A 70,860-nucleotide genomic window follows, 5' to 3' on the forward strand; every position below is an offset into this window, starting at 1 on the left:
GAGAAGATGGGGCCTTCATGAATAACCTCAGCCAGTATGGGAATTGAACCTACGGTGTTGGCGCTGCTCTGCATCAAGGACTAACTTGTTATAGAGGGAGTACAATGAAGGTTTATCAGACTGATTCCGAGAATGGCAGGTCTGTCATATGAGGAGAGCTTAAGTTGTTTAGGATTATATTCATTGGAGTTGAGAAAAGTGAGAGGGATCTCATAGAAACTATAAAATTCTAACAGGATTAGACAGGGTAGATTCGGAAAGAATGTTCCCGATGGTGGGGGAATCCAGAGCTAGGGGTCACAGTTTGAGGATAAGGGGAAAACCTTTTAGGACTGAGGTGAGGAGAAATTTCTTCACCCAGAGAGTGGTGATTGTGTGGAATTCACCACCACAGAAAGTAGTTGAGGCCAAAACGTTGTATGATTTCAAGAAGAAATTAGATATAGTTCTTTGGGCTAAAGGGATCAAGGGCTATGGAGGGAAGGGGGGAATCAGGATATTGAATTTGATGATCAGCCATGATCAAACTAAATGGCGGAGGAGGCTGGAAGGGCCGAGTGGTCTACTCCTGCTTCTTGTTTCTATGTTTCTATCTAGCATTGTGTTTTCCGATGATGCCCCCAAGGGGTAACACCTGGGTTGCAAAATAGGAGGAGGCCAGGGATAAATCGTTGGGGAGCATCAGGGCAATCAGCTCTGATTGGTGTTGCCATGGACAATGCACCAGGAAACCATTGTCCGCAACGCTTCCCCATGGCAATGCTTCACCCAATGAGAGTCAACTAACCTTTTACCCATGCGGTATAAATTGTCGCTCCCTTTGCGATTTGGTATTCTTGCGATTCTAGCCCTGATGAGTGGAAGATGAAAAACTTTGACAGCTCGTCTCTTTTTTTCAACAATGCTTGAGTTTTGTGCTACCAAGCGAGTTGTGAGCTGGATGCATAATTAAGGTAATGAAAGGGGAGACAGAGGGGAGGCAACAGGAGAGTTAAAAGCTAAAGTTAAAAGTTGTGAATGATCATTTAATGGGGGATTAGGAGCCGGGTTAGGGTCTTTTCCTGAGGGTTTCTAGGTCAAGGGACACTGGATTTCCCAGCAATCCCCGGGAGCTAATGGCTTCCATTCTTTCTCTTCACCTTGTGGACTATGAAGGGCCTTGAACCTCCCAATAGCAAACATGTGACCGATTAATGGGCGTCCATCAGAGTCCTCAGAAGACAGTTGATCATTAACACTTAGCTAAATTATTTTCATAGAATCATGGAATCCTACAGTGCAAAAGAGGCCATTCGGCCCATCGAGTCTGCACCAACACTGAGTATCTTACCCAGGCTCTCTCCCTGTAACCCCATACATTTCCCATGGCTAATCCATCTAACCTACACATCTTTGGACACTAAGGGGCAATTTAGCATGGCCAATCCACCCAACCTGCACATCTTTGGACTGTGGGAGGAAACTGGAGCACCCGGAGGAAACCCACGCAGAGAATGTGCAAACTCCGCACAGACGGTGACCTGAGACCAGAATTGAACCCCCGGTCCCTGGTGCTGGGAGGCGGCAGTGCTCTCCACTGTGCCACCATGCCGCCCAATGTGGTGATGAGCTGCCTTCTTGAACCGCTGCGGTCCTTGAGGTATAGGTACACCCACAGTGCTGTTAGGGAGGGAGTTCCAGGATTTTGACCCAGTGACAGTGAAGGAATGGCCGATATATTTCCAAGTCAGCATGGTGAGTGGCTTGGAGGGGAACCTCCAGGTGGTGGTGTTCCCAGGTATCTGCTGCCCTTGTCTTTCTAGATGGTGGCGGCAGTGGGTTTGGAAAGCGCTGTCAAAGGAGCCTTGATGAGCTCCTGTAGATGGTGCACCAAGCTGCCACTGTGCATCAGTGGTGGACGGAGTGAATGCTTAACATGGAGTGTTGATCACGCGGGGTGCTTTGTCCTGGATGGTGTCGAGCTTCTTGAGTGTTGTTGGAGCTGCTCCCATCCAGGCAAGTGGGGAGTATTCCATCACACTCCTGACTTGTTATGAATGAAATTTGAGGACCCAGGAATTAACTCAAAGAACTGCACCACGACTGCTGCCATTTTAAACAAAAACTATGGAGGCGATTCTCCCATTCCACTGCGTTATTTTTCTAATGCAGCGGGCCAGGGGAATCACGTGGGGGGGGTGGGGGTGCGATCCAAAGGGTTCCCACGGGCGTTTGCGTCCCGCTTTTATCTCCCAGCGTCAGATTTACGGCGAGGTCCGCTTCGCACTGGAAATTGGTGGGGAGGCGGGGCTATTTATAATTTAAACATCATTTAAATGCTATTAGTGAGCCCGGGACTGAATTCTCCAGGCCCGCTAGCCCCTCCCACCCCCCCCCCCCCCCCCTCCCCCCCCCCACCACCACCCCACCCCCCCAAAGTGTTTCACTCCAGGCTTTCAGACTAGCTTCCCACTTTCGGGGAGCTAGCGGGACAACCCCGCTGGAGTGAAGGGGGAACAATCGGGGCCCCCTGGGAGTTGGGCGGTGGGGGGGCTGGTGCCCCCTGGGCATGGACACCTTGGCACTGCCCACCGGGCATCGGGTGGGGTCTATAGGTGGGGAGGGCCTGATGGGGACGGGGCCCAGGGGGCAATCGGTGGGGGTAGGGGGTCCCGCTGCCACTGAGATCCATGGGGGCAGGAGGGAGGCCAGTGATCGGGGTGGGCTGGAGGGGGGGGGGTGGAGGGGTCTACCTGCGGTGGGGGGGTGGGGGGTGGGGGGGTCTACCTGCGGGTGGGGGGGGGGTCTGCCTGCGGGGGTGTTTGTTCTGTGGGGGCTTGGGGGGGGATTGGGATTGCGGGGAATGGGGGGCTGGAGATCGGGGCGGTCCGTGACGGGGGGGGAGGGGGACAGAATGGTCGGGGGCCCGTGGCAGGTTGGGGGGGGGGGTGGGTAGCACAGTGGGGGTAGCACAGTGGGGGTAGCACAGTGGGGGTAGCACAGTGGGGGTCGCACAGTGGGGGTAGCACAGTGGGGGTAGCACAGTGGGGGTAGCACAGTGGGGGTAGCACAGTGGGGGTAGCACAGTGGGGGTAGCACAGTGGGGGTCTCAGGCCGGCTAATGATTGAGCTGGCCATTAAACGGGAGGCTGACAGTTCAGGATCTCTGCGCATGCGCAGAGATCCGCTCGTTTCAGCCTCCCAGGCGGTAATCGGCCCCACCCCCTGAAATCTAATGCTATTCACACTGGTGGCCTCTGCATTGCACAGAGTGGGAGATTCCAGTCTGAATTCCCACTGAAGAAACAGCATGAATTACTCCAATTTTCCCGCGAATTCAAAACATAGAACGTCTTTGGGAGAATTCCGCCCAATCTTTATTATGCATCAAAAATAATAAACAAAGCAAGCACTACTAGCTTAACATTATTCTTCGTAAAGACATAGAGTATAAATCCAGTTCTGCTTTTACTTCCCACCCACTTACCTCACCAAGTGCAAAGGGATATAGACAGTCTAAGTGAGTGTCCGAGGGTCTGGCAGATGGAGTACAATGTTGGCAAATGTGAAGTCATCCTTTTTGGTTGGAATAACAGCAAAATGGACTATTATTTAAATGGTAAAATATTGCACCATGCTGCTGTGCAGAGGGACCTGGGTGTCCTTGTGCAGGAATCTCAAGGAGTTGGTTTGCAGGTGCAGCAGGTAATTAAGAAGGCAAATGGAATTCTGTCCTTCATTGCTAGAGGGATGGAGTTTAAAAACAGCGAGGTTATGTTGCAGCTGTATAAGGTGCTGGTGAGGCCACACCTGGAGTACTGTGTACAGTTTTGGTCTCCTTACTTGAGAAAGGATATACTGGCACTGGAGGGGGTGCAGAGGAGATTCACTGGGTTGAGTCTGGAGTTGAGAGGGCTGGCTTATGAGGAGAGACTGAGTAGACTAGGGCTGTACTCATTGGAATTCAGAAGAATGAGGGGAGATCTTATAGAAACATATAAGATTATGAAGAGAATAGATAAGATAGAAGCAGGGAAGTTGTTTCCGCTGGTGGATGAAACTAGAACTAGGGAGCATAGCCTCAAAATATGGGGAAGCAGATTTAGGACTGAGTTGAGAAGGAACTACTTCACACAAAGGGTTGTGAATCTGTGTAATTCCCTGCCCTGTGAAGCAGTTGAGGCTACCTCATTGAATGTTTTTACGGCAAGGATAGATAAATTTTTGAACAGTAAAGGAATTAAGGGTTATGGTGAGCGGGCGGGTAAGTGGAGCTGAGTCCACATAAAGATCCGCCACGATCTTATTGAATGGCGGAGCAGGCTCGAGGGGTCAGATGGCCTACTCCTGCTCCTAGTTCTTATGTTCCCTTATATATTACAGAATGTGTAAAGTTCATTCACTTATTCTGGGACCAAAATAAAGGTATGCCATAGCTCTCTGGAATGCACCTTGATCTCCCCTCTGTCTTTCAGCTGTTCTCCGAGGTACACGATTTCACGAGGATCTTTACCTTTGCTCTTGGCTAAGTAATCCTTCAACTCTTCTTCAAAAACCTCACAACTGTGGGGTCCTGTTTCCAAACTCGGGGCCTCACTGCGTTCTTGCTCAGTGACTTTTAAAATCAGAAAACTCTTTTGCTACGGTCCCTTAGCTCCTGGTGAATCTCCTCTGCAGCCTCTCTAGTGCAATCACATCCTTCCTACAGTGTGACGAACAGAACTGCACACAGTACTCTAGCTGTGGCCTAACAAGCGTTTTCTTTTCATTTACTCATGGAGTGTGGGCGTTTTTGGCCAGGCCAGCATATGCTCCCCACCCCTAATCACCCTTGAACTGAGCAAAGCCATTTCAGAGGGGCATTTAAGAGTCAACCACATTGCTGTGACTCTGGATTCACATGTAGGCAGGACCAGGTTAGGATGGCAGATTTCCTTCCCTAAAGGGACATTAGTGAACCAGATGGGCTTTTTAGAACAATCGACAATGGTTTCATGGGTCATCACTAGATTCAAATTTCAGCATCTGCCATGGTGGGATTCGAACCGGGACCCACAGTATTGCCCTGGATTGCTCGTCCATTTTCCATTGGAAATGTACCATCCTGATTGAGGTACTTTTTTTTCCTTCATTCGTGGGACGTAGGCATTGCTGGCTGGGCCAGCATTTATTGCCCATCCCTAGTTGCCCTTGGAGGGCAGTTGAGAGTCAACCACATTGCTGTGGCTCTGGAATCACATGTAGGCCAGACCGGGTAAGGACGGCAGATTTCCTTCCCTAAAGGACATCAGTGAACCAGATGGGTTTTTCCAACGATTGACAATGGTTTCATGGTCATCAGTAGATTCTTAATTCCAGGTTTTTTTATTATTGAATTCAAATTCCACCATCTGCCGTGGCGGGATTCGAACCCGGGCCCCCAGAACATTAGCTGAGTTTCTGGATTAATCGCCGAGCGATAATGCCGTCGCCTAGTGACGTCTGACCCCGCAGATTGTCATGGAGGCTGAGTTTTTCCCATTGTCGTTGGGCCCTGTGGAGAAGAATGGGAAGAGCCTCTCACTGGAGGAGTGACGGAAAGTGTGGAGGTGAGACGTGTCGTCCGTGTTGTAAAAGGACACCTGCCCACCCTCGTAGTCCAGGTACACCCCTATCTTCCGGGGGTTGGTGGCCGGGGCCAGGGAGGTCACTGTGGGGGAGGTTAGAGCCACGTAGCCGCTGCCAGGTAGCAGGCATATGTTGTAGTAGCCCGTCTCGGGCATGGGGACGATCTTCTCTTTCCGCTCAGCAAACTCCTCCGCCACTCCCACCTCCCACCAGGTCTTGGCCGCCACCTCCACCTCCCAGTAGTGGACGCCAGATGTGAAGCCTTGCGACGCCAGGATGCAGGGGCCGCAGCTGAACCTCTGCGGGGTGTTGAGAAGAAGCTGTGGCTGGTTTCCCAGCCGGACACTAGTGCCATCCCCAGACACCAGGAGCCAATGGTTCGCGGTGTTCAGATCCAGGGTCAGAGAGGCAGGAACTATGGGTGATGGGGATAGAACAGTCGGGGAATTCGTTAGTGTGAATAATTCAAACGCTTCCTTACAAAAAAAACCAAGCCCCTCAGTTCTTCCCTCACCAAGATCTATCCTGTTTTTAAAAAACCCCAGGTTCTGTTATTGGAATCTGCGGTGATCCTGATTTTCACTTAGAATTATAGAATCCCTACAATGCAGGAGGAGATCATTCTTACTAATTTTCTTAGTAAAGATGTTAACTATATTTTTAAATAAATTTTTGTTTGATAAAAGCTCTCTCGTGGGTCCCTTCGTAGAATTATACAATCCCCACAGCGGAGAAGGAGGCCATTCAGCCCATCAAGTCTGCACCGACCACAATCCCACCCAGGCCCTATCCCTGTAGCCCCACGTATTTACCCTGCTAACCCTCCCGACACTATGGAGCAATTTAGCACGGCCAATCAACCTGAGCCACACATCTTCGGACTGAAATTCCTGGGATCTTTCTGGCTTTTGCTGAACACCTGAAGCCCAATCAGAAGCAGCCGCCCATTCCCCCACCTCCCCTCCACCCCCGTCCCCATCCCACAACACCTCCCCCCCAATCAACGGTTGCATGGTATGCTGTATGGAGTCACATGGCAAGAGACTCAGAGAGAGCGCTCTGGAAGCAACCCTGCGTGATGAGCAGTGCCGTGTGTGACAGGGGCCTGGGATCCGTATGTAGCTAAAGACCAACAATAAACGGTTCATGTTTAAAGATACAAGCCTCACGATCTGTCTTCACCGAAATAGCTAGAGGACTCATATTGCAACAGAGAGAGAAAGGTAGAGAGTGAGAGGGAACAGAAATAGAGCCGCGTATGACAAACATCAGGTTGAGAATAAAAGTGAGATCCACGTTGAATATAGAAAATTTCACAGGGCAGGCTCAAAGGGAAGTAAGAGTGATGCACAGTCATTATGAACAGAGACTGGCAAAAACATAAAAGGGAAAGCCAAACATCGTCGATTGGCACATAGCAAAATGATAATAGGAAGTGGGGTGCGGCCAATTAAGAATCATAGAATCCCTACAATGCAGAAGGAGGCCATTTGGCCCATCGATTCTGCACAGATTATCCAATAGCCAGATCCTAACCCGTAACCCCACATACTTACCCCACTAATTCTCCCTAACCTACACATTTTGGGACACTAAGGGGCAATTTAGCATGGCTAATCCACACATCTTTGTGCTGCTAAAGCCATAGTGAAAGAGGAGGTAGTCTAGACACTGGCTGAGTCAAAAAAACTTTGATTAAGCGGAGGAATTAAATAGTCTTTAAAGCTGATTCATCACCAGGATTGGACAGGATACATCCAAGAACTGTGTACAGTTCTGGTCACCCTATTATAGAAAGGATATTATTAAACTAGAAAGAGTGAAGAAAAGATTTACTAGGATGCTATCGGGACTTGATGGTTTGAGTTATAAGGAGAGGCTGGGACTTTTTTCCCTGGAGACTTAGGGGTGATCTTATAGAGGTCTATAAAATAATGAAGGGCATAGATCAGCTAGATAGTCAACATCTTTTCTCAAAGTTAGGGGAGTCTAAAACTAGAGGACATAGGTTTAAGGTGAGGGGGAGAGATATAAAAGGGTCCAGAGGGGCAATTTTTTCACACAGAGGGTGGTGAGTGTCTGGAACAAGCTGCCAGAGATAGTAGTAGAGGCGGGTTCAATTTTGTCTTTTATAAGCATTTAAGATGGGTATAGAGGGATATGGGCCAAATGCGGGCAATTGGAACTAGCTTAAGGGTTTAAACAAAAAAGGCGGCATGGACAAGTTGGGCCAAAGGGCCTGTTTCCATGCTGTAAACCTCTATGACTCTAAGAATGCTCAGAGAATCTAATGTAGGAATGGCGGAATGCTGGTCCGAATCTTTCAAACCCTCCTGAGATCCAGGATGGTTTCAGAGGATTGGGGAACTGAAAATGTGGCAACGTTGTTCAAAAAGGGTGGCAAGATTAACCCATCCAAGGCCAGGCGATGAGTTGAAATTGCGGCGGAGGAGAGGAAGCAGTCTTGAACACGATTATCTGGGGGAAGAGTAAACTAGGCGGCAAATGTATTAATTCAGGAAAACAAGTCGAGGTCACAACCCAGAGTGAAGGAATCCTGTCTGGTGGAGGCAGCTTCAATCGAGGCATTCGATTATTCGAATAGGAACCATGTGCAGGGGTCACTGGGCAGGGGGAAAGGCAGGGGAATGGCACCAAGATCCTGCCCTTCCGACTGTGGAGGGTGTAGGTGATCATTCTGCACTGTAGGAATTCTAACAATACTTTTTACTGTCTCCCAACACAAGTGACAATAATTAATCAAATCAAATTTTTAAAAATGCCTGATAATGGAAGGTAAGAGATTTACCAGGCGTGATGGTGTCCAACATGTCTCTCCAGGCTGTGTACTGTAAGGGGCCATTGAACTTCCCGAGTGACAACATCTCATCTGCTAATGCCAGTTTCTTATAGTCCTCACTGCTCCTGCAAATATAAAGATTCAATATTATAGATTGAGCTGAAACGTATCATTGAGTTACTTGAGGACATAGTGTAGAATTTCAGCAAACACATTATCCTACCTCCTCTTCTGACGTAACTCCTCCTGAAGTAAATAAAACACATGTCAGAGTTAACAGAGACTATACTCAGAGAGCAGAAATCACAACTCATTTTGTCATTGCTGAGGTTAATTCCGAATACCTACTGCCAGCATCATACAGATAGAAATATTGTATATTTGAAAACCAGGCAGAAATGTTTAGCAAACATAGGGTTACTTTTTAAGTAATTCATTGATGGGATGTGGGCATCAGTGGCTGGGCCCTTCCCACTGCCTCAAGCTTAATCAAGGACCCCACGCACCCGAGACATAATCTCTTCCACGGTGCCACATTGGTTAACACTGCTGCCTCACAGTGCCAGGGACCCCGGGTTCAATTCCAGCCTTGGGTCACTGTCTGTGTGGGGTCTGCACGTTCTCCCCGTGTCTACATGGGTTTCCTCTGGGTACTCCGGTTTCCTCCCACACTCCAAAGATGTGCAGGTTAGGTGGATTGGCCATGCTAAATTATCCCTAAGTGTCCCAAGATGTGTAGGTTAGGGGAATTAGCGGGGTAAATATGTGGGGTTGTGGGGATAGGGCCGGGTGAGATGCTCTGTCGGAGAGTCGGTGCAGACTCAATGGGCCGAATGGCCTCCTTCTGCACTGTGGGGATTCTATGAAACACGGTTTACCCTTCATAGAACTATGCTGACCCTCAGAGATGGTGTTTTGACTTTCTGTAACTGCAGGCTAAGTATTAATATTCTGCAGGGAGTAAGGAGCTGACATAAACAAAAGAATCGATTTTGAATTTTTCACCAAGTAGTCAAATTTTGCAGTGTCATCTATGATCATGTGACAAAGCCACAAAGCAATTTTTACCTTCAGAAACTTCAGTCTGTCTTGCTGCTCCATCTGTTGCTGCAACTTTGAGAGTTCCCCCTCAATGGAATATAAATTCTCCTGGATTTTCTGCAGCTTTTTCTCCATTGTGTCCAGAATCCTCTCCTCGTCCCTCCTGAGCTCTCGGACTAAACGCTGTTCTTTCTCGGTGAGAATCTGGTGCATTTGAGTGAACTTGGATGTGATGTGTGTCTGCAGACTGCTGGACTGCTCCTTACCCAATGAAATGTGGAAAATAAATAAATAATCATGTCCCGCGATACAGGTGATGTGGAGATGCCGGCGTCGGACTGGGATGGGCATAATAAGAAGTCTCACAACACCAGGTTAAAGTCCAACAAGTTTATTTGGAATCACGAGCTTTCGGAGCGCTGATTCTTCATCAGGTGAGTGGAGGTAGGTTCACAAACACGGCAAATATCTACATCCACTCACCTGATGAAGGAGCAGCGCTCCGAAAGCTCATGATTCCAAATAAACCTGTTGGACTTTCACGCGATACAGGGGAACAAAACTCACCCGGATCCCAGGAAATCAGCACAGGGAGAAACTTACCCTGACTTCAGAAATCTTTCCCATCTGTTTCTGTTCACTTTCCAGAAACATCGATTTCTTCTCTGAGAGAGATTTGAAAGTTGATTTCAGTTGATCCTGGGATAGGGAGAGGAGATCACAGAGTGAAAGTGTCAGAAACAATGTGATCAAAATAATCTGGTGATGAAACCCAGTCCCATCTCACCTTGTAGATTTCAACAGCTTCTTTAATGGGGATGAAGTTGTGGGATTTGTGTTCCCGGGAATCTCTACAAATGAAACAGATCAATTTCTTGTCAGTTTGACAGAAGAGTTTCAGTTCTTCCTCATGTTCCTGGCAGTGAGGTTTACTTCCCTCCTCTCCCGGATTCAGGGTCCATTTCCAAGCTCTCTCCGTCAGTCTGGCCAAATTCATGTTAACCTTCAGTTTTCCTTCGGGAAATTCCTGCCTGCATTCCGGGCAGGAGTTTCCCCCACACCCTGTGATACAGGAGCGGCAGAAGTTGTGCCCACACTCCAGGGAGACTGGGTCGGTGAAGAAATCTACACAAATGGGGCAACGTAGCTCTTGGATCCAGCTCGGGGGCTGCTGCTGTCTGGAGGACATTTTCACACCCCACGCACTTCCTTACTTTAAACGCAGCTTTCACTTTCGACCTTTTGATGAGACCCGATTTGATATTTCTGCCAGGTTCCCTGTAATCATCCTTCATTGTCTGGAACCAGACACCAAGTGTCGCTGTTGCACCATGCTTCTCAATGAACTCTGCTCTGTAACAATATCCTGTGCAAACTCACGTCACCGTGGAAACATTTCTGTGCAAGGACCAAATTAAACAAACCCGCATTGCAAAGGAGGCACTTAGCCCGGGCAGAAAGCTGAAAGTGCTCTTATGTATTTAGCAGGCGAGGCGAATCTTGGGGGAAACCACTTGTGTTAATTCCCCCCGGAATTGTTCATCACATTTCATTGCGCGAGGCTCATATATCTGAGCAGATTTCTTTTAAGGCGTAAATTTTTCTTATATCCAAACCAAAAGAGAACATGCTGGGAAATCTCCACAGGTCTGGCAGCATCTGCGAGGAGAGAAAAGAGTCCAGATGACCCTTTGTCGATTTTTAAAAATTATATAACACTTTAAAAATAATCGAAGAATCCTAATCCCTACAGGAGGCCATTCAGCCCATTGAGTCTGCACTGACTCTCGGACAGAGCATTTTAAGCTTTATTTATTAATGTCACAAGTAGGCTTACATTAACACCACAATGAAGTTACTGTGAAAATCCCCCAGACACCACACTCTAGCGCCTGTTCAGGTACACTGAGGGAGAATTTAGCAGGGCCAATGCTCCTAACCAGCACATGTTTCAAACTGTTGGAGGAAACTCACTTCACGCAGATACAGGGAGTCCCAGGCCCTATTCTGTAACCCCACTAATTCCCCTAAAATGTACATCTTGGGACACTAAGGGGCAATTGAGCATGGCCAATCCACCTAACTTTCACATCTTTGGAGTGTGGGAGGAAAGCAGAGCACCCGGAGGAAACCCACACAGACAACATGCAAACTCACATAGACAGTGACCCAGGATTGAACCTGGCTCCCTGGTGCTGTGAGACAGCAATGCTAACCACTGTGCTACCGTGCCACCCAATAACTTTGAATAGTTTTTGGGACGTAAGAGACTGTAAAGGAGTCAAGTTCAACAACTTTCAACTTTTATTTTCTCAGCTGGTAAATGAAAGTGTAGTTAAATTCTGAGTTGTGTCCCACCAACCTACTGTCTACAGTAACCCAGCAAAATGGCACGCTGGGTTGTGAATAAATCATTACTTATTCGTATCCCAGGTCTTTGTGATCATGAAGAATTTATCTCCGGACGATTATAACAAGACATTCTACCAAAGTTTAAACTTTGTGTGGGCTTAAGTTAACGCTGCAATGAAGTTACTGTGAAAGTCCCCTGGTTGCCACATTCTGGGCCTGTTCGGGTACACTGAGGGAGAATTTAGCATGGCCAATGCTCCTAACCAGCACGTCTTTCAGACTGTGGGAGGAAACTGGAGCACAGGTAATGCATTAACATGGATAGAGGATTAATTAACTAACAGCAAGCAAAGATTGTGGGAGGAAACTCATGCAGACATGGGGAAAACGTGCAGACTCCACACAGACAGTGACCCAAGCCAGTAATTGAACCCAGGTCCCAGCTGTTATGAGGCAACAGTACTAACCACTGTGCCACCGTGCCGCCCCAGATCACACCCCTCACCATTTTTCTATTGGCTCACATCTTGAGCACAATATAATTTGCACATGCACAGGGTCTGAGTGGGTTTACAGGGTAAAGCACAGAAGTCACAACATGGGCAGAGATCACTGTGAGATTGGTGAGCATTGGACTTTTATCCAATCCCCAATACTTTGTACATGACTCACTAAACCATTCCAGTTCTTCCAGGGTGGCACGGTGGCGCAGTGGTTAGCACTGCTGCCTCACCGCACAGGGACCTGGGTTCAATTCTGGCCTCGGGTCACTGTGCAGAGTCAACACATTCTCCCCATGACTGCGTGGGTTTCCTCCGGGTGCTCCAGTTTCCTCCCACAGTCCAACGGCATGCAGGATAGGTGGATTGGTCATGCTAAATTGCCCTTAGTGTCCCAAGATGTATAGGTTAGTGGGGTAAATGCGTGAGGTTACGGGAATAGAGTCTGGGTAAGATACTGCGTTGGAGAGTCAGTACAGACTTGATGGGCCGAATGGTTGCTCTTTAAGAATTCTGCCTTGGGAAATCATCATTACACAACGAGCAAGGAAGACCTTTGGAACTTTTATTCCGAAATGCGGATTACCTCACATCCGAGTTGTCTGTAATATGATAATTGGTCACTTTTGTTGCTGGTTTAATTTAGTTGCGTCCCCAGTTACTTACACCTGGGTGAGTGCTGCTCCAAGAACATTCTAGAAGCTTGACCCCATCCAAGACAAAGAAGCCCCGCTTGATTATTACCCCATCCACAAACATCCATTCCCTCCATCACCGACGCACAGCGATAGCCGTGTGTACCATCTACAAGATGCACTGCAGGAGCTCACCATGGTTTCTTAGGCAACACCTTCCAAACCAACAACCTTTACCATTTAAAAGGACGAGGGGGGCAGCAGATACCTGGGAACACCACCACCTGGAGGTTCATCTCCAAGTCACTCACCATCCTGAATTGCAAATATATCGGCCATTCCTTCGAGTCTCTGGGTCAAAATCTTGGAACTCCTTTCCTATGATCTGTAAAAGGAGGCCATTCAGCCCATCGGGTCTGCACCGGCTCTCTGACAGAGCACATTACCCAGGCTCTATCCACGCAACACCTCTGTGGATGTACCTATAGCACATGGGCAGAAGGGGTTCAAGAAGACACCACCACCAGCAGCCCTAGAACAAATTAGGTCAGCCAATAAATGCTGGCCTTGCCAGAGTAAGAAGTCTCACAACACCAGGTTAAAGTCCAACAGGTTTATTTGGTAGCAAATACCATAAGCTTTCGGAGCGCTGCTCCTGAAGGAGCAGTGCTCCGAAAGCTTATGGTATTTGCTACCAAATAAACCTGTTGGACTTTAACCTGGGGTTGTGAGACTTCTTACTGTGTTCACCCCAGTCCAACGCCGGCATCTCCACATCTTGCCAGAGTGCTCAGAAACCCAAGGACTAATAAATGAATTAATGATAGCCTGAATACAAAAACACCAAAGGGATGAAAACCAATGACTGGTGTTGAATGACTATTTCTCTGAATGGAGAGAAATACACAACAGTGACCTCCAGGGAGGAAAGTAGAACTATTGTTCTTCTGAATAAATAGTGTTGATCTGTATACAGAGCATAGTGTTCAAGTTTGTAGACTGGACGAAACTTGGAAAAGGCAATGAGAATGATGATGACAGACCACAGGAGGAGCTGGTAAATAGAAGGATGTGCTGGCCTCTGGTCCAGGGAAGGTTCACAAGGATGATCCCTGGAATGAAGAGCTTGTCGTATGAGGAACGGTTGAGGACTCTGGGTCTGTACTCGTTGGAGTTTAGAAGGATGAGGGGGAATCTTATTGAAACTTATAGGATATTGCGAGGCTTAGATAGAGTGGGCGTGGAGAGGATGTTTCCACTAGTAGGAAAAACTAGAACCAGAGGGCACAACCTCAGACTAAAGGGACGATCCTTTAAAGCAGAGATGAAGAGGAATTTCTTCAGCCAGAGAGTGGTGAATCTGTGGAACTCTTTGCCGCAGAAGGCTGTGGAGGCCAAGTCATTGAGTGTCTTTAAGACAGAGGTAGAAAGGTTCTTAATTAATTAGGGGATCAGGGGTTATGGGGAAAAGGCAGGAGAATGGGGAATGAGAAAAGTATCAGCCTTGATTGAATGGCGGAGACAGACTCGATGGGCCGAGTGGCCTAATTCTGCTCCTATGTCTTATGGTGAAATGACAGATGAAATGTGAAACCTTGCCATTGGCGGGATCGTCCAGCCCTGCCGAAGTTAACGGCACTTTGCATTGCTCACCAGCTACACCTCCGAGAAACCCCCACTGCGCCTTCGGCAGGATTGGAAATTCCCGACTGTAATATGTCCTCGGAGGTGGAAGTCCCTTCACCTAAATTCCTTTATTTACAAGACCCAACAACACTACACAGAGCGCTCTCAGTATGCAGTCTACATCCGGAGTGCCTGAGGGACTGACACTCCTGTTTAAGTATAGAGCATGGGGCTCCCTGATTGGACCATCAATCTGGCCCTGAATCAGGAAGTTCATATTCAAATAGGCCAACCTCAATTGCCTGATTAAAAGCGTTACACCACCAGCGGGAAGGACTGGAGATGACCACTGTTGTGGGAAAAATCCACTAGTAGTCAGACTTCGAGATTCAGAAAATATGATTTATTAAACGGAGCTCCGTGGAGACAAGGCACATGTCTGTAGCAAACCTTCTCTCACTCGTATGTCGGGAGCGGTTCATTTTTATACCCTTTACACAATGGGTAAGCCGGTGATTCAAACATTATCACATCGTTTAAGTGAGTACAAGCAGGTATAGACATTTAACATTTTATGAATGGGTACATTTCCTCATGTCTGTATCTATCAATGGTTAGTTTCGGCTCATTCAGGTGCTAATTGGTTTCCTCGCATTCATATTTTCCCATGCTCCTCTAACGTTAATCTAAGCTCTTTGTTTTGGGTTTTCCTTATCTTAAAAGATGTTTTGACCCTTGGCTTGGCTTCCTGAGGTGTTTGTTTGCTATGAGTCACTGTCTGTGATTTGGAAATGGCTTGTCTGTTAGGTTTTGACTTAAAGTGATTTCTGAACAGCGGGAGCCTGTGTCTGCTTTTCTGGCTTCTTTCCCAGTTAACCCTTTATGTGCCAGGCAGCCATTTTAAAGTGTGCTTTCTTGTATTTTTCCCCTTACAGTCCCTCTTTTTGGTCGGATTATAGCTTGAACAATCCCCAGACCAACAATCATACATTCACATATACAAATCTTCGTTCTTCTCTCCTTCTTTGCTTCTTTCGATGTCTTCATTTCTTCCAGTATCTTTATTTCTTCTGACGTCTTCGGGGATCTTCATTAGGGGCTCTTCTTCGATGTACACACTGGCTCCTGGCACAATTCTTGTCAACATTATTTTAAAACAGCCTTTAAGGCATCCCGCAGTCAGACAACAGACAATTATAATGACAATGAGTATAACCAATCCATGTAACAGGTACGACTCCCAGGACTCCCCCACCAGCCATGCCAGCCAACTACTTCCTCTCCTGGGTCCCTGTCTAAAGTTATCAAGTTGTTTCCTGATGTCTTTGATGACCTGTGTAATGTTGTAAGACTCATCTGTGACATGGGTTATGCATTTGTTGCCTATGATTGCACATACTCCCGCTTTTTGTGCTAACTGGTAGTCCACTGCGTATCGTGTCTGCTGAGCTTACAATCTCAGTTCAGCCATTTCTTGGTTAACAGCCTCCAATGCTTTTGAAGTGCTGTTTCCCAGGATTGTTAGTCCACAAACAATATGGTTTCTATTCTTTGCTCCAATTACCCTGGCTGACCCCCCTAGAGATAAAGCTCTGAGGAACTCATACCCCAGTGAGGATCCCAGTGTACCCGGGGCTTCCCGTCAGCGCAGAATTCCCTGCTAATAACCCGGGTTACTATTCTCCTCCGAATGTACCCCTTCTGAGGGCATGGAACAGTCAGTGGCCCGATTGTTCCTACCGCAAAACGGTTTGGGAGGTTTGGTGTTTCTGTCATGTAGGTACCATTGAAGAGGAATACATACCCCTTCTTAGCCCGGTAGCATTTAGTGTCCTGATTATGAGCTTGCTCATACTGCCAATTGTTCAGTTTATTTGGCTTCCCGTTTGATCCCACCACCTGGTAAGTATCAAAGGGGTATGTCCATTTGCTGAGCTTACGTGAGTTCCATTACATTGCCCGCAAATAAGCTGTCTTCCCGCGGTTATATTTAAACATTTCCGTTCGTCACAAATACAAGTAATCTGTCCCTTGTTAATCCGACAATGTTGACGGACACTCTGTGTCTGTACACAAGAATCATTCTTAGGGACTAAGGCATAGGCACATCCCCATCCCTGCCCCGTGAAACAAAGCGGATAGCTTGCAGTATCTGGGCAAGCTTTTCCTCCCTCCTTTTGGGACCCCTCGCATGTAGGATTTGTGGGGTTTACAAGTCCCACACATCTCCCCTGTAAACCTCTTTTATATTTGCCAATTTGTCCCTTACAGGGTGTCTCTGATGTATCTACAGTATATAAGTCATGAGGGGTCCACCCAGGGGTGGCTACAAATAGGGCTTCTACAGATTGTGTTAATGGGTAACATACAGTTCGATTCCCGTGTAAATGTATGTGAGCTTTGTAAAACAAGTTATCTTCCAGCCCAGTCAGATTTACAGTTGCCACAACGCAAAATAATAGTTACATACGCGATTACATACATATCCGCAACAGTTATAAAACTTAACACTATAATTCAATTTTTACAAGTTATTTTATTTATTTACCCGCGCACGCCGGCTCTTGCTTGCAGTCTTTGCCTGTGTCGAGGAAAGCAGTTCTGTTAGTTCATCAATTTAGCTACTTATCTCCTTTGTATAATTTCAGCTGCGTCCAGTGCTTCCAGACACCTTTCCCTCTTATGTCTATACAGGCACAGGTGTCCCCACTAATTATAATTTCATATGGCCCATTCCACTTTGGTGCAAACCCTGGTTTGTCGGGTAGTGTTTTCACTCGGACGCGACTTCCCACTGTTGGGACGTCAGGGAGTATTTCCAGCTCTCTCTCTGCGTCTTTTATTTCCTGATTATCTTTTACCAATTTGCGCAACCCTTTTAGCTGGGTGCTCAGGTCCAGAACGTATCTCTTGATTTTATCTTTTAGTGGGCCGACATCGGTCCCACCTGTTATGATGCTTTCTGGTTATTGCATCGCCCGTCCTGTCATTAGCTCATAAGGGGTTAATCCGGTTGTCCGGTTTGTGGTAGCTCGTAATTTCATTAGTATGGTGGGCAATACCTCTGTCCACCTTCTCCCTGATGTTTGTATGGCTTTAGCTAGTGTATTATACATTTAACTATATATCCCCCTTCCATAGAAAGCTTAGTGAGAATTAAATAACACTTTGTACTGGCCTTTTTTGGCTGCAGTTGGACATCCATTCATTTGTATGTAATCTTATCAAAAGACATCGCTTTCCCCATTAAAATCACATGCCATACAGCCCCAATCTTTATATGAGTACTCTTACATTATCTCTAATTTGATCATTTGTTTGCGTGCAAGCGCTGCACCACAGTACTTCACAAAATAATTATGTCTTTATCAATACACAATATAGTATATGAATATATCATGCTTAAGGCTTTTCAGGATTTGATGTTATTCTTGTGTCTATATGGCAGTGCTATACTGTGTAATAAAAATAATCAAGCGGCAGTTGTATCATACCACTTTACACATCGTAACCGTGATATCCCAACCCTTTTAATTCAAACCGTTTCCATTTTTAAACTGAGCTCCAGATCAAAACCCTCGCACTCTAGGAAAAATAACAGGCGCCGAATCAAAATCAAAGTAGGTACAATACATGCCAGTTATTTGATTAGGAACATTTTGGTTTCTTAACTGGCTAGATTTTAAGCTTTGCAGTGTTTATATATTTGGCAAACCTTGAACAATAAATGGCACATGAAATTCCGACGGCAGTATATAATTTTAACCAGTTCAGAATACTAAACTATCTGACGTTCGTAAATCGCGATATTCTGCGATTAATACTGTATTTCACTGACTTGATATACTTTAAACTGACTCATAGACAATATATTTACCTCAGTCTTTTGTTCCTGCTTTTCTACCTTTCCACAAAATAACTTATTTTCTTCTCTTAACTCCTCAACTAACTCTTATAATTTCTACTTCAAGACAAAGGAAAGAGCACATGCTTCCTTCCAAGGTTTAAATCCTTTCTTAACATTAAAACATTAAAGCAAACAACAAAACATCCACGCAACCACTTTGTTTAAACACACACACACATGGAAGCTTCCAAAAGTCATTCCACAGCACATCCTTTTTCATTCAAACTTATCATTTCAAACTGGGATGAGAGTAAAACATTCAAAGAGAATACAGAATGTTGATTAAGACAGTCGCTTTTATTCTTCTTTCTTCCAAACTGTAATTAACTCAAAACAGAAGTAAATTCAAGAAATCCTATCACTTTAATCTTTACAGTTTTAACACTCTCCCAGCCCCCCTGAGGCTAAACCAAGGTGCAGTGCACTGCACCCACTGCCTGTAGCAAACATTCCACAGGAACAAACAGGCTTCTCTAGCTCCCTGCTATCAACCTAATACAACAACAACCACCTACATTCGACAAGCTACCAAATCTCACAAACACACTGAAATACAAAAACTAAGATCTCTCCTATCCATCTCCAGGTATGCCACTAGCCCATTCTACCAATTCATCGTAATCTTGGGACATGATCACTCCCATTTTTAGGATGACCTGGTGAGAACTAGAGAGTCCATCCTTAAAAGCCTGGATGAATGCTCGATCTCCTCGCCCTGGATTCCCTTGTCCTGAGCACTCTTGGTATATCCGGAACAATCGTTCCCCGTACTCAGAGGCTCCTTCTCCCTTTAGCTGCCTTGTGGTGGTAATTCTGCTCCAGTTGGTGGGAGCATTCCCTAAGACCCTCTGAATTTCTTCTTTAAACTGTAAGAAGGGTGCCTGCTGGGCATCTATCTCTGCTGTTAGGGGGATTACATGTGTCCACCGTCCCCCATTATAATCCTGTGCTATAGGGGCAACGGGTCCCCTTGCTACCTGCCTCCACTTATCCACTGGACAGGCTGCCCTGACCAGCTGGTGTACGTCTCTTAGGTGTAATTGATGTCCTACCCAGATTGTGTCTAATTCTTCCCAGAATGTAGTGTTCGCGCTTCTAGTTTGTAATTTGCCCAGGGAAGCCATTATCTGCTGTCTCTCACCTGGGGTAAAGGGTTTATAATTTGCTTTTGGTCGCGCTGCTGTCTCCCCTCTAGTTATGGGCGCTAAGTTGTGTTCCAGCTGTTCCCATTCTTCTGAGGGTGCAGTTGGTCCTTGCTGGGTAGACTCATAAGAAGGTAGAGGATCAGTTTCTCCTCCCCCTTGCCTTTCTAAAACCTGATTTTGTTTTTCCAATTCCCTCACTCGGGATTCTAATTCTCTAATTCTTTCTTTATCCTCCCTCCATTTCCTTGTAGAGGCAATTACCTGTTCAATTAGACCTGCTAACTGATGTGTTAACATTATTCCTATTTTCTTCGTTTTGTTTCTTTTTTCCTTATCTATCCACTTTCTCTGCTGCTCTAAGGTTTGAGAAGTATCCCAGTCATCCTTTTGCATTCTCTTTATTAACTCCTTCCTGTCTGTCATGTAGATTTCAATCAGGGAACCTGCAGATCCCCTTTTAACTTCACTATCTGCCATTTTGCAGATTTCACTAACCCTGGCCACGATTATTCTTTAGCAAAGTGTGCTAACTACCGTAGGGACTTCACTACCCCCGGCCACTATTACTACTCTTAGCAAAGTGTGTTAACTACCGTAGGGACTTCACTACCCCCAGCCACTATTGCTATTCTCACACCGTGTTTTACTGCCATTACAGGGTTTCAAGTTATACTCACGGCTTCCACGATTACCACTTCGGCAAAGTGCTTCTCCACCGGATTTCGGTTTAGGTCAGAGTTGATCAAACTCCTGTTCCGCCCCGCTTTTCACCACATTGACAGTACAGTTCTCAACTTTTCAATACTTTCATGCAATCAGCTGGCACCTCTGCGTCTGTTCGCCACTACAGAGGGTGATGTTAAACCGACTTCTGCCCTTTTGTGCTTCACAATCCTTTCGTGCCCTTGGTGTCTCTCACTCACTTCAATTCCTGACCTTCACATGGCAGATTTCTGCTCTTAATAGCCAGTCTAAGGCAGAGCTTTTGAGACAGGCACTACCTTGTCCTTTTGTCGATCAGCACAAATCACAGTTATTTATTACTATCAGCAGTTAGTACTTATCACTATAACAAATACTATCACAAATACACAGTACAAATATTTCCCCCTTATAAACTGTATTTTCTGATCCAGTCCGACTCTTAGATTCCGCGATCTCTACCCCGGTTGCGACCGTGGCCAATTGGTCTCACCAGTAATAGGATCCTAGCCGACTACGCCATTTGTTGTGGGGAAAATTCACTAGTCGTCAGACTTCGAGATTCAGAAAATACGATTTATTAAACGGAGCTCCGTGGAGACAAGGCACATGTCTGTAGCAAACCTTCTCTCACTAGTATGTCGGGAGCGGTTCATTTTAATACCCTTTACACAATGGGTAAGCCGGTGATTCGAACATTATCACATCGTTTAAGTGAGTACAAGCAGGTATAGACATTTAACATTTTATGAATGGGTACATTTCCTCATGTCTGTATGTGTCAATGGTCAGTTTCGTCTCATTCAGGTGCTAATTGGTTTCCTCGCATTCATATTTTCCCGCGCTCCTCTAACGTTAATCTAAGCTCATTGTTTCGGGTTTTCCTTATCTTAAAAGATGTTTTGACCCTTGGCTTGGCTTCCTGAGGTGTTTGTTTGCTATGAGTCACTGTCTGTGATTTGGAAATGGCTTGTCTGTTAGGTTTTGACTTAAAGTGATTTCTGAACAGCAGGAGCCTGTGTCTGCTTTTCTGGCTTCTTTCCCAGTTAACCCTTTATGTGCCAGGCAGCCATTTTAAAGTGTGCTGCCTTGTATTTTTCCCCTTACACCACCCATAGGTTGGAGGTTTCACTGTTGCCCCGGGTGTTTCTAATATCCTGTGCACCCACTCAGCCAGCACTGTGTATAATGGGTTTTACTCAAACACCTCTGCATATATCAGGCAAAAGGGCTACACACACAAACCAATCGTAAATAACCAAGTCACAACTTTATTCCAAACAGTAAAAAATATTTAACTTTTACAAATTTAACAATTCTCTCTCGCTAATTGATCATTTAGAAATAGAAACATAGAAAAACTACAGCACAAACAGGCCCTTCGGCCCACAAGTTGTGCTGAACACATCCCTACCTTCTAGACCTACCTATAACCCTCCATCCTATTAAGCTCCATGTACTCATCCAGGAGTCTCTTAAAAGACCCTATTGAGTTCGCCTCCACCACCACTGACGGCAGCCGATTCCACTCGCCCACCACCCTCTGTGTGAAAAACTTACCCCGAACATCTCCCCTGTACCTACTCCCCAGCACCCTAAACCTGTGTCCTCTCGTAGCAGACATTTCCACCCTGGGAAAAAGCCTCTGAGAGTCCACCCGATCTATGCCCCTCAACATCTTATACACTTCTATTAGGTCTCCTCTCATCCTTCGTCTCTCCAAGGAGAAAAGACCGAGCTCCCTCAGCCTATCCTCATAAGGCAAGCCACTCAATACAGGCAACATCCTTGTAAATCTCCTCTGCACCCTTTCAATCTTTTCCACATCCTTCCTATAGTGAGGCGACCAGAACTGAGCATAGTACTCCAAGTGGGGTCTGACGAGGGTCTTATATAGCTGCATCATTATCCCCGGACTCCTAAACTCAATCCCTCGATTGATAAAGGCCAGCACACCATACGCCTTCTTAACCACCTCCTCCACCTGCGGGGCCGATTTCAGAGTCCTATGGACCCGGACCCCAAGGTCCTTCTGATCCTCTACCGTACTAAGAGTCTTTCCCTTTATATTGTACTCCTTCATCCCATTTGTCCTACCAAAATGGACCACGACGCATTTATCTGGGTTGAAGTCCATCTGCCACTTGTCCGCCCAGTCTTGCATCCTATCTATGTCCCTCTGTAACTTCTGACATCCCTCCAGACTATCCACAACCCCGCCAACCTTCGTGTCGTCGGCAAATCCATATACTACCTCGGATCCTCATGATCCCGTTAGTGCGTTGAACTTTCAAGTCTGTCTCTCTCTCTGGTCTGGAGGCGAGCTGCTCTTGTCGCTGCCGTGTCCTGACGCACTTCTGCGGAAAGCTGGATTTTCTCGAACGCTGCTAGCATCGAATCGTAGAAAACCTTCAGTGCAGAAGGAAGCCATTCGGCCCATCGAGTCTGCACCGATAACAATCCTACCCAGGCCCTATCCCCATAACCCCACATATTTACCCCATTAATCCCTCTAGCCTATGCATCCCGGGACACTAAGGGGCAATTTAGCATGGCCAATCCACCTAACCCACACATCTTTGGAGTGTGGGAGGAAACCGGAGCACCCGGAGGAAACCCACGCAGACACGGGGAGAATGTGCAAACTCCACACAGTCACCTGAGGCTGGAATTGAACCCGGGTCCCTGGCGGCTGTGAGGCAGCAGCGCTAACTACTGTGTTGCCACTGTGCCACCCAATAGGTTTCTTATACCTGTCTGGCTAACTTCTTCTGAGGATTTGGCTTATCAGTGCTTTGGCCTGATTAGTTTTGCATCATCGGTGAGGGGTTTCAATGGGTATTAATGAGTTTCAGTGGTGGACCCTTGGTGTTTGTATGCTAGATGTCTTGTTTCAGCTTCTAACATGCATCAAATCTTGTGTTTCATGGATGTATGTTTGTTCCGTGTATATAGCGGTGATTTGCTTCCCAGGAAATGTATAACTGTCCTTTTACACATGCTAATGGTACATCTTTGGTTTTCAATTGTCTGAACTCCAATCTTGCAAAGGACCTGTCTCCAGGCAGACTGTTATGGGCTGAGGTAATCCCAGCATGCCTTGCTTTTAGGCCAATTTCTTTGCCAGTCTTTCCGCCATCTTGCTGCGCCTGCACCCCTGGCCTGATGCTCATCCACAGCTGGCTTCCCCCAATGATACCACCCTACTCAAGCCGTCACTGGCTGCTACATCACTACACCAGTGATTAAGTCTCGGTGGAATATGGTGATCACCTCTGGGCCCCACACTTTAGGAAGAGTGTCAAGTTATTGAAGGGATGGTAAACAGAACATAGAGAAACAGTACAAAAGAAGGGGAACAATTTTCAAGGGGTGTAGGAGCAGAGGGATCTGGATGTATATGCACAGAAACCACTGAAGATGGCAGGACAGGTGGAGGGAGCAGTTAATAAAGCATACAGTGTTCTGGCCTTTATTAATAGGCACAGTAAGAAGTCTCACAACACCAGGTTAAAGTCCAACAGTTTATTTGGAATCATGAGCTTTCAGAGCGCTGCTCCTTCATCAGGTGAGTCTCTGCTTTCTTGCATCTTTGTAGAAACCTGATTTCTGTGCCGATATGCACGATCTTCTTGGAGATCCTTACCTGATGAAGGAGCAGTGCTCCTCCTGCATTCTGTGATAGATTTAAGATGATTGGGGAACAAAACAAGGTGTGGGGAAAATCATTCCTGCGGAGAGTTATGATCTGGAATGGAAGGGTGGTGAAAGACCAATAAATTGCAACAGGCAACAAACAATTGGATAGGTCCTTGCAGATGAAGGAAGAAGGAGCAAGTAGTGGGACTTGTTCAATAACTCTACCTGAAACGGTGTCTAACACAAGGTGCCTGAATGGCCTTTCTTTGTGCTTTTCTATTCTATGGCTGTAGTTGCCCCATTCCGTTGATTTGATTTGATTTGATTTATTATTGTCACATGTATTAACATACAGTGAAAAGTGTTGTTTCTTGTGCGCTAGATAGAGCATACCATTCATAGAGTACATAAGGGGAAGGAAACGAGGGAGTGCAGAATGTAGTGTTACAGTCATAGCTAGGGTGTAGAGAAAGATTAACTTAATGCAAGGTAGGTCCATTCAATAGTCTGACAGCAGCAGGGAAGAAGCTGTTCTTGAGTCAGTTGGGACGTGACCTCAGACTTTTGTGTCTTTTTCCCGATGGAAGAAGGTGGAAACAGAGATTCGATGCCCAAGGTCCAGGTCGTACATTGATCTGCCTCATTACCTCCCCATTCTTCACTCGCTTGTGGGTAGCAATTCGAAATAGGCCGTATTTCAGCTTCTTCTCTGAATTTCCATTTGTACAACCTTGAGTTCATGGCCCTTTAGAGTCACAAAAGGCCATCCTCCTCCACTAAGTACTGGGATTTCCACTACTGCCCGCAATCCCGGTGGGATCTTCTCCGGTGAATCGCCTATAAAGGCTTTGCCGTGATTCAGAGGGTCCCCTGCTGTGTCAAGTGCTTTTCACCGGCGTTCAACCTCAGCCTAGCTCCTCTCCACCTGCCCCACTTCACACCTAACTTCATGAAATATCCAGCTCCGAGAGTGTGTTTCTGCCCCTCCTCCCACCATCCAAATTTAATGTTACAAGCTCCTCTGGAGCAGTTCTCATCTCTTACTGCGAGGATGAGATCATCCAGACGGCCTGGAGTTATGGGATGTTCCCGTTAGTGACCCTTCACCTCACAGACTGTCAGTGGTGCAGAGTTTTGCCCACCGTCGGTCAGTCCCGGGCTGAAGATCGGGAAGATTACCTCAGTGAAAGTGTGGGTGTAGGTGTGGAGATGGGACATGTTGTCCGCATTGTAAAATGACACCTGTCCACTCTCGTAGTCCAGGAACACCCCCACCTTGCGGGGTTTCACACTCAGGGTGAGGCGGGTGTCGACGGGGCTGGTGCGGGCAACATAGCCTCGTTCGGGAGCCAGCCACACGGTCCAGTACCCCGTCTCGGGGGTGGCGTCCATTCTCCCTCGCCTTTCGGCAGACTCTCGGGCCACCCCCAGACCCCACCACGTCTTGGCGCCCACCTCCACCTCCCAGTAGTGCCGCCCTGATATGAATCCCTCCGAGCCCAGGACGCAAGGCCAGGTGTCGAACCTCTCTGAAGTGGCCGGGAGCGGACGCCATAGTTCTCCGTCTCTCACACTGGTCTGGTCCTCAGACAGGATGAGCCAGGGATTGGCTGTGCAAGGGTCCAGAGTCACAGTGGCTGGAACTGAGGGGGAGACACAGTAATCGAGTCAGAGATTGAGCTATTAGAATCGTAGAACTCCTACAATGCAGAATAGGCCATTCGGCCCATTGAGTCTGTACCAACTTTCTAACAGAGCATCTCACCCAGGCCCTTTCCACGCATTCATCCCTCCAAACCCCCAACCTACGCATCTTTGGACGCTAAGAGGCAATTTAGCATGGCCAATCCGCCTAACCAGAGCACGCGGCGGAAACCCATGCAGACATGGAGTGAATGTGCAAACTCCACACTGACAGTAACCCAAGGAAAGGAACCCAGGACCCTGGTGCTATGAGGCAGCAGTTTTAACTTTAAGTGCAAGTTTAAAGTTTATTTATTAGTGTCACAAGTAGGCTTACATTAACACTGCGATAAAGTTACTGTGAAAATCCCCTAGTCGCCACACTCCAGCGCCTGTTCGGGTACATTGAGGGAGAATTTAGCGCGGCCAACACACCTAACCGCACGTCTTTCAGACTGTGGGAGGAAACCGGAGCACCCGGAGGAAACCCACGCAGACACGGGGAGAACATGCAAACTCCACACAATCGAATCCGTATCCCTGGCGCTGTGAGGCAGCAGTGCTAACCACTGTGCCACCGTGCTGCCCAGGTTAGTGCAAACACTCTCCCCTTTTAAAGTGGCCATTCCAGGTGATTCCCTGGTGTGAAAGGTATGTTAATGAAACACAGGTAAAGGACATTTTAAAATTAAGTACATTGAGTACATATAAACAGAGGATAACGATGAACAGATCCGGGCAGCGAGTGGTTGAAGGGGGGGTGGGGTCACTCGGCCTGACTGTCTGCCCCTTTCTGCGGCTATGTACATGCCTGGGTGACCCTGAAGAGGGATCACACTGTGTCCACCAGTACACATGAGGCCTTCCTTGTCCAGTGGGCGTCCCAGGGGCTGGAGAGCATCATCAGCCCCAAAAACAACATTTTCATTTGATTTGTTAAGTTTCAAAGAACAAAGAACAATACAGCACAGGAACAGGCCCTTCGGCCCTCCAAGCCCGCGCTGCTCCCTGGTCCAAACTAGACCATTCTTTTGTATCCCTCCATTCCCACTCCGTTCATGTGGCTATCTAGATAAGTCTTAAACGTTCCCAGTGTGTCCGCCTCCACCACCTTGCCCGGCAGCGCATTCCAGGCCCCCACCACCCTCTGTATAAAATACGTCCTTCTGATATCTGTGTTAAACCTCCCCCCCCCTCACCTTGAACCTATGACCCCTCGTGAACGTCACCACCGACTTGGGGAAAAGCTTCCCACCGTTCACCCTATCTATGCCTTTCATAATTTTATACACCTCTATTAGGTCACCCCTCATCCTCCGTCTTTCCAGTGAGAACAACCCCAGTTTACCCGATCTCTCCTCATAACTAAGCTCTTCCATACCAGGCAACATCCTGGTAAACCTCCTCTGCACTCTCTCTAAAGCCTCCACGTCCTTCTGGTTGTGTGGCAACCAGAACTGGGCGCAGTATTCCAAATGCGGCCGAACCAACGTTCTATACATCTGCAACATCAGACCCCAACTTTTATACTCTATGCCCCTTCCTATAAAAGGCAAGCATGCCATATGCCTTATTCACTACCTTCTCCACCTGTGACGGCACCTTCAAGGATCTGTGGACTTGCACACCAGGTCCCTCTGCGTATCTACACCCTTTATGGTTCTGCCATTTATCGTATAGCTCCCCCCTACGTTAGTTCTACCAAAATGCATCACTTCACATTTATCTGGATTGAACTCCATCTGCCATTTCTTTGCCCAAATTTCCAGCCTATCTATATCCTTCTGTAGCCTCTGACAATGTTCCTCACTATCTGCAAGTCCAGCCATTTTTGCGTCGTCCGCAAACTTACTGATCACCCCAGTTACACCTTCTTCCAGATCGTTTATATAAATCATAAACAGCAGAGGTCCCAATACAGAGCCCTGCGGAACACCACTAGTCACAGGCCTCCAGCCGGAAAAAGACCCTTCCACTACCACCCTCTGTCTTCTGTGACCAAGCCAGTTCTCCACCCATCTAGCCATCTCCCCCCTTATCCCATGAGATCCAACCTTTTGCACCAACCTACCATGAGGGACTTTGTCAAACGCTTTACTAAAGTCCATATAGACGACATCCACGGCCCTTCCCTCGTCAACCATTCTAGTCACTTCTTCAAAAAACTCCACCAGGTTAGTGAGGCATGACCTCCCTCTCACAAAACCATGCTGACTATCGTTAATGAGTTTATTCCTTTCTAAATGCGCATACATCCTATCTCTAAGAATCCTCTCCAACAACTTCCCTACCACTGACGTCAAGCTCACCGGTCTATAATTTCCTGGGTTATCCTTCCTACCCTTCTTAAATAACGGGACCACATTAGCTATCCTCCAATCCGCTGGGACCTCACCTGTGTCCAGTGACGAGACAAAGATTTGCGTCAGAGGCCCAGCGATTTCATCTCTCGTCTCCCTGAGCAGCCTTGGATAGATTCCATCAGATTCCTTTAAAAGTACTGCTCTTTGCCCCCCACATCCCCCACCCCCCTCCACCACCCTCCTTTAAGGAACTGTCAATTGGTTCATTTATTTATTTACCCCAGAAAGTACAAACAGGGGATGGCTGGGACACTGGGTGGGGTGAGTGACAGCTGTGAGACTGAACAAGTCCAGAAACTCCCTCCACAAAGGCAAGCTCTTGCTTTTGACTTCACCAATTGGCTTGGATCCCATTAACAGCTGGAACTCCGGAGAGTTTTTGAGGGGCTCCAGGTTTGTGGCCCAGTGGGCAGCACGGTGGCACAGTGGTTAGCACTGCTGCCTCACAGCACCAGCGACCCGGGTTCAATTCCGGCCTCAGGTCACTGTCTGTGCGGAGTCTGCACGTTCTCCCCGTGTCTGCGTGGGTTTCCTCCGGGTGCTCCGGTTTCCTCTCATGCTCCAAAGATGTGCGGGTTAGGTTGTTTGGCCATGATAAATTGCCCCTTAGTGTCAGGGGGATTAGCAGGGTGAATATGTGGGGTTATGGGGATAGGGGCTGGCTGGGATTGTTGTCAGTGCAGGCTCGATGGGCTGAATGGCCTCATAGAATCATAGAGTCCCCATAGTGCAGAAGGAGTGACGGTGGTGTAGGGGTAATGTCACTAGACTAGTGAATCCAGAGGCCCAGGCACATGCTCTGCGGGACGCGAGTTCAAATCTTGCCACGGCAACTAATGCAATTTAAATTCAAATAAATCTGGAATATAAAGTAATGGTGACCATGACAACATTGTCAGTTGTTGTAAAACCCCATCCCGGTTCACTGATGCCCCTTTAGGGAAGGAAATCTGCCATCCTTAGTCTGACTTACATATGACTCCAGACCCACTGCAATGTAGTTGACTCTTGCCTGCCTCTCTGCAATGGGTGGCAAGTCATTCAGTCCAAGAGCAACTAGGGATGGGGCAGGGACAACAAATGGCATTGCTGGAGATTCCAGCATGAAAGACTGAAGACAAAGATAAGTAAGTGGGGCAAGAGTAGACCAGAGTGCACCTCGAGCCAGCTCCGATTGGATTCATTCCGAGTGGAGAGTCACGATATCCCTTTACTCCGGAGGTACACTTCCCTGAAGTGGGGGGCGGCGGCACAGTGGTTAGCACTGCTGCCTTACAGTGCCAGGGACCCGGATTCAATTCCCAGCTTGGGTCACTGTGCGGAGTCTGCACGTTCTCCCCGTGTCTGCATGGGTTTCCTCCGGGTGCTCCGGTTTCCTCCCACAGTCTGAAAGACGTGCTGGTTAGGGTGCATTGGCCATGATAAATTCTCCCTCAGTGTACCCAAACAGGGTGCCGGAGTGTGGCGACGAGGGGATTTTCACAGTAACTTCATTGCAGTGTTAATGTAAGCCTACTTGTGACACTAATAAATACACTTAAAACTTAAAAAATTTAAGAACTACATGGTCATCATCACACACCTCTGAATGTTGACCCCACCCCCCTCCCCCCATCACCCAAGCCCAGCCCAAGACCCTGACCTCTGGACTAGACAAAGCATTGGCAGTGAGTTTAATCAACCAATGGGACTCAGTGGGTGAGGGTTTGGGGGGTGGAGGGCGAGGGAGGGCGGAGAGAGAGGCCGCAGGGATCGGTACTGGGGCCTCAACTATTTACCATTTATATAGACGATCTGGAGGAGGGGACTGAGTGTAGGGTAACAAAGTTTGCAGACGACACAAAGATAAGTGGAAAAGTGAATCGTGTGGAGGGCGTAGAAGGTCTGCAGAGAGATTTGGACAGGCTGAGTGAGTGGGCGAGGATCTGGCAGATGGAGTATAACGTTAACAAATGCGAGGTTATTCACTTTGGAAGAAATAATAGCAAATTGGATTATTATCTAAATGGAAAGAAATTACAACATGCTGCTGTGCAGAGGGACCTGGGGGTCCTTGTGCATGAGACGCAAAAACCCAGTCTGCAGGTGCAACAGGTGATCAAGCAGGCAAATGGGATGTTGGCCTATATCGCAAGGGGGATAGAATATAAAAGCAGAGATGTCTTGCTGCATCTGTACAGGGCATTGGTGAGGCCGCAGCTGGAATACTGTGTGCAGTATTGGTCCCCTTATTTGCGGAAGGATATATTGGCCTTGGAGGGAGTGCAGAGAAGGTTCACCAGGTTGATACCAGAGATGAGGGGTGTTGATTATGAGGAGAGACTGAGCAGATTGGGTTTGTACTCGTTGGAGTTTAGAAGGCCGAGGGGGGATCTTATAGAGACCTATAAGATAATGAAGGGGCTGGATAGGGTAGAGGTGGAGAGATTCTTTCCACTTAGAAAGGAAACTAGAACTAGAGGGCACAGCCTCAAAATAAAGGGGGGTCAGTTTAGGACAGAGTTGAGGAGGAACTTCTTCTCTCAGAAGGTGGTGAATCTCTGGAATTCTCTGCCCACTGAAGTGGTGGAGGCTACCTCGTTGAATATGTTTAAATCACCGATAGATGGATTCCTGATCGGTAAGGGAATTAGGGGTTATAGGGATCAGGCGGGTAAGTGGAACTGATCCACTTCAGATCAGCCATGATCTTATTGAATGGCGGGGCAGGCTCGAGGGGCTAGATGGCCTACTCCTGCTCCTATTTCTTATGTTCTTATGAGAGGTGGTCGCCAGTTTAGACTTTTCTTCTCCGCGTTTATTAAGCAGGGAAAGGCAAGGGAGACCAGAAGAGAAAATGCTGGAAAATCTCAGCAGGTCTGGCAGCATCTGTAAGGAGGGAAAAGAGCTGATGTTTCGAGTCCAGGCGACCCTTTGACAGAGGGTCATCCAGGCTTGAAACGTCCGCTCTTTTCTCTCCTGCCAGATGCTGCCAGACCTGCTGAGGTTTTCCAGCATTTTCTCTTTTGGTTTCAGATTCCAGCACCCGCGGTAATTTGCTTTTATCAATGGCAAGGGAGAGTTTTACCTGGGTTAATGGCTCCTATCATTTCTCTCCACGCTGTGTACTGTACAGGGCCCTTGAACCTCCCGACCGACAGCTTGTCCTCTGCTAACGATAGCTGACGGTAGTCCTGCCCGGGGCTGCCAACGTGAACAAGTTCATGTCATAAACTGAGCAGAGACGTTGCTGAGTAAAGTTTGGCAAAATTCCCCAGAGTTTCAGTAGACTTGGTGCCCTACCTTCTCTTGTGACACGCCACCTCCTGAAATAAAGAGAACACGGATCGGAGTTAACGGGCCGTCAAGAACCGAACACCCACATTGATGACAGATCGTCAATAATTCCAGAATCGGGCAAGTAATCTTTTTCCTTTCGGGAAGGTGACAGAGGTACAGCTGCTGACGAGAGTGGATCTACACTGTTTTGTTCTCACAGTAATTTGCTAAAGTCCTGGTCACACTGTGGGTCAAAGGGCAGATACTGCTCAAGGTACAAGCCGGAGCCCAGATCCCCATTCCCATCACGAAACGGGTGGGATTTCTGGGAATGTGTGGGTTCTACCGCAAACCCCCGACCGACGACAGAAAAGATCATAGAGTCATGGTTATACAGCACAGAAAGAGGCCCTTCGGCCCAGCATGTCTGTACTAGCCGTCAGGCACCTATCCTAATCCCATTTTCTAGCCCCTGCTCTGTAGCCTTGTAGCTGCTGCGTTACAAGCGCTCATCTAAATGCTTCTTAAATGTTGTGAGGGTTCCCGCCTCTACCACCCTTTCAGGCAGTGAGTTCCACATTTTAAAAATTCATTCCTGGGACATGGATGTAGCTGGCTGGCCATCCATCCCTATTGCTAATCCCTAGTTACCCAAGGGCAGTCACATTTTTTTATTTCCGTCACAAGAAGGCTTACATTAACACTGCAATGAAGTTACTGTGAAAACCCCCTAGCCGCCACATTCCGGCACCTGTTGGGGTACACTGAGGGAGAATTTAACATGGCCGACGCACCTAACCAGCACATTTTTCAGACTGTGGGAGGAAACCGGAGCACCCGGAGGAAACCCACGCAGACACGGGGAGAACGTGCAGACTCCACACAGACAGTGACTCAAGCCGGGAGTCGAACCCAGCTCCCTACTGCTGTGAGGCAGCAGTGCTAACCACTGTGCCACCGTGCAGGCCAGACCGGGTAAGGACAGTAGATTTCCTTCCCGAAAGAACATGAGTGAACCAGGTGGGTTTTTTCGACAATCCACAATGGTTTCATGGTCATCAGTAGATTCTTAATTCCAGATATTTTTTATTGAATTCAAACTCCACCATCTGCTGTGGTGGGATTCGAACCCGGGATCCCAGAGCGTTAGCTGAGTTTCTGGATTAATAGTCTAGCGATAATACCGCTAGGCCATTGCCTTCCATGCCCACCACCCTCTGGGTGAAAACCATTTTCCTCAAATCCACTCTAAATCTCCTGCTCCTTACCTTAAATCTGTGCCTCCCCGGTATTGACCCCTCTACTAAGGGGAGACGTTCCGTCCTATCTACCCTATCTATGTCTCTCATAGTTTTGTACGTGGCAACCCCATTCCCCCTCAGTCTTCTCTGCTCTAAGGAGGACAGCCTAACCTGCCTCTCTTCATAGCGGTCAAATGGGATGAAGGAGTACAATATAAAGGGAAAGACTCTTAGTACTGTAGAGGATCAGAAGGACCTTGGGGTCCGGGTCCATAGGACTCTGAAATTGGCAGGTGGAGGAGGTGGTTAAGAAGGCGTATGGTGTGCTGGCCTTTATCAATCGAGGGATTGAGTTTAGGAGTCCGGGGATAATGATGCAGCTATATAAGACCCTCGTCAGACCCCACTTGGAGTACTGTGCTCAATTCTGGTCGCCTCACTATAGGAAGGATGTGGAAAAGATTGAAAGGGTGCAGAGGAGATTTACAAGGATCGGCACGGTAGCACAGTGGTTAGCACTGCTGCTTCACAGCTCCAGGGACCTGGGTTCGATTCCCGGCTTGGGTCACTGCCTGTGTGAGTTTGCACATTCTCCTCGTGTCTGCATGGGTTTTTTCTGGGGGCTCCGGTTTCCTCCCACAGTCCAAAGATGTGCAGGTTAGGTTGATTGGCCATGCTAAAATTGCCCCTTAGTGTCCTGAGATGCGTGTGTTAGTGGGTATATATGTAGGGATATGGAGGTAGGGCCTGGGTGGGATTGTGATCGGTGCAGACTCGATGGGCCGAATGGCCTCTTTCTGCACTGTAGGGTTTCTATGAATCTTTCTATGAAGGATGTTGCCTGGATTGAGTGGCATGCCTTATGAGGATAGGCTGAGGGAGCTCGGTCTTTTCTCCTTGGAGAGACGAAGGATGAGAGGAGACCTAATAGAGGTGTATAAGGTGTTGAGAGGCATAGATCAGGTGGACTCTCAGAGGCTTTTTCCCAGGGTGGAAATGTCTGCTACGAGAGGACACAGGTTTAAGGTGCTGGGGGATAGGTACAGGGGAGATGTTAGGAGTAAGTTTTTCACACAGAGGCTGGTGGGCGAGTGGAATCGGCTGCCGTCAGTGGTGGTGGAGGCGAACTCAATAGGGTCTTTTAAGAGACTCCTGGATGAGTACATGGAGCGTAATAGGATGGAGGTTATAGGTAGGTCTGGAAGGTAGGGATGTGTTCGGCACAACTTGTGGGCCGAAGGGCCTGTTTGTGCTGTAGTTTTTCTATGTTCTATGAAATGCTCCAGCCCAGGCAATATCCTGGTGAATCTCCTATAGTCTAGTCCAGACTGAGAAGCTATTATTGCCTATCATCCCTGAATACTGTACATCAATTATTGACCCATGTCCTCACCTTGCCTAATTTGGTGTAACTGAGTGTGTATTTTAGAATCTATCACATTGGTCTGGAGTCACATCGAAGCCAGACTGGGTAAAGGAACTCGTCCGCCAGATGATTTTAAAGAAACATCAACAACGGCCATCATCAGATACTTATTCACAGATTTTTTTAAAATGAGTTCAAGCTCCCCACCTAATGTAGGGGGATTGTGTATGGTTTTTTTTTATTCATTCATGGGACATGGGCGTCGCTGGCTGTCCAGCATTTATTGCCCATCCCGAGTAGCCCTTAGAGGGCAGTTGAGAGTCAACCACATTGCTGTGGCTCTGGAGTCACATGTAGGCCAGACTGGGTAAGGACAGCAGATTTCCTTCCCTAAAGGACATTAATGAACCAGCTGGGTTTTACCGACAATGGTTTCATGGTCATCGGTAGATTCTTAATTCTGGATATTTTTTTATTGAATTGAAATTCCACCATCTGCCGTGGCGGGATTCGAACCCGGGTCCCCAGAACATTAGCTGAGTTTCTGGATTAATGGTCTGGCAATAATACCACTAGGATATCGCCTGTGTGTGTTTGTGTGTGCGTGTGTGTGAGTGCATTTGTGTATGCGTGAACGTGTGCATGTGAGAGCGTGTGTGTGCTTTTAAAGTTTATTTATTAGTGTCACAAGTAGGCTTACATTAACACTGCAACGAAGTTACTGTGAAAATCCCCTAGTCGCCACACTCCAGCACCTGTTCGGGTACACAGAGGGAGAATTTAGCACGGCCAATGCACCCTAACCAGCACGTCTTTCAGACTGTGGGAGGAAACCCACGGAGACACGGGGAGAATGTGCAGACTCCGCACGGTGATCCAAGCCAGGAATCGAACCCGAGTCCTTGGTGCTGTGAGGCACAGTGCTATCCACTGTGCCACCATGTGTGCATGTGAGTACGAGTGTGCGTGCGTGCGTTGCTGCTTTTGATTTGCAGGGACCATTTTCCCTTGTTGATCACATGATGTCAAACAGAAAGGATCCACACAGGTACAGAGAGGATAGGATTGAAAAGAACACAAATCTCACAGTTAAGAGACAGTGCCCACGCCCCGCCCCATTTATTGAAGGAGGGGGTGGAAATGGAGGGGGATGGCTTGTGGACACAGGGAGAATGTGCAAACTCCGCACGGACAGTGACCTGAGGCCAGAATCGAACCCGGGTCTCTGGTGCTGTGAGGCAGTGTGTCACTGTAATGCAATGGGAGGTTGAGGAGAGCCATTGTAACACCCCCCTCCCCTCAGGTTAACGCTGAAATTAAAATGGCAAAACTAGTGTGTGTGCGCAGAACAACTTTGGCTGCATGCCAAGCCATGCAGTGTAGATTTTTAAAAACCTATTATTAAAACCACGGCAATGGTTTCTGTGATTCAGTGTGAGTCCGAAGGTCAGACAGTGCAATGAAGCCACTCACAAATTGATAAAAACAACAACCTGTTTGACTATTGTTGCCACAACTTTCTCTATTTATTCCAACACTGGGTCGGCTTACTTTGCAACCGACCTGCATTATAATCCTTACCTTCATAAATTTCACTCTGTCTTGCTGCTCCATCTGTTGCTGCAACTTTGAGAGTTCCCCCTCAATGGAATATAAATTCTCCTGGATTTTCTGCAGGTTTTTCTCCATTGTGTCCAGAATCCTCTCCTCGTCTCTCCTGAGCTCTCGGAGTAAACACTGTTCTTTCTCGGTGAGAATCTGGTGCATTTGAGTGAACTCGGATGCGATGTGTGTCTGCAGACTGCTGGACTGCTCCTTACCCAATGAAATGTGGGAAATAAATAAATAAATAAGAATCATGTCCCGCGATAAAGGGGATTCTTGCGTGGGCAGCACCATGATTAGCACTGCTGTCTCACAGCGCCAGGGGCTCGGGTTCAATTCCGGCCTCAGGTCACTGTCTGTGTGGAGTCTGTACGTTCTCCCCGTGTCTGCGTGGGTTTCCTCAGGGTGCTCCGGTTTCCTTTCTCAGTCCAAAAATAAGCAGGTTAGATGGATTTGCCATGTTAAATGTGTGATGTAACAAGCAGAAGGAGGGGGAGAGGGCTTGGGTAAGATACTCTATCAGAGAGTCGGTGCAGACTTGATGGGCCGAATGGTTGTGGGAGGCAATGGCCTAGTGGTATTATCGCTAGATATTAATTCACAAGCTCAGCTAATGCTCTGGGGACCTGGTTTTGAATCCCGCCACGGCAGATGGTGAAATTTTGGAGTGGCACGGTGGCACAGTGGTTAGCACTGCTGCCTCATGGCGCCAGGGACCCGGGTTCAATTCCTGACTTGGATCACTGTCTGTAAGGAGTTTGCACATTCTCCCCGTGTCTGCGTGGGTTTCCTCCGGGTGCCCCGGTTTCCTCCCACAGCCTGAAAGACGTGCTGGTTAGATGCTAAATTCTCCCTCAGTGTACCCGAACAGGCGCCGGAGTGTGGCGACTCGGGGATTATCACAGTAACTTCATTGCAATGTTAATGTAAGCCTACTTATGACACTAATAAATAAACTTTAAACCTCACCCCGGATCCCAGGAAATCAGCACAGGGAGAAACTTACCCTGACTTCAGAAAACTTCCGTATCTGTTTCAGTTCACTTTCCAGAAACATCGATTTCTTCTCTGAGAGAGATTTGAAAGTTGATTTCAGTTGATCCTGGGATAGGGAGAGGAGATCACAGAATGAAAGTGTCAGACTGCGAAACAATGTGATCAAAATAATCTGGTGATAAAACCCAGTCCCATCTCACCTTGTAGATATCAACAGCTTCTTTAATGGGGATGAAGTTGTGAGATTTGTGTTCCCGGGAATCTCTGCAAATCAAACAGATCAATTTCTTGTCAGTTTCACAGAAGAGTTTCAGTTCTTCCTCATGTTCCTGGCAGTGAGGTTTACTTCCCTCCTCTCCCGGATTCAGGGTCCATTTCCTAGCTCTCTCCGCCAATCTCACCAAGACCCAGTTAACTTTGAGGTTTCCATCGGGAAATTCCTGTCTGCATTCCGGGCAGGAGTTCTTCTGCTCCTGTTCCCAGCACCCTGTGATACAGGAGCGGCAGAAGTTGTGCCCGCACTCCAGTGAAACCGGGTCGGTGAAGATATCAAGGCAAACGGGACAGTTTACTTCCTCGGTCCAGCCCTCAGGCTGCTGTGTGGAGGCCATGTTCACACAGACAGTCACTTCCTGATTCGAACCTGCTTTCAGTTTCAGTGAATGCGTGTTGCCAAAGCCACGGGCTCAGTGATTTCCCAATCAATCATTACTCAGGCAAACACTCTCACTGAGCTAATAATCCAGAGGCTCAGGTTACCGGATCCCGAAAGGAGAATGCGGGTTCAAATCCCACCACAGCAACTGGTGGAATCTAATTTCCATTAAATAAACAGAAATCTGAAATTAAAAGCTAATCTCAGTAGTAGTACAGTAAGAAGTCTCACAACACCAGGTTAAAGTCCAACAGGTTTATTTGGTATCACGAGCTTTCGGAACACTGCTCCTTCATCAGGTGAGTAACTTCATTGCAGTGTTACTGTAAGCCTACTTGTGACTAAAAGCTAAACTTTGACTTTAGAATAGAGAGTTGGGTTCACAAACACGGCATATATAGACAAAGACACATATATATATCTGTCTGTTTTTATATATATATAAAAATATATATGTATATATTTGGCTATATATGCCGTGTTTGTGAACCCTACTCTCCACTCATCTGATGAAGGAGCAGTGCTCCGAAAGCTCGTGATTCCAAATAAATCTGTTGGACTTTAACCTGGTGTTGTGGGACTTCTTACTGTACCCACCCTAGTCCAATGCTGGCATCTCCACATCTCAGTAATGTCATTGATGAAGACGAACATCTCGCCAAGGCCATCCCCACACCCACACTTCTTGCCTTCAAACAACCACGCAACCTCAAACAGACCATTGTCCGCAGCAAATCTACCAGGTACACGGTACCTACTCTTGCAACTCGGCCAACATTGTCTACCTGATACGCTGCAGAAAAGGATGTCCCGAGGCATGGTACATTGGGGAAACCATGCAGACGCTAGACAACGGATGAATGAACACTGCTCGACAATCACCAGGCAAGACTGTTCTCTTCCTGTGGGGGAGCACTTCAGCAGTCACGGGCATTCAGCCTCTGATCTCTGAGTAAGCGCTCTCCAAGGCGGCCTTCACAACACGACGGCGCAGAGTCGCTGAGCAGAGACTGATAGCCAAGTTCCGCACACATGAGGACGGCCTCAACCGGGAAATTGGATTCATGTCACATTATCAGTAACCCCCACAGCTTGCCTCCTGGACTTGCAGAATCTCACTGGCTGTCCTGTCTGGAGACAATACACATCTCTTTAACCTGTGCCTAATGCTCCCTCCACTCACATTGTCTGTATCTTTGAGACTTGGTTGGTTGTAAGGATTCGCATTCTAATCAGTATTCTGTAACTTGATTTTGTGTCTGTGTGCCTTGTTTGAGAGCAGATATCCACTCCATCTGACGAAGGGGCAGCGCTCCAAAAGCTAATGGCATTTGCTACCAAATAAACCTGTTGGACTTTAACCTGGTGTTGTTAAAACTCTTAGTGTGTTAGGCAGCACAGTGGCCTCACAGCGCCAGGGACCCGGGTTCGATTCCTGGTTTCAGTTTGATTTTTAAAATTTGATATATTATTGTCACTTGTATTCGTATTTTGTGTAAAGTATTGTTTCTTGCGCGCTATACAGACAAAGAATACCATTCATAGAAACATAGAAACATAGAAAAACTACAGCACAAACAGGCCCTTCGGCCCACAAGTTGTGCTGAACACATCCCTACCTTCTAGACCTACCTATAACCCTCCATCCTATTAAGCTCCATGTACTCATCCAGGAGTCTCTTAAAAGACCCTATTGAGTTCGCCTCCACCACCACTGACGGCAGCCGATTCCACTCGCCCACTACCCTCTGTGTGAAAAACTTACCCCTAACATCTCCCCTGTACCTATCCCCCAGCATCTTAAACCTGTGTCCTCTCGTAGCAGACATTTCCACCCTGGGAAAAAGCCTCTGAGAGTCCACCCGATCTATGCCCCTCAACATCTTATACACCTCTATTAGGTCTCCTCTCATCCTTCGTCTCTCCAAGGAGAAAAGACCGAGCTCCCTCAGCCTATCCTCATAAGGCATGCCACTCAATCCAGGCAACATCCTTGTAAATCTCCTCTGCACCCTTTCAATCTTTTCCACACCCTTCCTGTAATGAGGCGACCAGAACTGAGCACAGTACTCCAAGTGGGGTCTGACGAGGGTCTTATATAGCTGCATTATTATCCCCGGACTCCTAAACTCAATCCCTCGATTGATAAAGGCCAGCACACCATACGCCTTCTTAACCACCTCCTCCACCTGCGGGGCCGATTTCAGAGTCCTATGGACCCGGACCCCAAGGTCCTTCTGATCCTCTACCGTACTAAGAGTCTTTCCCTTTATATTGTACTCCTTCATCCTATTTGGCCTACCAAAATGGACCACGACGCATTTATCTGGGTTGAAGTCCATCTGCCACTTGTCCGCCAGTCTAGCATCCTATCTATGTCCCTCTGTAACTTCTGACATCCTTCCAGACTATCCACAACCCCACCAACCTTCGTGTCGTCGGCAAACTTACCAACCCATCTCTCCGCTTCCTCATCCAGGTCATTTATGAAAATGACAAACAGCAAGGGTCCCAGAATAGATCCCTGGGGCACACCATTGGTGACCGACCTCCATTTAGAAAAAGACCCATCTATACCCACTCTCTGCCTCCTTTGGGCAAGCCAGTTCTGGATCCACCAGGCAGCAACCCCTTGGATCCCATGCCCTCTCACTTTTTCTAGAAGCAAATAGAGAAGGAAACGACAGAGTGCAGAATGTTATGTTACAGTCATAGCTCGGGTGTAGAGAAAGATCAACTTAATGCAAGGTAAGTCCATTCAAAAGTCTGACAGCAGCAGGGAAGTAGCTGTTCTTGAGTCAATTGGTACGTGACCTCAGACTGTTGTATCTTTTTCCCGATGGAAGAAGGTGGAAGAGAGAATGTCCGGGGTGCGTGGGGTCCTTAATTATGCTGGCTGCTTTGCCGAGGCAGCGGGAAGCGTAGACAGAGTCAATGGATGGGAGGCTGGTTTGCGTGATGGATTGGGCTACATTCATGACCTTTTGTAGTTTCTTGCGGTCTTGGGCAGAGCAGGAGCCATACCAAGCTGTGATACAACCAGAAAGAATGCTTTCTATGGTGCATCTGTAAAAAAGTTGTCACTGTCTGTGCAGAGTTTGCATGTTCTTCCCGTGTCTGTGTGGGTTTCCTCCGGGTGCTCCGGTTTCCTCCCACAGTCTGAAAGACGTCATGGTTCATAACATATACGAGCAGAATTAGGCCATTCAGCCCATCGAGTTCGCTCCACCATTCGATCATGGCTAATATGCTCCTCATCCCTGTTTCCTGCCTTCTCCCCATAACCCTTCAACCCATTACCAACTAAAAATCTGTCTAACTCCTCCTTAAATGTACTCACTGTCCCAGCATCCACCGCACTTTGAGGTAGTGAATTCCACAGATCCACAACCCTTTGGGAGAAGTAGTTTCTCCTCAACTCTGTTTTAAATTTGCTACAGTAAGAAGTCTCACAACAGCAGGTTAAATTAAATTTGCTACCCTTTATCCTAAAACTATGACCTCTCGTCCCAGAATGCCCCACAAGAGGAAGCATCCGCTCCATGTCTACTTTATCCATATCTTTTATCATCTTATATACCTCGATTTGATCTCCCCTCATTCTTCTAAATTTCAGAGATTATAGGCCTAAACTGTTCAATCTCTCTTCATGTGACAAACCTCTCATCTCTGGAATCAATCCAGTGAACCTCCTCGGAACTGCCTTCATATTTCCTCAAATAAGGGGACCAAAACTGTGCACAATATTCCAGGTACAGTTAGGTGCATTGACCATACTAAATTCTCCCTCAGTGTACCTGAACAGGCACCAGAGTGTGGTGAATAGGGGATTTTCACAGTAACTTCATTGCTGTGTTAATGTCAGCCTACTTGTGACAATAATATTTAAGCTTAAATCGGATTCCTGTTTCTGATCCAACTCATTGATCTGCATTTTCTGAATTGTGCCTGTGGATTACAAGCCGCGGTTTTGTTCTGTGCATTTATTCTACTTATTGGAAGAGAGAATCTAACCATCGCACTTGGCATGACTGTCCCACTATCAATATTCTTGGGGGGGTTTGACCAGAAATTGAACTGGACTAACCATATAAATACTGTGGCTACAAGATCAGGTCAGAGACAAGGAATCCTGCGGAAAGTGACTCACCTCCTGACTCCCCAAAGCCTGTCCACCATCTACAAGGCACAAGTCAGGAGTGTGATGGAATACTCTCCACTTGCCTGGATGGTTGCAGCTCCAACCAAACTCAAGAAGCTCAACACCATCCAGGACAAAGCAGCCCCGCTTGACTAGGACCCCATCATCAAATGTTCACTCCCTCCACCACTGACAAACAGTGGCAGCCGTGTGTACCATCTACAAGATGCACTGCAGGACCTAACCAAGGCTCCTTAGACAGCACCTTCCAAACCCGCGACCTCTACTATCTGGAAGAACAAGAGCAACAGAAAACTGGGAACACCACCACCTGGAAGTTCCCCCCCAAGCCATTCACCATCCTGACTTGGAAATATATCGGCCGTTCCTTCACTGTCGTTGGGTCAAAATCCTGGAACCCCCTATCAGCACTGTGGATGTACCTACAACTCCAGGGCTGCAGCGAATCGAGAAGGCAGCTCACCGCCACCTTCTCAAGGGGCAATTAAGGATGGGCAATAAGTGCTGGTCTAACCAGTGACTCCCACGTCACATAAATACATTTTAAGAAGTTTGTAAATGAAAGCACGCTTAAAAATTTGCGCACAGTTATAAATTGTCATTCTGTCAAACATTAACCAGCAAATTCAAATGCGTCAGATTGCAAAGCAAGGATTAAACTTTCTCACTTTTACCGATTGTCTCCCAGCACTTTGTGAACTGGAATCACTGTTCAGAAGCCGGAATAACAAGAGGTTTATTACAAATAATGGCATTAAGAGAGAGAGAGAGAGCGGGGACAGCAGCTTCAGGAAGAGAGAGAGAGCGGGGACAGCAGCTTCAGAAAGAGAGAGAGAGAGAGAGAGAGGACAGCAGCTTCAGAAAGAGAGAGAGATCACTTCACCTTCTTTTGTATTAGTTTACATATTGGACACAGCACATCTCCAACTGCGAGTGAGCGTACAGAGAAAAAATATAGAAGGTGCAACATTAATACTTGCCGTTAGACAGAAACTGCCTAAATCAGCATTTGTCTTTTATCAAGAATACAATTAGTTTAACATTTTATCTGGTACCTTTCCTCTTGATGATGTGCTCACAGTGGTGAGCACTGCTGCCTCACAGTGCCAGGGGCCTGGGGTCGATTCCTGGCTTGGGTCACTGTCTGTGTGGAGTTCTCGCCGTAGCTGCGTGGGGCGCGGAGGTGGGGAGGAGAATTTCTGAAATGCCTAGAAGAGAAATTTCTTGATGTGCACTTTTTTCACCCAACAAGGAAGGAATAAATCCTAAATCTAATGCTGCAGAGTGAACATTTGATGAGCTGTATGTGTTAGTGGTGTTCAGTCGGGGGGGGGTGGAATTTGGGAAATAGTGATCATAACATCATCAGGTTTATGAAACAGAATGAGGAAAGATGAAGTATAAAGATATGCGATTGGACAAGGCCCATTTCAGTAATTTTTTAAAATTCATTTTACAGGATGTGGGCGTCACTGGATGGGCTAGCATTTATTGCCCATCCCTAACTGCCCTCCATTTCAGAGGGTATTTGAAAGTCAGCCACATTGCTGTGGCTCTGGTGCCACATGTGAGCCAGACCGGATAAGGACAGCAGATTTCCCCTAAAGGACAGTAGTGAACCAGAAGGGATTTTGCAACAGTTGACAATGGTTTCATGGACATCATTAGACTATTCCAGATTTTCTGTTGAATTCAAATTTCACCATCTGGTGGGATTTGAACCTGGGTCCCCAGGTCTGGGTCTCTGGTTTACTAGTCCAATGACGATACCACTACGCCACTGCCTCCCAAATTAGAAAGGGATCGAGCCCAGGTGAGTCAGAATAAAACATTGGCAGGGCAGAACAATGGGGGACCTGTGAAAGCGAAAATGATTCAGATACAGGGAAGAAACATCCAGAAAAGTATTGCCATCTTTTGGAATGCTGCCGCTTGTTATGTACTATCCACTGGGGGATCTATCTCGGCCTAGTTCCCCATTCCTGCGCTTGTCAATTATTTCCCAATTGGGGTCCGTGGTTTTCCCTTGATTTTGTCTTCCAGTTTGAATATTCTCCATTACAGCACCCCACCCCTACCCCTAACCCCCCGCCCCCCCGCACCCCCTACACCCATGCTTCTTGATATTCCTTTCAATTTGATTTTTATGGGACTCTCTGGAAGGGTTGAGATGGTGCATTAATGATGGTTCAGAGAAGGTTCACTAGATTGATTCCAGGGATGAAGGACTTGTCTTATGAAGGGAGATTGAGCAATTTAGGCTCATTAGAGTTTAGAAGAATGAGAGGGGATCTAATTTTAGTGTATAAGATGCTAAAAGGGTGGGTTGGAGAGGATGTTTCCCCTTGTTGGACATTCAAGAACAAGAGGCCATAATTTTAGGCTGAGAGGTGGCAGATTTAAAACAGAAATGAGGAGGAATTACTTCACCCAAAGGGTGGTAAATCTGTAGAATTCTCTATCCCAGAGTGCAGTGGACACCGGAACACTAACCAGATTTAAGGAGGAGATAGAAAGGTTTTTAACTAGTAGCGGGATGAAGGGTTATGGGGAGTGGGCAGGAAGATGGAGATAAGGCCGAGATGAGATCAGCCATGATTGTATTGAATGGTGGAGCAGGCTCGAGGGGCTGAATGGCCTACTCCTGCTCCTAGTTCTTGTGTTCCTGTGTTCCAGCTTTGCATCGATTAATCAAAAGGATCATATTATTCGGCTACTAATTCAGTCTTTCCAGAATTCCGGCTTAATGTGAGAAACAAGGACAGAAGTCCACTCTTAATTCTCTTAACAATCTTCCCTTTATTTAACAGTTTAGGTACCAACTCAAACTTACAACAGTTGTAACACTTTAACTCTTTTACTGAACTTTAATTCTTAACTGAACATTAACTCTAATTCTTTAACTGAAAATAGATACTACCCAGTTGGAACAAAATGGCCAAGTCCGTTCCTGATGTAAAACCTGCCCTCATGGTGTCTCTGAACATGTTCTCGGGGCAAGCTTCTTCTTGCGAAGTTGATCTCCAGAGACAAAGGACTGCACATCTCTTCTATCCGCATATCGTTCCAACTTTTCCAGAAGGCTTTCTGGCACCCAGCCATTGGTGTAACCGGAAACCGATCACATTGCTCGAGCAGCCAATGAAATTACTTGTAAACGCCTCCATTATGCTTGGCTCCGATCGCAGGTAGCTCAAATCGCCTCCATAACACCCTGTGCCATCAGGCCGAGCTCAAAGTAAATAACTTCCATATTTGGTCAACACAGGAAGATTCCGGTCACAGTGCCCAGACCAGGTCATGACTCACAGTAACTCTGCAGCTGCATCTGTTTTTAATTACACCTTGACCAAAAATCCCAGCATGCTTAACTCTTAGCCAGAATAGCCATTTTAAAACCACTATTACCATTATTGTTGTTAAAATCATTGTTGTAGTTGTCCTTTCTCCATCTACCGTCACCAACAAGGCAGTGCCAAGCGGTTGTTCTCGACCTGATCCGAAATGGCAAGTGGACCACCCGAACCACCTACAACTGAGCTGATGCCCACCATTTTGCACAGCAGATAGATAGTGTGGAATTGTTTGATGACCCTGTTAGTGACATTTGACGTGACAGATTGTCAGTGGTGCCGAGTTTTTCTCACCATCCTTCAGTCCGGGGGAGAATAAGGGAAACAGCACCTCGGTGAAAGTGTGGCTGAAAGTGTGAAGGTGGGACATGTTGTCTGCATTGTGAAAAGACACCTGCCCCCCCCCCCTCGTAATCCAGGAACACCCCAATCCTCCGGGGCTCCGCAGCCAGGTTGAGGGGGGTCTGTCTGGGGGAGGTCCCAGCCACATATTCAGTTTTGGAATCCAGCCACACAGTCCAGTATCCGGCTTCCGGCTGCAGGTCGATTCTCCCATCCCTGTGGATGGATTTCCGGGCTATTCCCAAACCCCAACATGTCTTCTTCGCCACCTCCACCTCCCTGTAATGTCTCCCTGATACGAATCCAGCAGACCCCAGGATGCAGGCACAAGGATTGAACCTCTGGGGGCTGTCAGGGAGCTGCTGCGGTTTGTCCCCGTGTCTCACGCTGGTCCGGACCTCCGACACCCTGAGCCGGGGATTGGCTGTGTTCGGATCCAGAGTCAATGAGGCAGGAACTGTGGGGTGGGAGTTTTAAAGTTTATTTATTAGTGTCACAAGTAGGCTTACATTAACACTGCAATGAAGTTAATGTGAAAATCCCTTAGTCGCCACACTCCAGCGCCTGTTCGGGTACACTGAGGGAGAATTTAGCACGGCCAATGCACCTAACCTGCACATCTTTAGAGTGTGGGAGGAAACCAGAGCACCCGGAGGAAACCCACGCAGACGCGGGGAGAACGTGCAAACTCCGCATAGACAGTGACCCGAGCCGGGAACCGAACTCGGCTCCTGGTGCTGTGAGGCAGCAGTCCTAACCACTGTACCACCGTGCCGCCCCAAGAATTGAACTTGCGACCATTGGTTTACAAGCGCTAACCACTGAGCTCTTTGAGGATGTAACTAGTAGAGTTGATGAGGGAGAGCCAGTAAATGAACTTTCAGAAGGCCCACATAATAGATTCATGTGTAAAATTAAAGCACATGGCATTGGGGGTAGTGTATTGAGATGGATAGGAAACTGGTTGGCAGATATGAGAGTAGGAATAAACAGGTCCTTTTCAAATGGCTGGCAGTGACTAGTGGGACACCTAGGATCTGTGCTGGGACCCCAGCTATTCACTATAAATATTAATGATTTAGATGAGGGAACTAAATCTCCAAATTTTCAGATTACACAAAGCTGGGTGGGAGGGTGAGCTGTGAGGAGGATGCAGAGATCCATCAGTGTGAATTGGACAAGTTGAGTGAGTGGGTAAATGACTGGTAAATGCAGTAGAATTTGGATAAATGCGAGGTTATCCACTTTGATAGCAAAAACGGGAAGACAGATTACTAACTGAATGGCCATAAATGAGGAGAGGGGAATGTGCAATGAGACCTGGGTGACTTCGTACACCAGTTGCTGAAGGTAAGCATGCAACTACAGCAGGCGATAAGGTAGGCGAATAGCCTTCATAGCGAGAGGATTCGCGTACAGGAGCAGGAATGTCTTGCTGCGGTTATACCGGGCCTTGGTGAGACCACACCTGAACTATTATGTTCAGTTTTGGTCTCCTTATCTGAGGAAGGATGTTCTTGCTATGAGGGAGTGCAGCGAATGTTTATCTGACTGATTCCTGGGATGGCAGGACTGACATATGAGGAGAGATGGAGCCTGTTAGGAGTGTATTCGTTGGAGTTCAGAAGAACGAAGGTGGAAATGTCATAGAAACTTATAAAATTCTAACAGGACTGGACAGGGTAGATGCCAGAAGGACGTTCCCCATGGTGGGGGTGTCCAGAACCAGGGGTCACAGTCTGAGGATTTGGGGTATATGGTTTAGGACTGAGGTCCAGAGTCACATGTAGGCCCGACCGGGTAAGGATGACAGATTTATGAATGTATGAACTAGAAGCAGGAGGAGGCCACTCGGCCCTCGAGCCTGCTCCCATTTAACAGGATCACAGCTGATCTGATAATAACATCAATTCCACATTCCTGCCTATCCCCAATCACCTTCTTACCCGGAATAATGGCTTTTCCCATTTCTTTCCACGTTGCGTATTGCATTGGACCTCTGAACTTCCCAGTCGACAGCTTGCCCTCTGCTAATGGTCGTTCCTCATAGTCCTCGCTGCTCCTGTAAATGTTTATAACACTGCCTGTGATAAACACTCTGATCAATCATTGGACAGAACCAAATGGTGCAAAGTTAAAAAAAAAACAGGACGTCCTACCTCCTCTTCTGACACAACTCCACCTAAAATAAAACATAAAACAGAGTTGCTGGAAACCACATCTGGTCAATGGATTAAAATATGCGTGTGTGTGTGTGCGTTTGAGAGAGAGTGTATATATGTGTGTGTGTGCATATGAGTGTGTGAGTGCGTGTGTGTGCGTGTGTGTGCATGTGTGCGTGTCTGTGAGTGCATGTGTGTGTGAGTGTCTGTGTGTGTGTGTGTGTGTCTGTGTCTGTGTGTGTGCGTTTGAGAGAGTGTATACATGTGTGTGTGTGCATATGAGTGTGTGAGTGCGTGTGTGTGCATGTGTGCGTGTCTGTGAGTGCGTGTGTGTGTGAGTGTCTGTGTGTGTGTGTGTGTGTCTGTGTCTGTGTGTGTGTGTGTGTGTGTGTGTGTCGGTATAATTGGTTCCGTCACAATAGCTCACCCGTCAGTAATTGTTAGATCAATCAGTTTCAATCACAATTTCAGCATCCATTTCAGTTTCTATTCTGAGAATTCTTTTGATTTGATTTGATTTATTATTGTCACATGTATTAACATACAGTGAAAAGTATTGTTCCTTGCACACTATACAGACAAAGCATACCGTTCATAGAGAAGGCAAGGAGAGGCTGCAGAATGTAGTGTTACAGTTCTCTATATATTTCAATGTTTATCAGCTATTTTGCAACCGGCAACCATAGAATCCCGACAGTGCAGAAGGAGTCAAACCAGAGCACCCGGAGGAAACCCACGCAGACACAGGGAGAATGGACAAACTCCACACAGACAGTGACCCGAGGCCGGAATTGAACCCTTGGCGCTGTGAGGCAGCAGTGCTAACCACTGTGCCACCGTGCCGGCCCACTATAACATAACACAACAGAACCCTCACGTTCATAAACTTCAGTCTGTCTTGCTGCTCCATCTGTTGCTGCAACTTTGGAAGGTCCCCCGCAATGGAATATAAATTCTCCTGGATTTTCTGCAGCTTTTTCTCCATTGTGTCCAGAATCCTCTCCTCGTCCCTCCTGAGCTCTCGGACTAAACGCTGTTCTTTCTCGGTGAGAATCTGGTGCATTTGAGTGAACTCGGATGTGATGTGTGTCTGCAGACTGCTGGACTGCTCCTTATCCAATGAAATGTGGAAAATAAATAAATAAATAATCATGTCCCGCGATAGAGGGGAACAAAACTCACCCGGATCCCAAGAAATCAGCACAAGGAGAAACTTACCCTGACTTCAGAAATCTTTCCGATCTGTTTCAGTTCAGCTTCCAGAAGCATCGATTTCCTCACGGAGATTTAAAAGATGATTTCAGCTGATCCTGGGATAGGGAGAGGAGATCACAGAATGAAAGGGTCAGAAAGCTCTTGCTGGTAAAAGTTAGAGAAAATCCCAAGTGTACCAAGAGGACTGGGTTATCCAGGGAAAGAGTAGGGCCCATTAGGGACCAAGGGGGCAATCTGTGAGTGGAACCAGAGGACATTGGTAGAGTGTTGAATGAATACTTCACACCTAACTTAACCCAAGAGAATGAGGAGGATAGTATGGATTTCAGGGAGAGATTGTGAGGTTCTTGCGCAAATTGACATAAGGAAGGGCAAGGTATTGGAGGTGTTGGCAGCCTTAAAAGTGGATAAATCTCCAGGTCCGGATGAATTGTGCCCGAGGCTGCTGTTGGGAGGCAAGGGAGGAGATTGCAGTGGCGCTGACCCAAATTTTTAATTCCTCTCTGGCCACGGGAGAGGTGCCAGACGATTGGAGAACAGCTAATGTGGTTCTGCTAATTAAGAAGGGTTGTAGAGATAAACCAGGAAACTGCAGATGTGTGAGTTTCACGTCAATGGTAGGGAAACTTTCAGAGAAACTTCTGAAGGAGAGCATCTATCTCCACTTGGAGAGGCAAAGCTTGATTAGAAATAGTCAGCATGGCTTCGTCAGAGGGAGGTCATGCCTCACAAATTTGATTGAATTTTTTGAGGAGGTGACCAGGTCTGTAGATGAGGGTAGTGCAATAGTTAATATGGATTTTAGGAAAGCCATTGACGAGGTGCCACATGGGAGACTTGTAAAGAAGATAAATGCACATGGGATACAGGGTTATTTGATAAAGTGGATTCAAAATTGACTCAGTTGTAGGAGACAAAGGATGATCATAGAAGGCTTCTTTAGTGACTGGAAGCCAGTGTCCAGTGGCGTAGCACAGGGATCCGTGCAGGGTTCCCTATTATTCATAATTTATATAAATGACATAAATGACTAAGTGGGAGGTGGTTGATAGTGAGGCTGCGTGCCTTGGGCTACAAGAGGATAGAGCTGGAATGAGCAGGTAAGTGGCAGGTGGAATTTAACCCTGAAAAGTGTGAGGTTATACAATTTGACAAGGAAGCACTCAATGAATGGTAGGACACGAGGAAGTTCTGTGGAACAAAGGGACTTTGACTTGTTTGTCCACAGCGGAAAGCGGAAGGTCACGTAAGTATTGTGGTGAAAAAGGCATGTGGCACACTCACCTTTATCAATCGGGGTATCGATCACAAAAGCAGAGAGGTCATGGTGGAGTTGGAGAGAACTTTGGTGAGGACACAGCGAGAGCACTGTGTGCTGTTCTGGTCGCCACATTATAGGAAGGACATGAACGCATTGGAGACGGTGCAGAGGAGATTCACCAGGATGTTGCCTGGGATGGAGCTTTAAGTGATGAGGAGAGGTTGGAGAGCCTTGGGTTGTTTTGTTGGAGCAGAGAAGACTGAGGGGCGACCTGATCGAGGTGTACAAGATTATGAGGGGCTTGGGAATAGTGGATAAGGAGCAGCAGCTGTTCCCCTTAGTTGAAGTGTCAGTCACGAGGGGATATAGGTTCAAGGTGGGAGGCAGGAGGTTTAGGGGGGGATGTGAGGAAAACCTTTTTTCCCCAGAGGTTAGTGATGGTCTGGAATGTGCTGCCTGGGAGGGTGGTAGAGGCGGGATGTCTCACATCCTTTAAAACGTACTGGGATGAGCACTTGGCACATCACAACATGGCCATGGGCCAGGTGCTGGTAAATGGGATTCGGTGGGAGTTCAGGTGTTTCTAATGTGCCAGTGCAGACTCGATGGAGCGAAGGGCCTAGTCTGCACTCTATGGGCCCGATTTTACCATTTTGATTCTAAGTGCTGAATCTGGGTGCAAATCAGACCCGACTTGGAAACCTGTTCTCAGGCGCCCCCAGACGCACTTAGCCTGAAAAATAATTGTGAGTCTGAATTGTGCTGTGGGCGGGGCTTATTGCACCCGAAACGCTGCAGCTCCGATCGGAGCCTTCAACTGTGCAAGCGTAGTGAGAAAAATTTGAAAACCGCTCCCTTGTCACATCACTCCCGGGAGCAAAAAGCGGGAGCGATGGCCCCACAGACATCACCCCCCACCCCCACCATGTAACTGTCCCACTTCTCCACCCACCTCCCCGCTACCCAGACTGATCGCGACCCCTTGCCCCCTTCCCCTCCCCACCGATCGCCCGCAGAGTCCCCCCCTGCCCCCCACCAGAGATCCATCTGGCCTCCTTCCCCCCCCCCCCACCTCCCCCACCCACCTCACCAGAGAATGATCTGGCCCACCTCCCTCCCCCCCTCCACCACCGATCTGAATTAGAGAGCCGCCGGAAGCTGGAGCGCCCGAAACAGACCGTTGCCGAGTGTGTCTGTTTCTGAATCTGGGACGGGTGAACGCGATGGCAAAGGGGGAGATGCTGCTAAAGGTGGGCAGGCAGCCCGTTAATTCAATTTAAATACATGCAAATCGGATCGCGGCCGTTTTCGGGCCCTGGCAAAGTGGGCTTCTGCGCGGGCGCGGATCGCACTAATCGCCTCATGCCCGACTTTACCAAGTTTTCACGCCCGAAAACGGGCACGACACAATGATAAAATCAGGCTCTATGGTTCTATGACTGTAAATAATCTGGTGATGAAACCCAGTCCCATCTCACCTTGTAGCTTTCAACAGCTTCCTTAATGGGGATGAAGTTGTGGGATTTGTGTTCCCGGGAATCTCTGCAAACCAGACAGGTCAATTTCTTGTCAGTTTGACAGAAGAGTTTCATTTCTTCCTCATGTTCCTGGCAGTGAGGTTTACTTCCCTCCTCTCCCGGATTCAGGGTCCATTTCCTAGCTCTCTCGAACAATCTCACCAAAACCCAGTTAACTTTGAGGTTTCCATCGGGAAATTCCTGTCTGCATTCCGGGCAGGAGTTCTTCTGCTCCTGTTCCCAGCACCCTGTGATACAGGAGCGGCAGAAGTTGTGCCCGCACTCCAGTGAAACCGGGTCGGTGAAGATATCAAGGCAAACGGGATAGTTTACCTCCTCGGTCCAGCTCTCAGGCTGCTGTGTGGAGGCCATGTTCACTCAGGCAGCCACTTCCTGATTCGAACCTGCTTTCCGTATTGAGTTCACTGATGCATTCCAGAAACTCAATTCCTGCATTCATTCCAGCTGAGTGATGAAAGCAGGCGTGGCTGGTATTTTTCTCTTGGAAGTTTCCCGTCAACAGCTTTGATTCCGGGAACACAGTTGCGGATCGGGTTCAAGGTGGCACAGTGGTTAGCACTGCTGCCTCACAGAGCCAGGGACCCGGGTTCGATTCCCAGCCTCGGGTCACTGTCTGTGTGGAGTCTGCCCGTTCTTCCCGTGTCTGCGTGGGTTTCCTCTGGTTTCCTCCCACAGTCTGAAAGATGTGCGTAGGGTGCATTGGCCGTGCTAAATTCTCCCTCAGTGTAACCCGAACAGACGCCGGAGTGTGGTGACTAGGGGATTTTCACAGTAATTTCATTGCAGTGTTAATGTAAGCCTACTTGTGACACTGATAAAAAAATTTAAAAACACAATATACGAAGTCCCAAGGGGGGGGTGAAAAAATCGATTAGAAGCCAAGAAAGATTGTAAGAGACTGGCAGCTAACATAGAAGAGAATCCAAAAGTCTTCTGTTGGCATATAAAGGGCGATAAAAGTAGGAGTGGGTACCTAAAGGGGATTTACATGTGGGGAGGGGGCTGAGAGTGGGTGACAGCAACCATGGCTTAAGTATTAAATAAGTACTGTGCATCTATGGGCGGCACGGTGGCACAGTGGTTAGCACTGCTACCTCACAGCGCCAGGGACCCGGGTTCAATTCCCGGCTTGGGTCACTGTCTGTGTGGAGTCTGCACATTCTCCCCGTGTCTGCGTGGGTTTCCTCCGGGTGCTCTGGTTTCCTCCCACAGTCCAAAGATGTGCAGATTAGGTGGATTGGCCGTGCTAAATTGCCCTTAGTGTCAGGGGAATTAGCAGGGTAAATACATGGGGTTATGGGGATAAGGCCTGGATGGGATTGTGGTCGGTGCAGACTCAATGGGCCAAATGGCCTCCTTCTGCACTGTAGGGATTCTATGATTCTCTCTGCCCTGACTAAGGAAGAATGTACTGCCCAAGTTATAGTGAGAGAGGATCTGGTTCAGACAGGTGGAGGAGAGGGGGAGTGCTGGCGCAGTGGTATTGTCACTGGTCTAGTGACCCAGGATGATGCTCTGGGGACCTGGTTTCGAATCCCACCACGGCAGACAGTGAGACTTGAACTCAGTAAAAATGCGGATTAAAAGTCAAATGGAAACATAGAAGTTGGGAGCAGGAGGAGGCCATTCGGCCCTTCGAGCCTCCTCCACCATTCATTACGATCATGGCTAAATGTCCAACTCAGTAGCCTGATCCTGATTTTTTTCCCCAGAACCTTTGATCCCATTCGCCCCAAGTGCTATATCCAGCCGTCTCTTGAATCCATTCAATATTTTGGCATCAACTACTTCCTGTGGTAATGAATTCCACAGGTTCATCACTCTTTGGGTGAAGAAATGTCTCCTCACCTCCATCCTAAATGATCTACCCCGAATCCTCAGACTGTGAACCCTGGTTCCGGACTCCCCCACCATCAGGAACATCCTCCCTGCATCTACCCTGTCTCCTCCTGTTAGCATTTTATAAGCCTCTATGAGACCCCCCCTCATTCATCTGAACTCCAGCGAAAACCGAGTCAATCTCTCCTCATACATCAGTCCCGCCATCCCCGGAATCAGCCTGGTAAACCTTCGCTGCACTCCCTCGAGAGCAAGAACATCCTTCCTCAGAAAAGAACACCAAAACTGTACACAATACTCTCGGTGTGGCCTCACCAAGGCCGTGTATAATTGCAACAACACATCCCTGCTCCTGTACTCGAAACCTCTCGCAATGAAGGCCAACATGCCATTTGCCTTCTTTACCGCCTGCTGCACCTGTCTGCTTACCTTCAGAGACTGGGGCACAAGGACACCAGTCCATAAACGATGACCATGAAACCATTGTCAATTGTTCTATCTGGTTCACTAATGTCCCTTTGGGGAAGGAAATCTGCTGTCCTTACCCGGTCTGACCTACATGTGACTCCAGACCCCCAGCAATGTGGTTGACTCTGAAATGGCCTAGTCAGCCACTCAATTCAGGGATAATTAGGGATGGGCAATAAATTCTGTCCCTGCCAGCGCCACCCTGGAATGAATCTGACATTTCTTGAACTAAACTGTGAAAAGGAGGTGGTATTGGATAAGCCAGAACAGGACAAGACGCTTCATTGCAGTGTTAATGTAAAGCTGCTTGTGAAACTAATAAATAAACTTCAAAGCTTTTCACTAGGATATAACTAAAGTACTGCGGACGCTGGAATCTGAAACAAAAACAGAAAATGCTGGAAAATCTCAGCAGGTCTGACAGCATCTCTGGGGAGAGAATAGAACCAATGTTTCGATTCCAGATGACCCTTCATCAGAGCTGTGGGCTCTGTGAGCTTAGGGCTCTGACGAAGGGTCATCTAGGCTTGAAACGTTGGCTCTATTCTCTCCCCACAGATGCTGTCAGACCTGCTGAGATTTTCCAGCATTTTCTGTTTTTGTTGTAGTGTGGTTAATGTTGTGTGTCTGGACTTCCAAAAGAAAAGGCCTGATGAACTGTTACATAATAGACATGTTAGTGAGCTTAGAGACGATGGCAGTAACAGGACAGTAACAGGATGGACACAGAATTGTCCAGGGAACTGGAAGCAGGGTGTAGTGGCAAATGGTTGTTTTCTCAGACAGGAGGACAGTGTACATTGGTCAGTAGTGTGATCACTAATCTTCTTGATATATTGTATGTTAATAATTGTGCACCAGTACAAAGCATGAGTATTGCTGGAAAAAGACACGTGTTGTTGAAGCTTTTCAACTTGCACTCATCAGGACATTTTGCAAGAATACCAAATTGTAAAGAAGTCAACAATTTATACTTTAGAGGAAGAGAGTGCTGATTGGTTGGCAAGGGGACTCTGATTGGTAGAGGCCTTGCCGTAGAGAATGAACCCGTTAACTGACAAATGTCTAGTTTTGTTTAAATTCAAAACAGGCAGTTTAACTCTGATTGGTCAAAGCATTGCCCTGGGGCTTGGAATTAAAGGGATAGTAGCAATGTGGACAAAAGTGGCTGAATGACAGGAAGCAGAGAATAATGGTCACTTGATATTTTTTAGGATAGAGGAAGGTTTCCTGATGCGGATGACACAAAACTTGGAAGTATTGTAAACGGTGAAGAAAGCAGTGTCGAACTTCAAAAGGATGTAGACAAGTTGATGGAGTGGGCAGATAGATGGCAGATGAAGTTCAATGCACAGAAATGTGAGGTGATGCATTTTGGTAGGAAGGACATAGAGAGACAATATAAAATCAGGGGTAACCTTCTTAACAGGTTGCAGGAGCAGAGGGACCTGGGTGTATATGCACATAGATCCTTGAAGGTGCTAGGACAGGTGGAGAGAGCAGTTAATAAAGCATTTAGTATTCTGGGCTTTGTTAATACAGCAAGGAGGTTATACTGAATTTATACAGACACTAATTTGACCTCAGCTGGAGTATTGTGTACAGTTTTGGGTGTCGCACTACAGGAAGGATGTGAACGCACTGGAGAGAGGGCAAAGGTTTACAAGAATGGTTCCAGGGATGAGAAACTTCAGTTATGAGGACAGATTGGAGACGTTGGGATTGTAGGCTGGAAACTTGGGCAGAGAAATGGCAGATGGAATTTAATCCAGATAAATGCGAAGTGATGCATTTTGGAAGAAATAATGTAGGGAGGAGTTATACAATAAATGGCAGAGCCACCAAGAGTATAGAAACACAGAGGGACCTAGGTGTGCAAGTCCACAAATCCTTGAAGGTGGCAGCACAGGTGGAGAAGGTGGTGAAGAAGGCATATGGTATGCTTGCCTTTGTAGGATGGGGTATAGAGTATAAAAGCTGGAGTCTGATGTTGCAGTTGTATAGAAGGCTGGTTAGGCCACATTTGGAGTACTGCGTCCAGTTCTGGTCGCCCCACTACCAGAAGGACGTGGAAGCTTTAGAGAGAGTGCAGAGAAGGTTTACCAGGATGTTGCCTGGTATGGAGGGTCTTAGCTATGAGGAGAGATTGGGTAAACTGGACTTGTTCTCCCTGGAAAGATGGAGAATGAGGGGAGACCTAATAGAGGTGTACAAAATTATGAAGGGTATAGATAGGGTGAACAGTGGGAAGCTTTTTCCCAGGTCAGAGGTGACGATTACGAGGGGTCATGGGCTCAAGGTGAGAGGGGTGAGGTATAACTCAGACATCAGAGGGACGTTTTTTTCACAGAGGGTGGTGGGGGCCTGGAATGCGCTGCCAAGTAGGGTGGTGGAGGCAGACACGCTGGCATCGTTTAAGACTTACCTGGATAGTCATATGAGCAGCCTGGGAATGGAGGGATACAAATGATTGGTCTAGTTGGACCAATGAGCGGCACAGGCTTGGAGGGCCGAAGGGCCTGTTTCCTGTGCTATACTGTTCTTTGTTCTTTGTTCTCCTTGGAGAGAAGAAGGCTGAGGGGAGATTTGATGGAGGTGTTCAAAATCATGAGGGGGCTGGACAGAGGGATCGGGAGAAACCGTTCCAGCTCGTAGAAGGATCGAGAACGAGAGGACACAGATTTAAAGAGATTTGTAAAAGAAGCGAAAGCGCTGTGAGAAAAAACTTTTTCACACAGCGAGTGGTTGGGGTCTGGAAGGCAGTGTGTTGGAGGCAGGTTCAATTGAGGCATTCGGGAGGGTGTCAGATGATTATTTGAACAGAAACAATGTGCAGGGGTACAGGGAAAGGCAGGGTGATGGCACTAAGCTATGATGCTCACTGGGAGAGCCAGTACAGACATGATGGGCCAAACGGCCTCCTTTTAAGCATTTCTGTGATACTGTATATTAATGACCTTGGCTTGGGTACACCGGGCATAATTTGCAGATGAACTCAAAACTCGACAAAGTAGAAAGCAAAGCGAAGGGTAGTAACAGAGTTCAGGACAGGATGAGACTGATGTTTGGCAGATTAAATTTAACACAGAAAAATCTGATACATTTTCAAAGCAATTCAAATTGAATGTTATCACTTTAATGGAGGCTTAGCCCGAGCTCATTTTCTCTGCCCCTTTCTTTACCTTTAACCTCTCTACCTCGCTCACTCCCTCCCCTGATTTAACCCTCTCTTGCTCTCTGTCACGGTGATGCTGGAGTGTATTCTAAATTCAAAATTACAAGAATCTCTCGAGCTGTTTATTCTATTCTACCTTCCTGTTCTAGGTACAGCAAGTAACTAGGAAAGCTAATAGAATAGCATAGTTTATTCAATACAAAAGTAAGGAGGTTATGCTCCAGTTGCACAGGACATTGGTGCGACCCCATCTGGAATACTGTGTACAGTATTGGTCTCCTTATTTAAGGATGTAAATGTGTTAGAAACAGTTTAGAGAAAATTTACTAGACTAATACCAGGAATGGGTGAGAAGGTTCGAGGGAAGGTTGGAGAAGGGCGGCACGGTAGCACAGTGGTGAGCACTGCTGCTTCACAGCTCCAGGGACCTGGGTTCGATTCCCGGCTTGGGTCACTGTCTGTGTGGAGTTTACACATTCTCCTCGTGTCTGCGTGGGTTTCCTCCGGCTGCTCCGGTTTCCTCCCACAGTCCAAAGATGTGTGGGTTGGGTTGATTGGCCATGCTAAAATTGCCCTTAGTGTCCTGGGATGCGTAGGTTAGAGGGATTAGTGGGTAAATATATAGGGATGTGGGGGTGGGGCCTGGGTGGGATTGTGGTCGGTGCAGACTCGATGGGCCGAATGGCCTCTTTCTGTGCTGTAGGGTTTCTATGATTTCTATGAAGTTAGGTTTGTAGCCACGAGAGTATAGAAGGGTAAGAGTCGGCTTGATCGAAACCTTTAAGATCCTGAGGGATGTTGACAGGGTGGATGCGGAGAGGATGTTTCCTCTTGTGGGAGAATCTAGAACTAGGGGTCACTCTTTAAAAATAAGGGGTCGCCCATTTAAGATGGGATGGGGAGAAATCATGGACGCAATCTTACCACCCGTTCACGCCACGCTCCCCTCCTGTTGCAGCGAAGACGGAGGATTTGACGACAAGTCAAATTTCCGTTCACTGCAGCGGGATGGGAAAATCCCGCTGGCATGAATGGTCAGAAAATTCCGGTATTTATCTCCCAGAGGGTTGTGAGACTCTGGAACTCTCTTCCTCAAAAGAAAGTGGAAGCAGAGTCTATGAATCTTATTAGGGCAGAGCGAGATAGATTCTTGATTAACCAGGGGGTGAAAGGTTAACTGGGGGATAGATAGAAATGTGGAGTTGATTTATTATTGTCACATGTATTGGTATACAGTGAAAAGTATTGTTTCTTGCGCGCTAAACAGACAGAGCATACCATACATAGAGAAGGAAACGAGAGAATGCAGAATGTAGTGTTACAGTCATAGCTAGGGTGTAGAGAAAGATCAAATTAATGTGAGGTAGGTCCATTTAAAAGTCTGATGGCAGCAGGGAAGAAGTTGTTCTGGAGTCAGTTGGACGTGTCCTCAGACTTTTGTATCTTTTTCCCAACGGAAGAAGGTGGAAGAGAGAATGTCCGGGGTGCATGGGATCCTTGATTATGCTGCCTGCTTTTCCGAGGTAGCGGGAAGTGTAGACAGAGTCAATCGATGGGAGGCTGGTTTGCGTGATGGATTGGAGTTTCTAATCAGATCAGCCTTGAAACTTATAGAATGGTGCAGCAAGCTCGAGGGGCCGATTGGCCTACTCCTGCCCCTAATTCACCTGTTCATATGTACCGACTTAACCAATTGAATATCACAAACACTCAGACATTGTCACTCGCATTGACTGCTCTGATCACAGATGACTGTCGCCCGTCAGTTTGAGGGGCAGGTAGATAGTGTGGAGTCCGGTTAGTGAGCTTTGACTCTGCATGTTGCCAGCGGGGCCGAGTTTCTCCCGCTGTCGTTCGGCCCTGGGGGTGACGAAAGGGAAGAATCTCTCGGTGAAAGTGTGGGCGAAAGTGTAGAGAAGGGACACGGTGTCCGCATTGTAAAATGACACCTGCCCGGCCTCGCAGTCCAGGAACGCCCCCACCCTCCGGGGACTCACGCTGGGGGCGAGGTGGGGGTCGCCGTGGTGACAGCAACGTACACGTTTCCGGCCAGCAGCCACACAGTCCAGTATCCGGCCTCTGGTCTCGGTTCGACGCTCCCTTTCCCGTTGGGAGATTCTCAGGCCACTCCCAAATCCCAGCAGGTCTTGTTCACCGCCTCCATTTCCCAGTAGTATCTGCCTGATGTGAATGCCTCCGAGCCAAGGACACAGGCAGAGCGATTGTACCTTCCTGGGTTTACTGGGAGTTGCTGCTGCTCAACTCCGTCTCTCACACTGGCGCGGTCCTCAGATACAACCAGCCTGAGATTCGCTGAGTTCACATCTGTAGTCAGAGCAGCTGGAGCTGGGGGGGGCGGTGGGGGAAGGTGAAGGGATGTGAGGAGCGGGAGGAGTGCAGGAGAAGAGTTACATAACAGTCAGTGATTTAATTTGCCACTGCAATCTTTTTTCAACTATGAACAGTAAGTGCTGGAAAAAACTCAGCAGGTCTGGCAGCGTCTGTGGAGAGAGAAACAGAGTTAATGTTTCGAGCCCAACATGACTCTTCCTCAGAACTGAAGAGAGGCAAATATGTGATGGGGTTTTAATGATGGTGAAGAAGGGGGGGGGCGGGGGGACGCCGGGGGAGGGCAGGTGGAGTAAAAAGAGAAGGTGAGGAATAGGTTAGAGTGTGGGAGAAGGATTAAATTACCTAGATGTCATGGAACAAAAGGCAAAGAGAGTGGGATTGGTAATATTAAAGGAACAAAGCATTGGTCCAGTATAAGAATTAATAGCAGAATAAAGGTCAGCACTGTCTGAAAGCAAAATAGCAGAATGTGTTAATAACAGAAGAAAGGTCAGCACTGTCTGAAAGCAAAATCTTCCTGTGGGGGAGCACTTCAGCAGTCACGGGCATTCAGCCTTGGATCTTCAGGTAAGCGTTCTCCAAGGCGGCCTTCACGACACACGACAACGCAGAGTCGCTGAGCAGAAACTGATAGCCAAGTTCCGCACACATGAGGACGGCCTAAACCGGGATGTTGGATTTATGTCACATTATCAGTAACCCCCGCAGCTTGCCTCCTGGGCTTGCAGAATCTCACTAGCTGTTCTGTCTGGAGACAATACACATCTCTTTAACCTGTGTTTAATGTTCCCTCCACCCACATTGTCTGTACATTTAAGACCTGGCTGGCTGTAGGATTTGCAATCTAATCAGTATTCTGCAACTTGATTTTGTGTCTGTTTGCACTGTTTGAGAGCACATTTCCACTCCATCTGATGAAGGAGCAGCGCTCCGAAAGCTTATGGTATTTGCGACCAAATAAACCTGTTGGACTTTAACCTGATGTTGTGAGACTTCTTACCGTGTTCACCCCAGTCCAACTCCGGCATCTCCACATCATGAAAGCAAAATAGCAGAATGTGTTAATAACAGATAAAGGTCAGCACTGTCTGAAAGCAAAATAGCAGACTGTGTTAATAACGGAATAAAGATCAGTGTTGTGAGAAGGAGCACATTAGAAATTATGGAGCGTCCCGCACCGCCCCCTTTTCCCCTACTCGGTGCCCACCCTTTCCTGCCCTCCCTGCCAGCACTCAACCCTTCGCAGCACCTGTTTCACACTGGCTGTCCGTTAATTGGCCAGCCGTGTGAAAATACGCCTCGTGACCAATCGCGGTCGGGAACGCTGTTCCACATCTATTTCCAGGACCGGCGAGTGAGTGAGTGTCCCCAACGGGCCGTGGGAGAGGATTTCGGATTTTCCCATCGGATTTATGTTTTTTCACCAAAATAGGAATACCGGAGTTTTACTGGGATTGATGGCATCAATCAGTCCTCTCCATGCGGTGTACTGTGAAGGGGCGTGAAACCTCCCCATCGATAGCTTGCCCTCTGCTGATGGTCACTCATCGTAGTCCTCAATGCTCCTGTCAATAATCAATAGCTAACATTGTCAACTGATCCTTAAACACTGCCGTGGAGAGAGATTATGCAGGGTATCAGTGAACATTTTGTCTTACCTCCTCCTGTGGTGGGTCACCTCCTGAAATAAATAAAAACACCAAACTATGAGCTGACGAGGACTTAACTGTGTAAATCTGGGGAGGTGATGGCCTAGTGGTATTATCACTAAACTATTAATCCAGAAACTCGGCTAATGTTCTGGGGACCCGGGTTCGAATCCCGCCACAGCAGATGGTGGAATTTGAATTCAATTTTAAAAATTTGGAATTAAGAATCTACTGATGACCATGAACCCATTGTTGGAAAAACCCATCTGGTTCACTAATTCCCTTTAGAGAAGGAAATCTGCCATCCTTACCTGGCCTGGCCTACATGGGACTCCAGATCAACAGCAATGTGGTTGACTCTCAACTGCCCTCCAAGGGAAACTAGGAATGGGCAATAAAGAAATGCCCCTGTCCCAGGAATGAATATGCATATTTAAACAACTCACATCCTAATAACCTGCTGATGTTTCACTGGGTTGGGCGGGGGGCGGTGGGAAACATACAGAAAATGGTAAACCCACCTGCAATAGCGTCACCCACCAGGATGAGAGAGTTGTTCATGCTGTCAAAAAAGATATTCACAAGTCAGATCTCTATGGACAATGCTCTCCAGGTTACTCCCAGTGCCACATGCCAGTGGGTAAAGACTTAGCAGGGACTGTGCAGATGATTTGTGTGCACGGTTGGAGTCACAGAGGTCAGAGGGTACACAGCACGGAAAAAGGCCATTCGGCCCATCACGTCTGTGCCAGAGTGTGGAGACCAATGGCTGGAAAGTGTGGCTGGACTGGGTCAGCCCATTTCTGGCTGGCACAGGGGCGTGGGGCCAAACGGGCATCAAGAGAGGCACGGCCGGAAGAGTTGACTTGTGCTGTCGAGGCCGGTAACACCCCGTCAGCCATTTTAACAAGACTTCATGAGGGGGCTGGAGTTCAAATGAGTTTCACTCAAAGAACAAAGAAAATGACAGCGGAGGAACAGGCCCTTCGGTCCTCCAAGCCTGCACCGACCATGCTGCCCACTCAGTGGGGGAATTAAGGGTTACGGCAGAAAAGTGGACTTAGTGAGTATTCGACCAGCCATGAGCTTATTAAATGGCGGGGCAGACTGGAAGGACTGAATGGCCTGACTCCTGTTCCTATTTATTGTGTAGCTGTCACTGCATTGTGAGTTACAAGATTCCACCATCATAAGAAACAGGAAGCAGGAGGAGGCCATTTGGCCCATCCAGCCTGTTTGCCCATTCAATAAGTACTCACCTCTTGAGGAGCAATGAAATCTAATGTGGGATTCTGCAGCCAGTATAGTGGCCGGATAATTAATTAGCTGCAGAATTAGCAAACCCACCAAACTTAATCGCAAACTTAACCCTTAACACTGCAATTACTTCTGCAAAGTAATCGATTGTTGCCCAACTATGCTGCATTATAACCCTTGTGGATGTGGATATATGTGTAGTGATGCTTGGATGGTGATGTCTTCCTTGATTGTAGAAACTATTAATAATCTAATGCTTACAGTATTATAGTATAAGTGAGTATAAACTATTGCCTGGCTCCTTGCGGCTGGGTGAGGTCATGTGATGGTATGGCCTTGTTCTGCAGACAACTGCCTGCTAAGATAAGCTGAATGCAGCTGCGATCACTTGTTATCACACAAGTGTTCTGTGTTGCAGCATACGGCACAGAATGTGACTGGCCAGTGAAGGTCAGCACGAGGAGTGCACGAAGCATTATTATCCTCTGATTGGTAATGGGTATATTGGGGCTATAGCTGGGAGGCTATCGGGCCACTTGCATGTGTTGGAAAAAAAGTATTTGTATTGTACCAAAACAAAGAAGTGTGTTCAGTCTCCCCTGAGGGCTGCAGGCTTTGTTAGCCTGCATCATTAAGGAAGACTGACCCGACGTCGTAACATAAATGAATAAAGAGGTTGATTAACCATCTGGAGTTGAATCGATTTGTTGTCGAACCAAGCCTGATAGAGTGTAAATTGAGATTATCACCCTCACTTTCAGAAACTTCAGTCTGTCTTGCTGCTCCATCTGTTGCTGCAAGTTTGAAAGTTCCCCCTCAATGGAATTTAAATTCTCCTGGATTTTCTGCAGCTTTTTCTCCATTGTGTCCAGAATCCTCTCCTCGTCCCTCCTGAGCTCTCGGAATAAACACTGTTCTTTCTCGGTGAGAATCTGGTGCATTTGAGTGAACTCGGATGCGATGTGTGTCTGCAGACTGCTGGACTGCTCCATACCCAATGAAATGTGGAAAATAAATAATCATGTCCCACGATAGAGGGAACAAAACTCACCCGGATCCCAGGAAATCAGCACAAGGAGAAACTTACCCTGACTTCAGAAGTCTTTCCAATCTGTTTCAGTTCAGTTTCAAGAAACATCGGTTTGGGTGGTACCGTGGCACAGTGGTTAGCACTGCTGCCTCACAGCGCCAGGGACCCGGGTTCAATTCCAGCCTTGAGTCACTGCCTGTGTGGAGTCTGCATGTTCTGCCCATGTCTGTGTGGGTTGGGGTTAGGTTGATTGGCCATGCTAAATTGACCCTAGCGTCAGGGGGATTAGCAGGGTAAATACATGGGGTTACGGGAATAGGGCCTGGGTAAGATTGTGGTCGGCACAGACTTGATGGACTGAATGGCCTCCTTCTGCACTGTAGGATTCTATGATTCTATGATTTCTTCTCTGAGAGAGATTTGAAAGTTGATTTCAGTTGATCCTGGGATAGGGAGAGGAGATCACAGAGTGAAAGGGTCAGACTGCGAAACAATGTGATCAAAATAATCTGGTGATGAAACCCAGTCCCATCTCATCTTGTAGATAAAGTCCAGTAGGTTTATTTGGTAGCACAAGCCACTAGCTTTCGGAGCGCTGCTCCTTCATCAGGTAAGTGCAAGATGGCCACCGACAAACTCCCACTTACCTGATGAAGGAGCAGTCCAACGCCGGCATCTCCACACCTCTCTCTCTCTCCAGAGGCTTTTTGGAAAATTCCAGGACTGGGAAGATTTGGTCCAACATTCAAAGGAATAATTCACAGCAGGTATGAAAAACTTCCAAATCCCACATCAAATGAGTATGCTTGTTTCTGTGCCAAGTCTGAAGAAAGATGTATGTCTGTAGGATGATGTTTGACTTGGACCAACAGAGATAGCTAGCTGTTAGGAGTGCTGTGCTGTGTTTAATTCTTGTAATTGGTAAAAAGTTATGCTGATTATTTTTTGTTATATTTTTACTGCATTCTTAAATAAACTGTGTTTGATAAAAGCTTCCTAGTGGGTCACTTGAATCAAACCTAGAGTGAAGCACCTTAAGCTCACCCGTGCCAAAATAAAATGTAAAACTTAGGATCTGGGTTAATTTCGCAAAACACCTTGGAGGTTCTGACCTGGATCATAACAGCAACAAGTGGAAACTCCACACAGAAGACATCCAAATCTAAAGCAGAGAGAGCCATAAGGCAAACGGGAGAGACAAAGGCAGAGACACTGCAGAGAAGGTCTCTATTTCAAAACACTGGTTTAAACCAGTCGCTGACAATGTGGGGTGAACCAGAGATGGGATTAAACACGAGGGGCATCGCAGGTCTCCGCCTGCGCTGTGGTCTGACAGCGGGTTTCATTCAACTCCAATCAAATGCCAACCTGCCTCCCAACATACTTTTTCTAAAAATGTTATTCCTTTCTCAGGGTTTTGAAGCCAATTCTCAGAGTGGGGTGGGGTGGCACTGTGGTTAACACTGTTGCCCAGGGAACCGGGCTCAATTCCCGGCTTGGCTCACTGTCTGTGCGGAGTTTGCACGTTCTCCCCGTGTCTGCGTGGGTTTCCTCCGGGTGCTCCGGTTTCCTCCCACAGTCCAGTTGGTTAGGTGGATTGGCCATGATAGATTGACCCTAGTGTCAGGGGGATTAGCGGGGTAAATATGTGCGGTTACGGGAATAGGGCCTGGGTGGGATTGTGGTCGGTGCAGATTCGATGGGCTGAATGGCCTCCTTCTGCATTGTAGGGATTCTATGAAGCCCTTAATCCATTTCTATAATGACCTAAACGAGGCCAATGAGGTTGGCCTCTTGGAGTATGAGCTCCTTGATTGAGGTAATGATTGCCTGCTCAATCAGGGAGTCTGGTCTGTGTATATAATGAGGAGTGTCAGGGCTACTGACAGCCCCGATTCTGACTGTGTACCTGACGCACTGTTAGGAGTGGAATCGAGTTTGTAAATGAAGGGAATCTGGGGAAGGTGTACCAGCCTCTGAAGAGTTATTTCTATCTCCTAACTTTCTCCAAAAATCAATTCCCAATTCATATTGAATCCGATTCATGGTCCCCACAAGCTGACAAGAACAGACATTGCACCTGATCCTGTTTTGATCTTAGTCGAAAAGAGAAATCCTCCTTCCTGACCATCCCATCCTCACAGGCAACTCCCGTCCCTCAATAAGCTTGGAGATACAAGTGAATGGGCGAATTTTGTACCTTGTCTGCGTGTTGCCCATGAATGCCAAATATCTCCTTTGTCCTTATTTATCTCCCCACACAAGCTAAAAATTGAATGATCGGGAGATCGTAAATGAAAGTGCAGTCAAAATGAGAAGTGTTGCATCCAATGATTTAATCAGTTGCATCTCAACGTTTTACAGACCAAGCACCAAGATACCAACAGGCATAATAGCAACAAATATACTGCAAATAACATCACAAAGCAGGCACACTCCAGCATGTTTGTATTAGTTGACATCTTGAGAACAATATATTCTGAAGCATACAAAGCCTAAATGACCATACAGATAGAGAAGTTATAGGCATGGATACAGAAGGTCGAACACAAACAGTCAGGCTCAGAACGTAATCTTCACGAAAATGAATAATTCTATTCACATTTCATTATCTTGCCCTGAGATCCTTTCAACCCCTATTTCCTTCATCGTATTCTCTCCAATCGATGTTTGAATGTTGATATTGTTTTTTCCCGACTGACTCAGTGACTAACTGAGTGACTAACTTGGTGACTAACTGGGTGACTAATTAGGTGACTAACCCATTGATTAACTCGGTGATTAACTAGGTGACTAACTAGGCCAGACCAGGTCAAGATAGCAGATTCCCTGAAGGACATGATCATAGAATCCTTACAGTGCAATAAAGGCCATTCAAGTCTGAACCATCTCTCTGACAGAGTGTGTCCCCCAGGGCCCACTCCCCGCCCTAGCCCTGGAACCCCACACATTTACCATGGACAATGCAACTAACCTACACATCTTTGGAGCGTGGGAGGAAACTGGAGCACCCGGAGGAAACCCACAGACACGGGGAGAACGTGCAAACTCCGCACAGACAGTGACCCGAGGCCAGAATTGAATCTGGGTGCCTGGCGCTGTGAGGCCACCATGCTGCCCTTAAAGGGTGGTGTGGAAAGGAGAGGGGCGGGTTTCAGCCGATGTCAGAGAGGTGAGTAGTGTGGAATTATGGGATGGTCCAGTTGGTGACCTTTGACCCCACGATGCTGAGTGGAGCTGAGTTTTTCCCGTCCTCACTGGGACCCGGGCAGAAGAAGGGAAAGAGGGTCGCAGTGAAAGGGTGGGTGTATGTGTGGAGGTGGGACATGTTGTCCGCATTGTAAAAGGACAGCTGCCCCGCCTCGTAGTCTAGGAAGACCCCGACCTTCCGCGGCCCCGCTCCCAGGGCGAGGGGGGTCAGTGAGGGGGAGGTGCGGGCGACATAGCCACTCTGTGGGAACAGCCACACAGTCCAGTATCCGACCTCCGGTGTGGGGTCAATTTCCCCTTTCCTGAGCACAGATCCCAGGGCCACCCCCACACCCCACCAGGTCTTGTTCCCCACCTCCACCTGCCAGTAGCGTCTCCCCGATGTGAATCCCTCCGAGCCCAGGAGGAAGGCCCCGCGATCGAACCTCTCCGGAGTGTCGGGGAGATCTTGCCGCTGGTCGCTGAGTCCCACGCTGGTGCGGTCCTCAGACACCCTGAGCCAGGGATTGGCCGTGTTCGGATCCAGAGTCAGAGAGGCTGGAGCTGTGGGGTGGGGTGGGGTGAGGGGTGGGGTGAGGGGTGGGGGGAGGGGGGGGTGGAGGAGCGGGGGAGTTAAAATAAACACACTCAGAGATTTAGTTTGTTGGAGCAGGAATGTTGTAAATTCCCATTCACATTCTAGCATCATAGAATCCTACAGAAGGAGGCCATTCGGCCCATCGAGTCTGCACCGACCACAATCCCACCCAGGCCATATTCCCAAAGCCCCACATATACACCCCGCTAATCCCCCTGACACTAATAGCCAATCAACCTAACCTGCACATCTTTGGAGTGTGGGAGGAAACCGGAGCACCCGGAGGAAACCCACGCAGACACGGGGAGAATGTGCAAACTCCACACAGACAGTGACCCAAGGCCAGAATTGAACCTGAGTCCCTGGCGCTGTGAGGCAGCAGCGCTAACCACTGTGCCACTGTGCCGTTCCACAGGCTGCACATTCGGGATGTTCCGGTGTTTCTGCAGGATTCCAGGCTCATTACTGGAATTCTCCAGTCTCTGTAATGTATCTTTCCCAGTGTTTCCCTCACACTGTGATCAGGACTGGAAACACTGCTGCTATCTTGCCCAACCCCCACCCATCCCCTCGCCAAACCCCTACCCACCCCCTCACCGGAACCCCACCTGCCCCTGCCCCAGACCCCCACCCACCCCCTTCCCAGACCCCCACTCACCCCTGCCCCAGACATCGACCCACCCCCTTCCCAGACCACCACCCACACCCTTACCGGGTGGGGAGTGGTCGTAGTGGTGGGAGGGTGATGGGGGTGGGGGTGGGGGGGTGGAGAGTGGGCGGAGTGGTGGGGGGGTGGGAGAGTGGTGGGGAGGTGGGGAGTGGGCATGGTGGTGGGGGGGTTGGGGGTGGCGGGGGTGTGGGAGGGTGGGGGGGGTGGGAGGATGGGGGGGTGGTGGGGGTGTGGGGGGTGGTGGGGGTGTGGGGGGGTGGGTGGGGTGTGGGTGGGTGGGGTGGATGGGGATGGGTGGGGGTGAGGGGGGTGGTGGGGGGTGGGGGGGGTGGGGAGTGGACATGGTGGTGGGGGGGTGGGAGGGTGGTGGGTGGGTGGTGGGGGGGTGATGGGGGGTGGTGGGGGGGTGGAGGGTGGGTGGGGGGGTGATGGGGGGGTGGGGGTGGGGGAGTGTTGGGGGGTGGGGGTGGAGGGGGAGTGGGGGGATGGGGATTGGGGGTGGTGGGGAGGGTGGTGGGGGGGGGTGTGTGGATGGATTCAAAACACACCAGCTGACCGCCGCTATAGTAACTTTCTATATAGTATATATACTATAGTAAAAAAGTGAAAATCCCCAATCCTCCTCTCCTCTGGCCAAACCTCGTCTACTTTGCGATTAAAGTTTATTTATCAGTGTCACAAGTAGGCTTACATTAACACTGCAATGAAGTTACTGTGAAAATTCCCTAGTCACCACACTCCGGCGCCTGTTCGGGTTCGCTGAGGAAGAATTTAGCACGGCCAGTGCCCCTAACCAGCAAGTCTTTCCAACTGTGGGAGGAAACCGGAGCATCCGGAGGAAACCCACGCAGACACGGGGAGAACGTGCAAACTCTGCACAGACCCAAGCCGGGAACCGAACCCAGGTCCCTGGCGCTGTGAAGCAGCAGCGGTGCTAACCCGCTGTGCCACCGTGCTGCCCGAGACTAGGCCAGACTGGTGTGGGGCCTGGGACCGGTTTCAGATCTTTATAGATCAGCAAAAAGCAAGGTGAGAGATTTACCAGGAGTGACGGTGTTCAGCATCTCTCTCCAGGCTGTGTACTGTAAGGGGCCATTGAACTTCCCGAGTGACAACATCGCATCTGCTAATGCCGGCTTATTATAGTCCTCACTGCTCCTGCAAATATAAAGATTTATTTTCAGCTGATTTTTACAAAAAAAATGACCATAAACCTTTTGCTGCATTATTTCACTAAATTGTGCTGAAAAGACATTATCCTACCTCCTCCTCTGTGATATTTCCACCTAAAATGAATAAATAGACAAGGTTGAGTTAAGGGAGGCTGGCTGTCTATATCCAGAGAGAAAGAGTTATCTCAACATTATCAAAAACATGCTAAAAGTAAAAACAGACTCTCGTATAAAACCAGCGCTCATTTTTTATTCATTCGTGGGATGTGGGTGTCGCCAGAAAGGTCAGCATTTGTTGCCCATCCCTAATTGCCCTTGAACTGAGTGTCTCATTCCGCCATTTCAGAGGGCAGTTGAGAGTCAACCACATTGCTGTGGATCTGGAGTCACAAGTAGGCCACACCTGGTAAGGAATTTTTAAGATTCGTTTACAGGAGATGGGCGTCGCTGGCTAGGCCAGAGTTTATTGCCCATCCCTAATTACCCCTTTAGAAGATGGTGGTGAGCCACTTTCTTGAACCGCTGCAGTCCCTATGGTGTAGGTACACCCACTGTGCTGTTAGGGAGGCGGTTTCAAGATTTTGACCCATTGAAGGAACATATTTCCAAGTCAGGGCGGCACAGTTGAACCAGATGGGATGTTTTTTTAACAATATTCGAGGAACAACAAAGGACAAAGAACAGTACAGCACAGGAACAGGTCCTTTGGCCCAACAAACCTGCGTCGACACATGATGCCTTTGTAAACTAAAGACCTTTTGCCTCTACACGGTCCCTCTATTCCCTGCCTAATCGTGTATTTCTCAAGATGCCTCTTAAACGTTGCTATTGTATCTGCTTCTACCACTTCCTCTGGCAGTGCATTCCAGGCACTTACCACTCTCTGTGTAAAAAACCTACCTCTCACATCTCTTTTAAACTTTCCCCCTTTTACCTTAAACCTACATCCTCTAGTAATTGACATTTCTACCCTGGGAAAAAGACTCTGACTATTCGATGATAGTTGTCATGGTCACCAGGACTGAGACTAGCTTTCAATTCCAGATTTTATTTTTAATTACGGTGAGATTTGAATCCAGTATTGTTGACTATAACCACCACGTCACTGACTTCCCCCATCCCGCATCAGGACGGGGCAGAGGATAAATGATTGCCATTGCCAAGTCCTGGAACCTGACATCCCTCTGGCTCACAGACAGAGTCAGCGCCACTGAACTCACTCCAAACACTCAAAAAAGTGCAAAGCAAAATACGATGGATGCTGGAGAGCTGAAATAAAAACAGAAAATGCTGGATAAACTCAGCAGGTCCGGCAGCATCTGTGGAGGGAGAGAGAAACAAGTCGGCCACAATTCTCCAACCTCGTTCATCCCGCCACCGCTGCCCGCGAGAAGGAAGAATTTGGCGCTCAGCCAAAACTTCAATTAACTGCAGCGGGACTGGAGAATCCCAGATGAGGTCGGAGAATTCCAGCCATTGACTCAAAAACTCAAAGAGGACGGGATTCTCCAATCCCGTCCGCCCTGCCACCACTTAGCGAGAATGGAAAATTTGGCGCTCAGTTAAATCTCCATTCACTGCAGCGGGACTGGAGAATCCCAGCCGCGGGCAAGGATGAAGAATTCCGGCCACAGGCGAGGTCAGAGAATCCCAGCCATGGACTTGAAACATCAAAGAGGGCGGGATTCTCCGGCCACGCCCGCGGCTGGGATTTTCCAGACCTGCTGCAGCAAATGAAGTTTTGGCTGAGCGCCAAATTCTCACCGGCAATGGTGGCAGGGAGAACAAGACTGGAGAGTTCCGGACGCGTCTGTTTCTCTCTCTCCACAGACGTTGCCTGACCTGTTGAGTTTGTCCAGCATTTTCTGTTTTATTCCTTTGGAAGGTCAAGATTCTGACAAGTGATTCTGACACTGATACCAGAACAACCCTCCCTGACACTCACACAATACAACTGGAATGCAATGTGTGTCACAACAGCACAGTAATCGCAAACAGGAAACCAGCAATAAATAAATGAAGCTAAGTTTCAAAGCCGTGCCAACTCCCACCTGGATCTCTGCGGACTACCCGGCTAGTTCATTTGCAATAAAAAGTCTCGCCCCAGAAACAAATCATTTACAATTGTTTCATAGAATCCCTACAATGCAGAAGGAGGCCATTCAGCCCATCGACTCCGCACCAACCACAATCCCACCCAGGCCCTATTCCCGTAACTCCACACATTTACCCTGCCAATCCTCCTGACACTAAGGTCAATTTAGCACGGCCAATCAACCTAACCTGCACATCTTTGGAGTGTGGGAGGACACTGGAGCTCCCAGAGGA

The 70,860-nt window shown here is 47.8% G+C and overlaps 3 protein-coding genes across 6 annotated transcripts in view; all 3 read right to left on the reverse strand.

Annotated features, from left to right (window-relative positions):
- Positions 1-3,336: 3,336 nt before the first annotated feature.
- LOC144497838 (nuclear factor 7, brain-like) lies at positions 3,337-10,648 on the reverse strand. The gene is made up of 6 exons (XM_078219280.1): positions 10,215-10,648; positions 10,031-10,126; positions 9,455-9,688; positions 8,610-8,632; positions 8,396-8,511; positions 3,337-6,001 (listed from the first exon to the last, which is right to left on the reverse strand). Exons 1-6 carry the CDS (start codon positions 10,614-10,616, stop codon positions 5,451-5,453), a joined length of 1,422 nt encoding a protein of 473 aa, XP_078075406.1. The 5' UTR covers positions 10,617-10,648; the 3' UTR covers positions 3,337-5,450.
- A 13,158-nt stretch (positions 10,649-23,806) lies between these two features.
- On the reverse strand, positions 23,807-37,078 carry LOC144496884 (nuclear factor 7, brain-like). 4 transcript variants are annotated; one of them, XR_013498462.1, is made up of 7 exons: positions 36,646-37,078; positions 36,456-36,551; positions 35,426-35,659; positions 31,262-31,284; positions 31,047-31,162; positions 23,954-25,576; positions 23,807-23,847 (listed from the first exon to the last, which is right to left on the reverse strand). XR_013498462.1 is itself a non-coding variant. In XM_078217470.1 (6 exons), the coding sequence occupies exons 1-6, from the start codon at positions 37,054-37,056 to the stop codon at positions 25,026-25,028; spliced, it is 1,425 nt and encodes a 474-aa protein (XP_078073596.1). In that variant the 5' UTR covers positions 37,057-37,078; the 3' UTR covers positions 23,807-25,025. The 4 variants fall into 4 exon arrangements, 3 of the variants coding, with proteins under 3 accessions (XP_078073596.1, XP_078073595.1, XP_078073597.1); XM_078217470.1 differs by having other exon boundaries at positions 23,807-25,576; positions 35,426-35,653; XM_078217469.1 differs by having other exon boundaries at positions 23,807-25,576.
- A 26,372-nt stretch (positions 37,079-63,450) lies between these two features.
- LOC144496882 (zinc-binding protein A33-like) overlaps positions 63,451-70,860 on the reverse strand; it is a 10,012-nt gene continuing 2,602 nt past the window's right edge. The window contains exons 4-6 of the mRNA XM_078217468.1: positions 68,624-68,646; positions 68,403-68,518; positions 63,451-66,656 (exon numbers count right to left, since the gene is read on the reverse strand). Of these exons, the coding sequence (XP_078073594.1) occupies positions 66,091-66,656; positions 68,403-68,518; positions 68,624-68,646 (705 nt within the window). The 3' untranslated portion in view covers positions 63,451-66,090. The remainder of the gene's footprint in view (positions 66,657-68,402; positions 68,519-68,623; positions 68,647-70,860) is intronic.

The sequence above is a fragment of the Mustelus asterias genome, chromosome 8, assembly GCF_964213995.1.
Source record: "Mustelus asterias chromosome 8, sMusAst1.hap1.1, whole genome shotgun sequence".
Lineage (NCBI taxonomy): Eukaryota > Metazoa > Chordata > Chondrichthyes > Carcharhiniformes > Triakidae > Mustelus > Mustelus asterias.

Bases quoted from the DNA above. Each gene is read 5' to 3' on its own strand.
- LOC144496884 (XM_078217469.1), bottom strand. From the start codon at position 37,056: ATGGCCTCCACACAGCAGCCTGAGGGCTGGACCGAGGAAGTAAACTGT. The intron at 35,660-36,455 runs GTAAGTTTCTCC...TCATTGGGTAAG, and splicing joins GGAAGTTTTCTGAAGTCAGG to GAGCAGTCCAGCAGTCTGCA. The intron at 31,285-35,425 runs GTAAGGATTATA...TCTTTATTTCAG, and splicing joins ACAGAGTGAAATTTATGAAG to GAGGTGGCGTGTCACAAGAG.
- LOC144497838 (XM_078219280.1), bottom strand. From the start codon at position 10,616: ATGTCCTCCAGACAGCAGCAGCCCCCGAGCTGGATCCAAGAGCTACGT. The intron at 10,127-10,214 runs GTGAGATGGGAC...TCCCTATCCCAG, and splicing joins AAGCTGTTGAAATCTACAAG to GATCAACTGAAATCAACTTT. The intron at 6,002-8,395 runs GTAAATCTCTTA...CATCACCCATAG, and splicing joins GTTGGACACCATCACGCCTG to TTCCTGCCTCTCTGACCCTG.